The sequence below is a fragment of the Pinus tabuliformis genome, chromosome 4_2 (genome assembly GCF_031772625.1).
Source record: "Pinus tabuliformis cultivar Carrire ecotype Pingquan chromosome 4_2, CPIR1, whole genome shotgun sequence".
In the NCBI taxonomy this organism is placed as follows: domain Eukaryota; kingdom Viridiplantae; phylum Streptophyta; class Pinopsida; order Pinales; family Pinaceae; genus Pinus; species Pinus tabuliformis.
Window position 1 is genome coordinate 633,288,649 of NC_142304.1, and position 72,089 is coordinate 633,360,737.

Genomic DNA, 72,089 nt, shown 5'->3' on the forward strand with positions numbered 1-72,089 from the left:
TAATTGAGCATATGCTATGAAGACATGGAGCATCTCCAAGACATCAAGGAAGAGCAGTTGGTTAAAAGCTATGAGCAAGAAATGACAAGGTTTCCAAACGTATGAGCAAATTTTTTAATCAAATAGAAATTCAAGTCATGATTATGCATACTTATCAAACCATAAAAGCTCTACTATGTGCAATGATAGCTCCATTATCCACTACCATTCCATGATATCATTCCGCACACCATGCATTCATTTCTTAACGGTCTCATGATTGATTTTCGGGTTTAAACTCATAGTCGACTGCACTTTCATTCACCACCCGTAATCATGAGATGTGACCTATCCCATTACGGCTCCTATCCATCGCATTTTCCGCAGCCATCCATTAAAAAACGTGTAGCATTTCATACGCAGCCGTTAATTCAAAATCTCGACTTCACTTCATTCCCTTACCATTCTATTAAGACCATCTTCTTCACATACATCCACATTTCATTTTGTGAACTTATTACAGCTGCTCATCCTCTGTTCCGCCTGTAATCCCGAAGCACTCCCATTACCTGTATCCATCTACCGATTGCAGCCACTGTATTTTGCTATAAACCCTGCAACCGAGCCACCTTCCCTCTGCTAAACCCTCACACGCAATTGAGTTTTCAGTTGAAATTCAAAACAGAGGAAGGAATGGGAAAGTTACTAAGGGCAGAACCAGAAGGACCAAAATATTTAGAAGGTTACCCTCAAGCAAAAGATTTGTTGAAGAAAGCCAAATGGTTACGCTTCATCCAGAAATTTAAGGGCTATAATAAAGAGGTAACCAAAGCCTTTACACGGTCTTTCGATCTCTAAATGGTGGAGATTGGAGACTTGAAGCTCACGGTGACTGAAACAACAGTAGCAGCTGCCACGGGCTTACCCCAGGAAGGTGAGCGATGGTTTAAAAACAGAAGCGTGGATGAACAGGCATGGAGAATTATGCTAAGAAACCCAGGTATGGACACCACTGTGTTTACAAAAGGAATTCCTATTCATGCATTGAAAGAAGAATGGGCCAGTCTGTTGTTAGTTATCGAAAAATTTATCACTTGCGAAGGAAGCTTTGGTTCAATGTACATTGACCATGCTAGACTATTGATGAATTTCTTAGAGAGTCAAACTCTTAATTTGCCTTATTTCTTACTGTTGAGTTTGAAAAAGATGAGTATTACAGTCCAAAAACACATAGGAAATATAGAACCTCATCTATATCATCATGGACATGTAAAGATTGTCATTGAGGACCAACTGAAGAAAAACAAAGATACTTGGGAAAAATTCTTGATAAGGAACTACTTTCAAGAGCCATCTGAGGCATCTAAAAGTAGTACACCAAAGACACCAAGAAAGAGTAGGAGAAAAGAAAAGAGTGCCATAGTCCAAGACTCTCCTACTACAGAAACTCAAGAAGTTGGTCAAAAAGAAAAAGAGAACAGAACTAAAGACAAGAAACAGAGAAAAGTGAAAGGCAAAAGAAACATACAAGAAGTCTACCAATCACCTGAGCCATCCATAGAGGAAGATTATCAAACACTGTCGGAGAGATTAGTGCATCTTCAAGAACATGCTGCTATAGCAAAGAAAAAGGAAAAAGGGAAATAGAGAATACAAGAAGGGAGTACTAGTCCACTATATTTAAGGAGAAGCACCAGGCTTAGAGGAAAGCAGAGTAAAACACAAGTAAAACGGCCCCACTTCATTGACTTGGGTGGGGAAACACCCGAGAAACTTCCAGCTGGCCTAGTCGACCTCGTCCTCAGCCAAGTATTGAAACTAGTCCTCTACATCTTGATGAAAGCCCTTCTCGGCCAGAGCTAGAGAGCAGTCCTCCTCCTCCACAAGATTTTGAACTCAGTCCAAGAAAGACACCTAAAATAGATCCCAGTCAACAGGAGGTATATGACTACCTTGAATCTTTAGAAAAAACAGATGCATGTCCGAGTACCACTCTGCCCCACATGACACCAGATGCACAAATTCAATCCTTAAAGCAAGAGGTATTTGAATTAAAGGTTCTAAACAGGCATATCAAGCAAGAAAATGAAGCACTTAAGGGGCAGAGAAAAGTAGATAAAATTATTCATGATAACACTATGCTTCATTTGGGACTATGGCAAAAGAAAAAAAAGAAACTAAAGAAAAAGTGCAGAAAGCTGAGCAGAGAATTGATCAATCTCAAATTCAGATGTCTAATAAGGAAACCCAGGATGGTGGTAGCACCAAAGAAGAAGAAAAGAGGGCTACATGTCCTAGCAGAGGCTTCATAACATATGGATTAGAGGGGAATGACTAAATTTTGGTTGCATGAGGACATGCAACACCTTCAGAGTGGGGGTATGTTGAGTTCCAAACCTGCATCTTCCCTATATACCTTTTTAACCTTCTTTTCCATTTATTTGATCCACCAAGTTATCAAACCATTGCATATTAGTGTAAAAAAAGCTTATGAAATGGTTTCCTAACTATGTTTATGACTGTTGTTTGATTTAGATTTTTGTTCAAGCAGCTGCGGAAACTTGTCACTTTCCGCAGCCAGCTCAAGTTTCCGCAGCCATTTTCTTAAAGACTATGTTACATGTGTCCAATGGAGAATCCGGCCACATGGGCAAGCTGAAAATGACATGTACATGGAGCGTGTCCCCTTGGTTCAGCCGAATCACTCACAAACAGCCATGGTCAAAGACGGTCAAAGGAAGGGTCAAACCAAGAGTTTTGCGGTGGCACGGCTTTGTTTTGCCCACGTGAAGCTTTGCGTGGCAAGATCCTTAATTTCCAGAGTTGTGCTAACACCTGTGGAGAAATCCTTGAACCGAATCGAGCAGCCACCACTCCATGGATTTATCTTTCATGATTACCATACCGCTAGATCTCAGGCCGTGGAGATTTACGTGTCTGTTTGGCAACGTAGAATCTAGGAATCAGTTATAGCGTTTTCACTTATAAATAACGCGTTAGTATACGCTGGATAGTTAGCTTTTTCATATGTAATCTTGACTGTGTTTTACGAGCCACTATACCATGCTCTATTTCTATGTTTTTACTGCACTTTAATATATGAGAAGACAACATTCTTGAGTTCCATTTGTGACTGAGTATTGATTGGCTGAGGTTGCAGAGGGCCTCTGTACACCAAAGCCTTGTATCTACTGTATAATTTCTCGCCTTCTTTCATTATGTTACTGCTTTTATAATTAGTTTCTTGTGTATATATTTTCTGATGTTTATAACTAATTGCTCTTTATCTTTTCTTTTATGCTTCCTCATGGTTGGTAGCTGTCTTTGTCTTTCAGGTTCTTGTAGGCAGCCCGAGAAAATTACATAGTTTTAATGACTACTGACATGAGATCATCTTGTCCTTTCTGCTGATTCATTTACTGAGTTTTAATTCTAGCATTGTCATTTCTTTTAGTTTTGCTTTGCTTATTTACTTTTCTGCTACTTAGATATCATATTACTCATCTGTTTATGATTTCCTTCCTATAGCCAAGTGACTCAATTAGTGAGGAATCAGAATATTATTTGATGTAGTATGATTTAGTTTGCTTTCCTGCAAGTTAGAGATTAAATTACTTATGTCATTTTCAAGAATTTAAATATGAATGAGTAGTTAAATCTTAGTTTCCTTGTATGCAATTTGATTTCCTGCAATTTAGATATCATATTACTCAGCTTGTTTACGATTACTTCCTATAGCCGGAGCGAGTCGAAGGGTGAAGGGTCAGAATGTGGGTTGAAGTAGTGTGATTTAGTTTTCTTTGCTTTCAGTCTTTGAGTTTCTTTGAGTTCAGTTTTTATTTTCTTTTCATACAACAGTTAGGATACTGGGCCATTGTCACTAGTTCACTGTTTTGGTACATTTATTTCCTTTTGAGAATTGATTTCATCATAGTCAGTTTGAAACCTTCTTTTTGAAAACTTTAAAGTTTGGAAAAACATTGTAGAAATCACCATTAGCATCCATACTTGAATCATTGTAGAAATCACCATTACCATCCGTACTTGACTTTCAATTTCGCCATCTGACACTAGGGAATCCACAGAAGATAAACCCAAAAACAAACCAAAAACTCAAAAACGACAAATAACTAAGAAATCGGTTATCTTGCATATACAATGCACTTCACTTCAACAGTTTATGACTCTCAGATTGACATTTTAAATAGAAATTTAGGACACACTAAATTGACCAAACACCAATGACAACCTTGATTAACATCAAACAATTCTAGTTCCTTCGAGGATGATTAAATATACAATTATAAAAAAGAAGCTAGATTAACCAATCAAACCTTTGAGTTTCATTTCCAAAAATTGAAGAGCTTCATCATGAACTCCTCTATAATTTTTTTTTCCTATGGTAGGTTCTTGGAACTAGTCATCTCCAACCTCGAGTCACCTGATGTTTTACATTAGCATGGCTTTCCCTCTGTGGAAATTTCACCATTTCTTTTGCTGCACCTGTAAATATACTAATACAAAAAATTTAAAACTGAAAACATCAAATTGTTTAGTCGTAAGGGATTATTATAGAATCACTACATCATCATCTTCCTCTACAAGGATCAGTCCCTTCTTGGGTTCACAAGACACTTCATTCACTCCACCCTCAACTTCTCTGAATGCTTCTTCCTCTACTCTCTTCATCAACTTCTGAGTAAACAATTCTCTAACAACCTACTTTACGCTTTTCCCTACACAAATTTCTTTCTTCAAATGTTTTATCATCTACGTATGTAGCCTTTTGGTTTGTTTCTGTAGTCGTTGCTTCATGTTTCTATGCTATCCCATTAGCTCAACTAACTCTTTCTCTCTTTCTTCATCAATCATTCTCTTTTTTGTAGCCTTTGTTCTGGCTTCCATTTCCTCCTTGTTGGAGCTTTCTTCTTGACTTCTTCTTTGACTGTCTATGTCTTTATTAGCCTTTCTTATATGAGTTTCTCCATTCACATTGTGAGCTGCAACTAACCTCTATAGTAGCAAACTTCTCCTGACCTTGCCACATGGTACCTCACCAAACATCTCCTATGAGCTTAGTCTTGGCAACTTCTTGGTCCTTTCCTTTGGAACCAATGAGCACTCCTTGCTCTAGGATGTTGCAAGTCTTCTCACTATCCTTTCTTCCTGAGAAATTCCAATGTTCACTTTGCTTCAGTCTCTAGATAAATTTTCTTTACAACACTCTTGTTGCAATATTTTTTCCACAAGCTTATTTTGAGAGCTTTGTCTGCTTCCTTATTCTCTATTACAACTTCTATGCTACCACTTTTGTCACTGTATATGTTCCTTATTTGACTACTCATCTCAACAACTTCATATTAAAAAAATATTTTACCTCTCAATCACTTCGTCCAACTTTTTCTCCAATCATCAATCCTATTTACTGGACCATTTATCTTCACTTCAATCCTTCAAAATCCAACAAATAGTCTACATTCTACTAACAACAATCCGTCACTAATTTCTTTGTCTATTTTTTGAAGAATCAAACACCTATACATCATAAACATATAATATAAGATCTCTTTGGTAAAAATTTCGAAGATTCTATTGTGACGATTCATCAAATATAGATATTATTATTCCATTCCAGCTACTAAGTTCATACTCATTTTCCCTAAGATTTGAGCCCTGAATGATTATAAATTTTTATCAACTCTCAATAATTGGTGTAATTTCATATTGCTTCACATTGTAGTGCACAAAATTCCATGAGGGTCCCCTTATATTTTCATTTCTAATCTCTTTGATAACTCTTCCAGCTATAAGCCATGGTCACAATGTATTCTCGGTTGCTACCTCCAATATATATATCTATGTGTGTGTGTGTGTGAGAGAGAGAGATTTGTTCTAGAATCTAAACTTAAATATCGTTGAACCTCACCTCTTAGACTCCATTGGCTCTACATTAAAAATTTCTCCTTTACTCTATTTATCTTCTCTTATTAACACTACTTATATAGTTCTACACAACTTCATTTTCTATAACTTCCCTTGTCTGCATATCCTCTATTGCATATTTTCTCACAACTGTACGGCTATGCTTATCTTCCCCTAGTTAACTCGTGAGTATCTCGAGCTCTAATTTTTTCTTCTTATATAGGATTACTTTGCTCTGTATCTCTTTGCAAAGAGAATACTTGATCTTATACTAAATGACGTAGCCTTCAAAATTAGCCTATTTATTATCCAAAAGCTCATTGTACATTATATAAGCTTCTTTATTTGTTGCAAATGACACAATCGTTAGATACCTGGTCGATTTCTCCACTAGGCCAACACTATTGAGTGTTCGCTAATCTCCTGCAATTGGGTAGAATTTCTAGTGACTTAATATTGTGGATTTCTAGTTCATGATCTTATTTCTCTCCATTAATAGGGATTTATTTCCAATCAATACATCCTTAAGGTCAATTCATGTCCAAAACAATGCTTCCAAGGTAATGCATTCAACACATATACTAGATCATGTGCTTGATTCACAACTTTTACTTAGAAAAAAACTCTTAATATTTTGATTGGAATTGGGCATCTAAAATAATTTTTACTTTTTATTTAGTTCATAGATAAATGCATGGAAAAATAATGGATGCCAACGATACTAGAAATAATGATCCTCTACCCATTACTCTCCATAGTAAGTTACTACATATGTGATGCAAAATTCTCCATGGTTTGTAGATGTTGGATGCTTATTTCGTCAATGATTTGTATTAGTTTGATTCACATCAGGCTTGATCAATTCTTGGTACACATATATGAACTCTCAACTTTTATCTCACTATTTGGAAATTCCCCACTTCCACAACTCTTCTTATCTAAATGGATTATCCAAATGATTTCTTAGTTATTCACTTATGATCTTAAAGTAAATATGACAAACATGATCTCCAAGATGAATTGCATAGATGTAAAGTTATGAGGGTTCATCAATGAACCTAATAGTGAAGAGGTCCTCCTTCATGTGATCCCATGATCCAACAATGAACCACCATATCATTTGATTGCATATTCCTTCATACAATTATCTTTTTTCTTGTGTAATATTCTCTTGACATCCATACATCCTTATTTGACCATGTGACCTCTCCTATGTTCAATGATAGCACTATTATTTACACACACAACCACTTAGTTTCATACAAATCCTATGTATAATAGTGTTATTACAAAACCCTAACATTGTCTCTAATCCTTAATACATAATCAATATCACTCATATGACAAATTTGTACCTAAATCTAGCACTAGTTCTAGACTTCACATGGATGTTGAAACTATCCCATTCATTCATTCACATAGAGACAATAAATAAAAACCATAATGACATCAACTCTATTGAATTAAAAATAGTTGTATATACATAATTTTGTGCCTTGATGGCCCGATTTTCTGTATTTGGCCAACCATGGATCTAAGCCAGATTTTGGCTTCACGAGCCTCACTCGCTTTCCTCGATTTGTACACCACATAATTTTTTTATTTTTTTTACTATTAATTTACATCATTAAATACAAAGGGAATATGAACTAATTTAGCTCATATCCAAATAATCCTCACCTAACTAGATCCTGTAAATCTAAAAATATCTAACTTGCCTCGTTCGTCCAATTTTCCTAAAAATATCTAACTTCCCTCATTCCTCTCCAACTCAGTCAAATACTATTGATATATATCCAGAGTAATATATATGATTACAATTTCCATTCCTAAATACATATTTCTCTAAAAATATTTTGAAACATAGTGGAAAAAAATTAACTGAATCATTACATTAAATTGGGGAACCAACTCCCTTGGTAAACAAAACCCCTTAGTATAGTCAAAACACATTCTTATTTAGAAGTCAAATTCCCCTGCATCGCAGTCTCGAGCAAAGTGTCCATAAACTTGGTAGACAAAGCAATTGAGTGGAAGTTTCTTATAGTCATGAACCTGACAATGTTTCCAATCTCCCATTGTGAGGAAGATTTGTGTTCGAAGCCCCTTTTCCAAATCAATCTCAACACATATCCTAGCACAAGTGATTTTCCCACCTTTCAATTCTTCTCTTTCGATGTATCAACCAACTCCATTTCGAATCAACATAATATAATCATCTCCCCAATATAAAAGAGGAATCCTTAGTAAATTTACTCATACTAGAACAACATTCAAATTTCTTCTACCCGATCAATGTCTAACAACGATCTATTCAAGTACATCCCTCTTACCCCAAATAAATAAGAGATGATCTAAAGATGACCTCCTTGTATTCCTTTGATTCAAAAAAAAAATTCTAAAATATTCGTTGGCTACTATATATATGCCCAGTCTTCCCTTCATATTTTTTTTCTAGTTTTTCTCTACCCATTGTTAAACAAATCTAAGAGATGACCACATACCGATAAATTTCCCAATCAATGCTCAATCCATAAATGTAATCATGGAATAAACGAAGGTTGAGGGGAGTGGCACGTACGGTCTATTTTCGGCCTTCCTATCAAACTGGGAAAATGAGTCCTTTGTCTTTTGCTTCTTTGGAAGCAAAGAAATCAACACCTCAAAGGCTACTACAACAACATCGAGAGGAAGAAGATGGGCTGGGGGATGCCCCTTCCTTGCTGGTCATTGAGATTGCAAGAGGTGGGAGATAGGGTTACAGAGAGATAGGGTTTTGTAGAATGATTAACCACTATTTGAATTTTTATATTTTTAAATATATAAATAAATTTAATATTTTGAAAAAACCTTGTAATTAATTTTAAATTAAATTAATATTAGATTATATAATATTAAAACAACAAGATGATATGAAAATATCAATAGTGTATGATTTATTTTGTTCATTTTTTCATTTCTGTCCATTCTTAATGGGGTTTTTAAAATAGATATAGGGGTGAGTGTTGATCCACTCATATGTGAACTGGCTACAAAACCATTTTTAATATAGCCAATTTTGGTGCAACAACATCTTCAACCACTACATCAATGAGCCTAATAGCTTGAGGGTTGGAGAATTGATCTTTGCTTAATAGTAAAAAACTCCTCACTCTCCAACATTAAATCCAACCTCTTTAGTTTTAGGAAAACTTATTTATGTTTTAGTATTTTTATTTTTATTTATCATATTCAGAAAATATATATATATATATTAAACTTTAAAAATAAGGTTTTTTTTTCTATATTTTTTTATTGTAAAATTAATTCAATTTAGATTTCTTAGTTAAAATTATTAAGCTCGAATTCTCTATTAAATATATGTTAAACTTATATATTTTAAACTTATTAAATATATGAGAAATTTATATATCTTAATCTTACTCCATTTAATATTAAGAAAATTTAGTTATGAAATTTATTTATTAGAAAACACTTTTGAACATATTTGATATGAAGTTTTCTTTTTATTCATTTGAGAATTACTAAATACAATTTTGATGTTTTAAATTGTTATTTTAAATATATAAAATAATGGTGTTCGGAAAAAAACAATTATATTTTAATTTTACGAATTTAATAGTTAATATTGATTATTTTAATTTAATTCAAAATTACAATTATATTGATAGACATTTCTTCTTGAAAATGGTCAGGCCAATCTTTATTTACCATTTTTCTATCGGGCTGACATCTGTCCCTTACTAAGATCCCCATCACCAAAAAATTTGTGTAAGTAGGGGAACTCATCGCATTTATTCCCTTATATTTCATTACATTTCTCCACGAGTATCTTTGGACCAAATTTTACTCTGTGCATTCACTTCCATGATGCACGATCAATTTCTTAGTCTCAGATCAGGAGTGAATATTGGGTTCCATGATTTTCCTTGGGTCTCTACTGCATTTGCAATACTTGAAACCCCAATGTCTACTTAAACATGGCACCTGATCGATCCTCATTGGATTCCTTATCATTTGAAATCATTGCACTAGAGCAAGATCCTCATCATATTTCTATTAATCCCTAATCGTTGGACCAGAGTGATATTAGGGTTCTCCCATCCATTTTGGAGCGATTTAATACTGTAATTTAGTTAACATTTTTAATTCAGTAATTTAGTTAACATCTTACATGTCTATTTAGTTTACTGCAAATTTTCCTGGTCACATTCCTATAGTGTCTCAATGAAAATGCGTGGTAGGGTTTGTTTTGATAATTTCAAATACATTTTTGTGATGAAAAAGAGCCCGTTCCATTTCCTCCACTTCCATCCTCACACAAATATATCAAAAATCCCTAAAATTGTTATGTTTAGATGACATTCAGATCTTATAGTTCCAAATGCCAAAACCTCAGTGAGACCAGACATTATTTTGTATATAGTTCAAGTGCGACCAGAGCCTTCTTCCATTTCGCTACACCTCCCCCGCGTCTGTCTAATTATCTGTCGATATATTCTTTGCACTAAAATATCTGTGTAATTGGTTTCATATGAGGTTTTCAGAATTCACTGAGCTAGAAGTAGGAAACCATGGCGCCCTCAAGGTCAGCATCTTGCTTTCATGGCTTCTTTCTTATGAATTTATATCTGAAATGGTCTCCAATGAGAAACCCTTGTTGCATTCGATGGTTTTTCCATTTTGGGATTTTCCCTAAGTCTGTTATTCTCTATCTTGGGTAGATTGTTACACATAATTGGACTAACTAAATCCAAGGATTTGAATACTTACTCCCATGGGACATCACCAAGAAGCATCCAATCTCTATCTCTATCTTCATAAGTAGGTACATATTCTGAACCATTTAGCAGAGCCATCACCTTGTCCTTGTTTAGACCATGGGATCCATGACATATCCCTAGAATCATTTGAGCATTTTTTGATTCAATGAAATTTCTTCCAAGGAAATGGAATGGAATATAACAAAAATAATAAAGAGGATGATTAGTGCATTCATACCCATGTTGAAGCAACCAAACATTTTTTCGAGTGAAAAGGTGATATCATGGTAGGTTTTGTATGCTTTGAGGTCCAATGATGCTCACTTTCACGTATAGAGAACTACCAGAAGCCACATTTTCAGTAAGCATTGATATGGCAACCTAAGTGGTTTTCTTGATATATTCAATAACAATAATTTCACTTGAATACAGGGATAAAGCTTATCCATTATTTTTATTATCAACTCTTAGGTTAGAGATAAGGTTCACAATGTTATATTTTAAATATAATCATTTATCTCTCTTTTTAAAGAATTACAAGCAAATGGTGATCTATTTTGTTTTCAAGATAGTAGTAGCATGCATGCCTTGAAAAAAGGTCATTGAAACTAGGTGTTTCAAAATAGTTCCTGTAGTAGATATTTATTTCGGAAATGGAGATAACCATAGTAGGGATGGGGTTGAAAAATATACTAAGGAGAAGTACACAATGGGAAATTTTATAATGATGAAGGAATGATGTTGCCCTTTGTTTTCTACAAATACCTAGTCAAATTTAATGAGTTCGTGGTTCAATGAGGAAGATAGTGGTCTTCTCTTCTAATCCTTCATATGTTAGGCGGGCCCTACTTTTTTTTGTCTATGTACATTACGTTTTTCTCTTTTATGGAAGGATCTATGTAGAATGAGCAATTAAATAAGGGTAGAAAGTGGATTTATTGTACCAAAAATAGGATTCTTTCACAGAACAATTGAATGTCTAATTGATGAGTCAAATCATGGTATGAAGGGTATTCCTTGTCCCACAAATATGGTTGATTCACACGTCAATTGGGTATCTATCTAGGTGTGATATTGACCTTAAAAATTGATTGCTTAAAGCTAACATAAAAATGGATTGCTTAAAGCTCTTTGGGTGTTTTTCATTGTCAACAATTAGCCTTTTTTTAATGAAATTTTATATTCCTTGTTTTATAGTTTGTTCTAGTTATGCCTCAGTAACCCCCTATGCAATCCCATTCCATATTCTATCTATGTACTATTTTTTGAAATCCACCAGCCATATTTGAGAACAGGTAGATGTTAAAATGTAAGTTAAACTATAAAGAAATTTTCCTATGTAGTACGGTTGTGATAGTTCAAAGTGATACAACTAAATTGAACATCACAAATTTTTAGCTTTATAATAATTACCTCTCCAAGATAGGTTTGTATGATGTGAGAAGAGAAGTGATTCCACCAGTGGCTCCATGAGAAAAGAAGAAAAACATTCCACCTACTTCCTGGTTGTTCACAAGCTATAGAATTATAGCCTTTTCAAGAACAAAAAAGGTCATCCAACATTTCAATTTATTCATATTCCTGGCATGGAATTCTCTCAATCAAAATAGAATATGTATTATGACTTCTACATGTAACCTATCACCAAATAATTTGGCATAGAAATCCCAAATTTAACCTATATATTTTTTTGTCCTACATTTGGTTTCCCATGGATAATCACTGATTAGTGATTCTTTTTTAAAACTAATTTTAGGTTATTTGGTTCACTGGTGATCATATTTGTGATATAGATGATAACACTTATTTTATCAATGAAAAATACGTGTTTCAAGATCTCCTAAACATATTACAAATTTGACCCACATGAACACACAAAAGACAGAAAATAAAAATATGGAATACTTAACTTCAATTATTTATGGCCCATTAAATATGTGCTAACATGGGCCAGTAACCTTTCCAAGAAAAATGGAATAAGTCACATGTTATTCAATCAACTCACAAAATAAAATAAAAGATAGACGAACGACCAAAAATTTAGTCTCTTTTAGGGAGAAACCTCATTTACATTACATAAATAAACAATTCTTGGATGATATAAATGATAAGACCTCGTTGGTATATATATGAGTCTAAGGGTTCACAATATAATTAGATCCTATATAAAAATAATAATGTAAGGGCACAACAAATACAATAGGGGGCTACACTGACAATAGCAATTAGGGGGATACACTAGTATTATAGGGAGCTAACATGCCTCTCTTCTTCAAAAAAGTGTTGCCCTCAACGCTTGAGTAGTTATGGATGATTTTGTGTAAAATTCACATCCTGCCATCTGGAATCTTCAGCGGGTAAGTTCTTCCACTTAATGAGATACTTTGAAATTGATCAATTCCATATTTGTTGGTTTCTTGTTTTTGTGACTGCTTGAGGCTCAAATATGTTTTTTCCTTCTTCGTAAAGTTCTAGGAACATTGTTTGAATTGTCAGCTTGTCATCAATAACCCTCTTTGAGCATGAAGCATGGAAAACTAGGTGTACTCGGGAAGATGCAAACAACTCCCATTTGTATGCTATAAGACCAATATTTTGCAACACCCTGTAAGGACAACAGTACTTGGGTGATAATTTATTATCCTTCTTATCTTGGTTGAGGGACATTTTTTTGTATTGTTGTAGTCTTAAAAATAACCAGTCTCCTACATAAAAAATTCTTTCACTGCAATTTTGATCACCCTGTTGTTTTATTCGATTATGCTCTAGAGTGAAGTTATCCTTTAAGAGTTTTAGACCTTCCTATTAATTCTCTATGTGATATTCTATAGCTAGAACCTTAGAATTTTATCTTAAATATGATGTGATAGATGGCGGATGATATCCATAAAGGGCATAAATGGGGTCATTTTTGTTGCAGTATGGAAGGAAGTGTTATACCACCATTTAGCTAGAGGTAACCACTTGACCCATTGTGTTTATTTATCAGACACAAACCAATGAATATATCCTTCCAAAAATTTGTTCACTATCCCAGTTTTCCTGTCATATTGATGATTATAAGATTACGTATCACCTAATTGAGTACGAAGGCAAGAAAATATTTTCGACTAAAAAATTGCAGTGTAAATGGGATCTCTTTCACCTAAAATACCTTTGGGTTTCCATGTAAATTGTTAATTGTTTCCATAAATGCAGTAGCAACTGTACTGGATTTAAAAGGATGAGACAGTGCACAAAAGTGTGCGTACTTGGTAAGTGTATCAACTACCAGAATGATGACACTATTTCCTTCAGACTTTGGTAAACCTATGATAAAATCTATTGAGACCTCTTCCCAATGCTGACTTGAAATCGCTAAACATTGTATCAAACCTCGGGTATTAATTGTCTCAACTTTATTTTTTTGGAAAACCAAACATTCTGCTACAAACTTCTGAATAGCATATTTGAGGTCATCCCAAAAAATTCTTTCTTGACTCCATGGTAAGTTTTTAAAAACTCTTGGTGTCCTAGTAAGGGGGAGGTGTGCAATTCCAAAAGAATATTTTTTTTGAGTTGGGAATTCTTACAAAGACATAGGCAAACTTTCGAACACAATGAATCATTTTTCCAGCTAAATGTATCAAATGTATTGGGATCTTGTTGCAAAGTTTGAATGAGTGTCAAGACCTCTTCTTCATTCGTACATTCATCCCTTTCTTCGGTTATCCAATCAAGTTGAATAATAGAAATGGCACAAAGCAATGTTTCCACATCCTCATCATTTCTTGAGAGTGCATCTGCAGGAAGATTTTACTTCCCTTTCTTGTATATGATTTCAAAGTCATAAACCAAACATCTTTGTGACACATTTTTGTTTCTCTTGTGAAGATAATATTTGTTCTAAAAATTATTTAAGACTATTATGATATGTTTTTACTTTGAAGTGACTTCCCATTAGGTAAGGTTGACATTGCTTTAGCACATTTAATATTGCCAACATTTCCTTCTCATAAATAGGTTTGTGTAAATACTTTCCTTAGATTGGAGGACTTTCAAAATAAATGGGTCTTCCTTTTTTCATTAAACCAACACCAATTCCATTTATTGAGGTATCACATTCCACAATAAAGGTTTTTGTGAAGTCTAAAGTAAATAAGACCAGTGCTTGACGCATTGCCTCTTTAAGATATTCAAAGGCCTTAGTTGATTCTAGAGTCCAAGAAAATGCATATTTCTTTAGTAAGGTTGTTAGAGGTGCTGATATTTTATCATAGTTCTTAACAAATTTGCGATAATACCATGTCAACCTAAGGAATCCTTGAAGATGCTTTATGGATGTGGGGTTTTCCATTCCTTAATGGCTTTAATTTTTTTGGGGTCTACCTTAACACCTTCATGAGACATAATATGACATAAATATTCCACCTCCTATACTATAAAGAAACATTTGGAGTTTCTTGCATATAATTGCTTCTCCTCCAATAGTTTGAGCACTCTGTCAACATGTTGAACATGATCCTTCCAAGACTTGTTGTAGTTTAGTATCATCAAAGAATACTAGCACAAATTTTCTAGGGAAGGGTTTGAAATGAAATTCATCAAACCTTGAAATGTGGAAGGTGCATTAGTAAGGCCGAAAGGCATAACCAAAAATTCATAATTACCCTCATGAGTTCTAAATGTTATTTTTGGAATGTCTTCATTATTCATTCTAATTTGATTATACTGTGAACAAAGATCCATGTTGGTGAAGTAAATTTCTCCATGTAATTCATCCGACAGGAATGGAAAATTTATCTTGAATAGTGAGCTTGTTTAGCTCCTTATAATCCAAACACATACACCATGATCCATCCTTCTTGTGAACCAATACTACTAGAGAAGAGAATGAACTTTGACTAGGTTGAATGTTATGTAACCAAATCACAAAAGTGATAGATCAATGACTTCAAAATTAGCCTCTTCCAAGGGGAAACCTCCTTTACATCACATAATTGAACAATTATTGACTGATACAAATGACAAGACCTCATTTCTATATATAGGATTATAAGGGGCCACAATATAATTAAATTCTACATAACAATAATAATTTAAGGGATCAACAATAACAATAGTGGGCTTATATGGGGGCACAATAATACAATATGGGGACTACATATGAACATCAATAACAATAAGGGGATACACTAGTATTATAGGGACCTAACATGCCCCTCTCCTTCAAACAAGTTCTTTCCTCCATGCTTGATTTGTTTTGGATGCTTCTGTATAAAATTTTCATCTTCACATGTGGAATCTTCATTGGGTAAGTTCTTCCAATTGATGAGATACTATGAAATTTATCGATTTCGTAGTTGTCAGGTTATTGTTTCTTTGGTTGCTTCAGGTTCCAATATGATTTTTCCTTCCTCTTCAAGTTCTGGAAATATTGTTTGAACTGAGAGCTTGTCATCTATAACCTTCTTTAAGCATGAAACATGGAAAACTGGGTGCACCCTGGAAGATGCAAGAAGCTCCAATTTGTATGCCATAGTAACAATGTTTTGCAACACCTTGTAAGGACCATAGTAATTTGGCGATAATTTATTATCCTTCTTAGCTTGGTTGAGGGATATTTGTTTGTATGGTTGTATCTGTAAAAATATCTAGTTGCCTACATCGAAACTTATTTCATTGCGATGATTATCTTCTTGTTGTTGCATTCGATTCTATGCCAAAGTGAGGTTATCTTTTAAGAGTTGGAGAAATTTTTGTTGATGCTGGATGTGGTCTTCCACTACTTGAACGTTAGAATTTTCTTTTGAACATGATGTGATGGACCGTGGATGATATCCATAAAGTGCCATAAATGGGGTCATTTTTGCTGCAGTATGGAAGGAAGTGTTATACCACCATTTAGCAAGCGGTAACCACTTGAACCATTATGTTTTTTATCATATATAAAGCAACGAAGATATCCTTCCAAACATTTGTTCACTATCTCAGTTTACCCGTTAGATTCAGAATGATAAGATGAGCTATGAGCTAGTTGAGTACCTAAAAAGGAAAATAATTTCATCTAAAAATTTCCATTGAAAATTGGAGCTTTGACACTTACAATAATATTTGGGTTTCCATGTAGCTTTTGTATTGTTTCCATAAATGAAATAACAATTGTAATGGATTTAAATTGATGAGATAATGCACAAAATTGTGCATACTTGGTAAGTCTATCAACTACCACCATGATGACACTCTTTCATTCAACCTTGGGTAAACCTATGATAAAATCCATTAAGACCTCCTCCCAACATTGACTTGGAATGACTAAAGGTTGTAACAGACCCGGGGTCTTAATTGTCTCAACTTTGATTTGTTGTCAAACCAAACATTTCACGATAAACGTTTGAATATTAGATTTAAGGCCATCCGAAAAAAAAATCCTTCTTGTCCTTGGCCAAGTTTTTAAAAATCTTGAGTGCCCTCCTAAGGGAGAGGTGTGAAATTTCAAAGGAAACTTTTGTTTGAGTTGGGAATTCTTACATAGACATAAGTGATCTTTGTACCATAATGAATCATTTTTCCAGCTAAATGTATAAGATGTACTAGGATCTTGCTATAAATTTTGAATGAGTGCCCATAGCTCTTCGTTATTCTTCCATCATCACTTGCCTCGGTTATCCAATATGATAGTAACAATGTAAACTTTGAAACGGGAACTATAAACTCAAAACGCGAACTCTGGCCAAAAAACCCCAAAAAAACATCGAAAACAGTGCTAAAAACGAAAAGTGTTGATGCTGGAATAACACCTTTTTTTTCTTGGGTAAATTTTCAACATGTTTTAAAAATAGTGGTGAAAACCAATTTTTTGCACAAAAATTGTCCAAAAAACACTCTCAAAACGAAGAGTGTTGATTCTGGAAGAACACTTTTTTTTTTCGAATGTAAAATTTCAACATTTCGAAATAATGGCGTAAAATATTTTTTCATGACCCCGAAAAACATTAAATTTAAAAAAAAATAATGAAAACATAACATAAAATTAAAAATTAAAACATTGAAAAAACACAAAACAAAAAAAAAAAGTTTAAAAATATAACAAAACATAAATTAAGATATATAATAAAAACAAAACACAAAATAAAAATATAAAACTTAAAAAAAGTCAAATATATATATATATCGATCATAAAAATGTAAAAGAAAAAAAAAATTAATGGTAAAAATTAAAAAACTAAAAAAATTATAAATTATAAACAAATAAATAGTGAAAATAAAAAATAAAAAAATAACAAACCATCAAAAAATTGGCAAAAGAAAAAAAAAAAAAAAAAAACCGGAAAAGAAACAAAAAAACATTTAAAAAAACTAAGAATTAAGTAGGTAAAAATAGAAAAAAAAAATTAAGAAAAAACAAATTTTTTTTAAAAAAAACTAGATTTAAAAAAATAGAAAATTAACAAAAGTAAAAAATAAAAAAAGTTAAAAAAAAAATTATCTCACAAATCGAAAAAGAATTTGGAAAAAAAATAAAAAATATATATATATATATATATATATATATATATATATAATTAAGTAAGTAAAAACAGAGAAATTAAAAAAAAACATTAGCAAAAACTGGGAAAAAAAAGAAAAAGAATTTAAAAATAAACTTGTTTAAAAAAAAAAATAGAAAATTAACGAAAAGAAATTAAAAAGCTAGTGAAATTAATATTAAAAAAAAAAATGAAATTATAAAAAAGAAAACCGAAAGAATGCATATTTTTTATTAAAAAAAAAAATCTAATTATTTTTTATTAAACCTACTATTTTCATTTTAAAAAAGGAAAAAAAAAAATTAAATTCAAATTTTATTTTAAACAATCTTTTTTTAAAACATTTTTTTTTTAATTTTAAAATACAAATAATAAAAAAGGTTTTAATTTTTTTTCAAAAAAAAATTAATTTTTTAATTTCAAATTAAAAAACAAAAATTATTACAAAAAAAAAAAAAAAAATTAAAATTTAATTATTTTTTTTTTAACGGAATTTTTTTTAAAGCTAACCTTTTTATTTACAAAAAAATTAAAATTAAAATTAATTTTTTTTTAAACAAACTTTTTTTTTTTAATTAAAAAAATTATAATTTTTTTTAAACATTTTTTTTTTTAAATTTAAAAATAGAAATAGTTAACAAAAAATAAAAAAGATTAATTTTTTAATTTTCATATTTAATTAAAAAAATTATAAATTTTTTTAAACATTATAATTTTAAATAAACATTATAATTATAATTTTTTTAAACAAACTTTTTTTTTTAATTAAAAAAATTATAATTTTTTTTAATTTTCATATTTAAAAAAATTATTAAAAAAATATATATAATTTAAAAAAAAATTTAATGGAATTATTTATTTTTTATTAAAAAAAATTATATTTTTTGGGCCGCCGCCCCCCGACCGCCCGTGGTGGCGCGACCGTGGGCGGAGGTGCCTGCACTTTCACTAGCTGTCGGCACAGAAGCCTGCACCTGCACTTGAGGCAAGGTAGTCGATAAGGAAACTGATCCCGGGATCTGTTGTTGGGCAGTCTCAGCACTCCTAGGATTGTCTCCAGAAAAAACTGTGTGGGGTGAACTTCTAATTTGAGTTATCTGTGAAGGGTTCCGCTGCTGAAATCTTGCAAGAAGTGGATAAAAGACACCAAGTGCACCACCAGTTGATTCACTAGGAGGACGTGCATTTATTGCTGCAGGGACAGCAGCAACTACAGTTCTCACTGGCACTAACCGTACAGCACTCGTTTCCCCGAGAACCGATGAAACACCTTGTCTTCCAAAGGCACTTGAACCCTGTCCTTCTGCTTGTTGCACACTACCATGTTCTCCTTGCTCACCATTTGTACTAGGAGCTGGTGATGACCCTGATCTTATATGTATGTCGATGTTCCTTAGTACATCACCTAGAGTGACAGAACCTGCTGTCATCCTTGTACCTTGTTGGGTGGATCCAACAGGAATTGCGCCAAAACTTGAGCCAGGCACAAAAGGAAGGGGCTGAACCATTAAAGGGTTGGGACCAGAAGTAGAGACAAATACCACTGGCCCAGCATTTACTACTGCCTCAGCCAAGGACTGTCCCATACGCAATGTCATTGTGGTGCATCCAAGCTCTAACAACAATGCACCCAAATTCTGCATCATAATTCCATTTCGCATGGCAGCAGCCTGAATCTCACTGCGCGCCAATGCATCAGTTACAGTTGCTTCACCTTCCAGCTGCGTGGCAAGTTGATCAAGTGAAGCTCCAGCCTGCTGAGTCAATAACTGTTGTGTGGATCGAATGACTGCTCCCAACACTGCTGGTGTTGGCAAACCTCCAGCAGCTGATTGTAAACCCATTGATCTGAAACCCTCTGCTTCCTTGCTTTCTAAGGTTCTAGTTTGTGATTGATTATCGAAACTGTTTAGTGCAAATTCATTCCTCATACGATTTAAATAATGGGACAATGTTGTCAATGAATCGGGGATAACCGTGGCTTGCTGAAAAGGCCTTAGCAATGGTGCTGCGGGGAAATGAAATGAAACATGACCAGGATGAACCTGAACATCTGAGATATGATCAGCCTGTGGTTGATTGGTATCTGATCTACTACCATCATTTCCTGCGCTTTCTTGCCCTTGCAAACCAGTTCCTTGAGCAATAGTACTTGACCCATTGCCAATGCTAGCATTTACAGGTACTAGACTACCAATGCCAACAGAATTCAACACTGCCAAAACAATCCTGTTTAAATCTGGAATACCCCCATCACCTTGATCTGGAATGTTAAAGGTCCCAAGCAACACACTGTGGGACACTTGCCCACTCCTGTTTCGAGTATCACCTGCAATAGGAACAGCTCCTTGAGACTCAGAATGGCCATCACTAGCAATTCCTGCCATAAATGAAGGTGGCTGTTGAAGGGACTGTCGAACCACCAAATGTAGTGTGTGTCCATCCTCGACATGATACACTGATAAAAGCTGGTCATCCTTTAACACCTTTCCCTGACAAATAAGTCACTGCTGGTCTGAAAGCACCCCAGTAACAGTTGCAATTTGTTCTTTCAATGCTCGAACAGGCATACATTTATCGACTCTTAAAGTGTACGTCTGTGAATCCAGTGTTTTAACCTTTATCTCAACAGTTGCATCTAAAAATTCACCTTGATCTCTTTCAGCAATTATGATTTCATCTACATTGTTGTCTGCCATGCTGTACTGCCTCTTGATTCCTGGCAGTGGCAGAAAAGGAGAGGGAAAAATCCCTTAATTTTGCAGGAAAAGAACTGCGAAACCTTAACGATCCCCGCAGAAAGGGGAGTGTTAGGGGTGGAAATGATAAAGGGAAAAATGGGTACGCGAGCAAAAACTAAAATCTCTTCATTAGATGGAAGATTTCCATTTCCATTAACATTGTCTGCTTCATCCTGAGGCTTTTGAGCTCCTACTTCTTTCTCTTATGTTGAATGTTGTTCCTCATTTGAGATTCTGGTCTGTGTCTCTCCATCTTGATTATATGCTTGACTGCCTGAACTTGAGGCTCTAGGTTGTTCCTCAGTAGCATTTTGAGATACTGGAGCCTCAGATTCATTGCCTAGGACTTGAGACGCAACAGGCATCATCTGTTGCAACAGTCCTGAAACATCTCTGCTAGATTTCGACTTCTTTCTCCTATCCGCAGGCACCTCTGCCCACGGTCGCGCCACCACGGGTGGCTGGGGGGCAGTGGCCCAAAAAATTTAATTTTTTTAATAAAAAATAAATAATTCCGTTAAAAAAAAATTTCATTTTTATTTATTTTTTTAATAATTTTTTTAAATATGAAAATTAAAAAAATTTATAATTTTTTTAATTAAAAAAAGTTTGTTTAATAAAAATTATAATTATAATGTTTATTTCAATATTTTTTTAATAATTTTTTTAAATATGAAAATTAAAAAAAAATATATTTTTTTTAATTAAAAAAAAAAGTTTGCTTAATAAAAATTATAATTATAATGTTTATTTAAAAATTATAATGTTTAAAAAAAATTACAATTTTTTTATTTAAAAAAAAAAGTTTGTTTGAAAAAAATAATGGTTTTTTTAATTAAGAAAAAAGGTTTGTTTAAAAAAAAATTAATTTTTATTTTTATTTTTTTTAAATAAAAATGTTAGTTTTAAAAAAATAATTATTATTAACTTATAAAAAAAATCAAAAAATAAAAAATATGCATTTTTTTGGGTTTTTTTTTTTTTATAATTTTAATTTATTTTTTGTTTTTTTTTTATAATTTGAATTTAAAAAAATAAAAAATAGATATTTTTTTGATAAATTGTAAATGTTTTTTTTATTTTCTTATTTATCTTTTCATTTGAAAAGACATATATTTTCCACCATTTTAATATTTTTTTGGGTTTTTTTTTTTATAATTTGATTTTATTTTTGTTTTTTTAAATATTAATTTTATTAGTTTTTTCATTTTTTCGTTAATTTTCTATTTTTTTTTAACTAGTTTGTTTTTTATTTTTTTTATTTTTTTCCCTAGTTTTGCTAATGTTTTTTCTTAATTTCTCTATTTTTACTTACTTAATTATATATATATATATATATATATATATATATATATATATATATATATATATATATATATATATTTTCAAATTCTTTTAGGGTTTATGAGATAATTTTTTTTAACATTTTTTTTTTCTTTCTTTCTTTTATATATATTTTTTTATATTTGTTTTTTACAGAAAATTATTTCATTTGGATTGAAAATTTAATTAACAATGTATAAATATGTAGAATATCGAAAATGCAAAATATCGGCATTCTTCTTTAAATATGCAAAACAATAAAAACCTCACTACAAAAAAAAATTTAAAAAAATTAAAAACAAGATAATATGAAGAAGAAGACCACTTCCAAAATTATTAATTTTAAAAAATAATTATTTACATTCCATACAATAAAAAAATTTAAAGTCAAAAAGTAGGTCTTTTAAAAAAAGGGTGCGATGCAGAATAACCATTTTTTAAAATCAGCATGAAAATCACTACCATTCACTACCATTCTAAAACTTAATGCAAATGAAAAAAAATTAAAGTTCCAAAAACCATGTTCTAAAAAAAACATGTGTATTCTGCATCACCACTTTTGAAAATCGGGTCATTTTTTTTCTATCTCTACGAAACGGGTAACAGTCTCAGTTCCTGTTTCAAAGTTTACATTGTTTAGTTATGATGAGTTAGTAAAGTCTTATTCGTAGGGGCTGGAAAAAGATATTCATGACCCGAAGACGATTTCATTTCAGAGAGAAGTGTACATTGTTGCGGTGGATCGTTTGGGAGGGCCTTGCTAAACAATTACACCATTGGTCCTCTGCAATGGGAAAGAAATAAAAGGTGAGTTCATTTTATCTTTGAGTGAGTGAAAGGTGTTTGGGATTTCTATTTATTTAGATCGTTTAATCCGAGAGTTAAAAAGTGATCAGGGTTCAATTTATTCAAATCATTTATCTCTGAGTTAATAGGCTTCCAAACTTGATGTTTCACTTTTTATTTTCTCTCTAAATTGAAGTAGTCTTTTTGTTTTATTATTATTATTATTATTATGGAAATTTTTTCATCAAAATTTATTTTTTATCTTTGAAGTATTATGGTTAGTTTTTTGTCAACCTTATAAAATTCTAATTTACAATCAATTTTATGTTGAAGGAAAATTTTCAAAACAGTGTGGACAAATTGTAATGTTTATATACGTTTCCAACAATTTTGTATGCAACATAAATTTGAACAGTGAAAATATGCATTCTTAAAAAACAATTTTTTATTAAATCAAAAAAAATATACTAAAAGATACTTTGTCATTTTTTCCTTCATATAATTGCTAATTATTGATGCTTAAAGTTCCATTTTTTATTTATTTTATGTTTTATTTTACGTTATATATATATATCACTTAGGTTAGTAATACAAATTCATCTAAAAGTTATGATCCCTCAAATCTTAATTTAATTATAGATTTATTATAGATTGAGAAAAATTAATTCTCAAAATATAAAATTTTTAACAAAAATTAAATTACAATTATATAAGTATGGGGGTTTACGCAATGCATTATATTAGATATCATTTTGGGTGTTTGGAATCGATTTGCAATTAGTCACACCCATTTTCAAATCTATGGAGGCATCACCCATATGCTCCTAGTGTAGGAGGATACAAGCAATAAGAAAGCAAGTCCCATCACCAACTCTGGCCTCTGGAGTTGGAATCAATTTGCACGTAGTCACATTCGTGTTCAAATATCTGGAGTTGTCACCCATACGCTAGTAGTGTAGGAGGATACAAGCAATAAGAAAGTAAGTCCCATCACCAACTCCAGCCTCTGGAGTTTTGGTGTTTGAAATCAGTTTGCAAGTAGTCTTAGCAGTGTTCAAATTTTTGGAGGTGTCACGCATACACCTATAGTGTAGAAAGATACAAACAATAATAAAGAAAATCTCATCACCAACTCCAACCTCTATAATTTTGTTGTTTAAAATTGATTTCCAAGTAATCTCACCCGTGTTCTATACTATGATTACTTTTTTTTTTTTTTTTTTACAGTACGAATGATTAGATATCATTTTTTGGGATTCAACTACATTAAGAAAGTCATTTATCTATGATCATTTCCATGAGAGGTAGAGGTAGTCGTAACTGACTAGCTTCTCATGATTTTTGAATAGTCCACTTAGCACTCATTACATCGGGTGATGCTCCCAAGGGTGAAGAAGTGGGACTGAAACTAGTGAAATGAATCACATAGCGTCAATCATCACTTCCGGGGTTTGCACCTGGTAACCAAGACTTCCAGGGAGGTCACCCATCCCAGATCGCCTCTGGCTCAAGCGCGCTTAACTGTGGATTTTTCCCCACAATCAAGCCCACTTAACTTGCTACCCCATTTGCAAAATCTTAGCAAGTATTGTGCCTCATGAAACATTCAAGTAGTGCTTCCTTCACTTTTATGTATTTAAGTATTGAGGGCCTTTCGTAGTGCATTATATTAGATATCGTTTTCTGGGATTCATCTGCATTAAGAAAGTCATTCATCTATGACCATTTCCATGAGAGGTAGTCGTAACTAACTAATTTCTCATGATTCTTGAATAGTCCACTTAGCACTCATTGCAACGGATGATGCTCCCAAGGGTAAAGAAGTGGGATTGAAACCAATGAAATGAACCACATAGCGTTGAATGATGTCAAATACCCTTAACGATCAACGCTTATTTTATTAAATATTCATTATTTTCAAATTTATTCATTAATTTAACAATTGGAAAGAACCTTGCTATTGAACTCTTCTCAACATTCTAAGAAATTTGGATTATAAAGAAAAATTTCACTAACCTCAAAATAATTTTTTATTTTCCTTTCCTTCATCCGTTAATTTATCATATTTTTCAAAGTAAGAAAAAACCATCTTTTTCAACGGAAAAAAAACTTTTAATATTAGAGGTTACTTTAACCCTATCATTTACATGTCTTATTATTTTGTTTTGATTAAAACATGATACGTCTGAATAAAATCCTTATAGATAAATGAATACATTCACGGTATTATTATTTTGATTAAGACAAGATGGGTATAAAAAGTCTAGTTAGCTAAAATAACTCATTCATGATCTTAACCGATAAAGTTCTAGTCGTATCAAATCTCTTTAAGTTTTGCGTAATTAATATATTCTATTATTATATTTGAAAAAGTTATTAATTTTAAGAATTATAAAATCATATTTTAAAAGTTTAGTTTTTATTTTTTTTTCACTGTATGAAAGGTTTGTATTGTTAGAGATTTGATATTGATCTTTCTTAATAAATCTAGAGTTAAGATATATCTAAATTAGTTTAATTATTAATAATTAATAATTTTGTTTTTTAGTCTACTTTTTCTTGAATAGATGGTGACTCGGTAATTGGTTAAAGCACTCTTTATATATTGGACATGATGAAAATCTAGTCCTGCCAAACTTACTATATATTCACTTTTTATTTTTATGTAATTTCCTGAGTCAAAATATTTCAATTAATAATTTATTTATTTGTTTATTTTATTTTTTTTCTGTAATTTCACTGAGCCAAAATGTGTAGATAAGATAACATGACATTACAACATCTCTTCCATACTGGTTTTGATAGTGTCTCTTGGCCAGAAAATGTAATAAAATAAAATTATAATAATATTTATAAAACATTTTGATTCTCAAATGAGAGATTTTTTTGGATATATGGTATTCATAACCCATGACATTGGCACATGGTATTGTAACTAAATTTATTTACAAGTTAATAATATGCATGATAAATTGTGGGTGGATATCCGTAATTAAAAAATTTAATTGTATGTAAGTTTTATGTAGTTATTAATGAAATTTAAATATAGTTACAAAATTATTATTATAATTTATATGGTAAAATGGATCTTAATTTATAGTTATTATTTATATCTTATATAATTTAATGCGATATAGGTTTAGATATATCTCAAAAGTATAATGTTTTTGCTTTTAAATGTAATTAAAAATATGTTAAAAATTAAATTCAAATAAAATTCTATAAAATATTTTGATTGTGAAATGAGAGATGGTTTTGGAGCATGTGGCATTCATGAGCCATGGTATTGGCTCATGGTATAATAATAAATCATATTTCCAAATTAATAATATATATGGTAAAGTGGGCATGAATATCCATGATTAAAAATATTGTAAGTATTAAATTTTTCATGTACTTGTTAATAAAATTAAAATATCGTTACCAATCATTATTTTAGGTATAAGATAAAAAGGATATTAACTTATATCTAACACTTGTATGTTATATAATTTAATGTAATATGTATATTATTTGAATCTAAATGGTTATTCCTATTTTTATCAATATAAATAAAATTACAATATAAAAAATTACATTTTACTTTTAATTTTTTTATAAATGTTTACTATTTTCTTACATTTTATAAATTGAACATATTATTATAATTCAACTGAGATGTAAAATTTTTTACATACTTACATTACACATACATATACAAATCTCCCCTATAATATGTTGTGGTAAAAAAATCAAATTATTTCATTAATTAAATAAATAACTTATCCTCTTTAACTCTTTTATGATCATTTATAATAAATAACATATAACTATCATTTAAATTTCAAAATCATTAAAAGCAACGTAGTCTAATTTTTTCATTGGAATCCAATAAAAATATTTTCAAAAAAAAATTCCATTTTTTATTGTTTAAAAAACATTTTTGAAATTAAAATAACTTAAACATAAGTTTTTAAAAATCTCTATCTAATTTTAATTAAAATTAATAAGAAAAATTATAGTAAAAAAAACTATTTGATCTATAAATAAAATTACACCATTAAAAATTATTTAAACGACAATATTTCATTATAAGTTAAACTTAAAAATAATCATTACTTATTTAAAAAACAAAATCAAAGTTATCTTTAATATTTTGGACCATTTTTAAAAACATTACCAAATTTTATTTATGTAATGGTGGTCAAAGTTGTAATTTTGATTATCTATAATTTTAAATATGTAAAATTATTTAGTGTTTTAAAAAACTTCTCAATTTTTTTTTCCAATTAAATTGATATTAGATTATATAGTGTTAAAATTAATTTTAGATAAAGCATTAGATTGGAGACTAAATTTATGGAGCAAGTTAATATGTTTAATCTCAAATATCTTCATATTAATATAATAAAAAAACATATTAATTAAATTTTTATTATGCAATAAATTATGTAATATTAGTAGAAAATTTAAGTAAAATAGAAAAATTACAAGTTAAATAAAATTATTAAGTGGATATGGAAATATCAGTAGTGTATATTGACTCAATGTGCATGATTTGGTTTATTGTAGAACTGTTCCTCAATACTTACAGATTTTTTATTTTCTTTTGCTTTTATTTGGATTTTTAACAAAAACATGAAATGGTGTTTGATCCATTTATGACAAGTTCAACCACTACTCCATAGTGCCTCCATGACCAGAGCATTAAGCCCTTTGTACATTTAAACTTTGCCCAACCACTACTTCAAAACGCCTCTATAACTTAAAAATTAAACCCCTATAAAATTTAAACCTTTTCTAATAATTCAAATCTAACTTTTTTTAATTTAAAAAAAAAAATTATAATTAATATTTATTGTTTTAATTTCTTTTTTTTAATTATATTCTGAATAAATCTAATATAAAAAATATCCTCCAGGAAAATTGAAAAACTGATTAATTACTTTATTTAATATATTTTTTAATATAAAATAAATTTTAATTTTTAAACCTTCTCTAATAATTCAAATCTAATTTTTTAATTTAAAAAAAAAAAAAAAAAAACTTATAATAATATTTATTGTTTTAATATTTTTTTTAATTATTTTCTCAATAAAATTAAATATAAAAAATATCCTCACGAAAAATTGAAAAATAAATTAATTACTTCATTTAATATATTTTTTAATATAAAATAAATTTTAATTTATAATATTTATATGAAAATCAAATTCCATATATTTTTAACTCATTATCCCTGTCTAACCTTATTATCTGTCACACTCCGTTACAAAAGTAAATTTTTTTTTATCATTTCTTACCAGCTTACAATATGCATATACATGTGCAATGGAAGGAGTCCCCACGTACCTCTGGAACATATATTATAGTTTCGTTCTAACATGAGCAATCTAATATACATATACAATGTTTCAACCCTGATGCACATTACGTATCAAACTTCACTTTATTATATATTGCATGGGTTATATTTGATTCATAATCATGCATGGGTTATCTTATGTCGCATTCGGGTTTTTAGTAATGTTTACACACATAAATATTTACATGCGGCGATATGGAAACAATTCCAATACACATCCTGGTACAGTGTTACGTCCTCCCTCATAAACGGTTCATTTATGGCATTTACCAAGCAGCGTACTGAGCTGCATCTCCGAGGCGCTGATGTGGTGTTGCTCTGCCCGATTCCGGCGCTCTGTCACTGAACGCCATCCATCTGGCTTGATCAACGGTCATTCAGCAAAGAGCCATGTGCTGTGGCGTGCTCCAAGCTCCATGTGCCGTGAGTACAAACTCCTCGGGCTCTGCCCTTTCGCGCTCAGGGCTTTTCCCGGTTCTTTCTCGCTGATCGAACGATGGTTAGAGGTTCTCCTCGATCGAGGGTTGAGGCTATGCCACGGGGCAGAGTTTGCATTGAAGTATTTAAAAGTGTTCTTCATACATGCTCGTTATTGTTTTCATCCTGAGCTGCTGTATGCCGCCCGGGGTGCCGAGGCTCTCTGGCAATTCCGGAATCCCTCCTCAGTGCGAAGAATCCCAGGGTATGCTGCAGTCGATCCACCCGTCTCAGGTATATTTGATGGTTATTTACTTACTCTTCTTTACCCTCAATTACCAAGGAGTTAGGGAGATGCTTCGGCGACCAGCCGGCACCGTGGAAGTCGGGTTCCTTCCTCCGCCGTCCCTCTACAGGTAAGAATCGGGCAGAACCATATGACCTGCGTTTTGATGGTTCTTTACTTTCCGGGCATTTTCTGAGCTATAGTTCCTCTGGAACAGGGATGCCGAGGCTTATGCTCTAGCATTCGGTCCCTGCGACTTATAACCAGGGCTTCTTGCTGCGATGTTACATGATTTTTCGTTTCTAAATTTATGTGGCTAATAGCAACAGTTTTTGTTTTGTTATCTGACTTATGTCGAAGCCCCGCCAAGCGCTGTTTGCTGGCTTAACTGTATAAATGAGTTCTTTTGGTTTCTGGGTCATGCACAGTTCGTAAACAATGTTTCGAGGCTTTGTTGCCACCGTCTTTATAATATAATCTCTTATTGTTTTGTTCCAGACCCACTATGTGCAGATATTTTAGTTGGGTATAGCCCGAGTTCTATATAGAACCGTTCATAGGGTATTCTCACCTACAGTTCGGCTTTATTATGCTTTTAGATTGTATATGGGTATTCTCGCCTACAGTTCGGCTTTATTATGCATTCAGATTGTATATGAATCTCCTTTCAATTTCTTACAGATGTAATGTTTGTTGCATGATGGTCTTATATTGTTTTAGTTCGGCCATAGAGCCCTGCCGGCTAAGCATTCGCTTCCGCCAGCGGCGGTGACTCTTGGGAGCCGGGTCTGGCACTTACCGTGTGCATGCATAAATGTTAGGGTTTTCTTTCCGTTTTGTTTTCACGGTATAGAAATTCCTCAGTCTGAGATCATGTTTATATTCCGCTAGTGTATTTACTCAATTATTTTTCCTGTATAATGACAAGGGTAATTTGTTCTACCTGAGCTTATATTATGGTTCGCCGACATGCGTTCGACCTGTTCGTTATTTTGAATATTAGTGAACTTTCCATTGTTTAATGCTGCTATAATGCAATAAAGAAGCTGTTAATCTGCTTATGGTTCGACTCTCTCTAAATGTCATCTGCATGAGAATACAGAGTAGGGTTACTGGCTTTCGTTTCTGTTTAATGTTTATTCTGCTGCCGGTATTACAGAATTTCAATTTACTTACACGCTCAATGCTTGCATTTATATATATAGAATCGGTCTCTCCCGAATGCATAAGAACAGTTTTCTGTTTTTGTTTCCTTTTATTTTTCTTTCCTTAGTCAAGAAAACGAATAGCATTCTCTTCACTAATCTATGCGCACACACATAACCATATTGCAAATTCCATAGTTATTAAGCACAGTAATCCTTACCTGTATAACAGGAAAACCTGTGTGTAATGCTTGTCGTCCACCCGTCTGTAGGAAGGTCCTCCTCGATCTTCCACCCCCAAGCACATTAGCAGATCCTCTCGTCTGCAATCTCACTGGCCATGCCAGATTTCGCTATCTGGTCCTAACCAGACATAGCGAGTGTAGGAATTTTCTTCCTCACCAACATGCCATCCGATCACTACCGGACATAGCATTCTCTTACTATCTTTCTGCCATCTGATCCCAACCAGACTTGGCATTTTTCCCTTTTTCCTCCAGAGGTCTCAACTGCCTCTTGAAGGTAGTTAGGGTTTTTTTTTTTTTTTTTTAACCACCTTCACAGTGATTGGCCATAATTAATCATGTATCCAGATTAAATAAATGATAACACAATTAATTAACATATTGGTTAACAATACTAATCAACAGAGTTTTTATATTTCACCAAACAGAGTTTATCTCACAGCTAAACTTACTAATTTACCAATATCACATCTCACGAGGGGCGTCACATCTCCCCCTCCTGAAGTTCTACATCGTCCCGATGTTGCTGTTCAGCCAAAAACAGTTTGGGATAAGCCTTCCTCATGCTCTGTTCATCCTCCCAGGTGGCCTCGTCAGGCCCAAAGTGCTGCCACTGCACTTTAACCTGGTGGATAGTCCTTTTCCGCAGCTCGACTCTTCTCCGATCTAATATGTTCACTGGCTCGACCATGAACTCTCCTTCCGGTTCCACCTGAATATCTTGCCAACTTATTATGTGCCTAGGGTCATAGACATATTTCTTTAAAACTGATACATGGAAGACATTATGAACCCGGATATGGCTAGGTAGGGCTAGCTGATAAGCTACTGGCCCTACTCGCGCCAAAATCTGGAAAGGCCCACAGAAGCGTGGTGCCAGCTTGGCGCAAGCATTCCATTGAAGGGTACTTTTCCTAGCCCGGATTCTGACATACACGTGCTCACCAACCTGATATTCTTTAAATGTCCTCTTCCGATCTGCAAAATTTTTCTGTCTGTCCTGAGCTATTTTCAAATTAGCTCGAACCCTTTTGACCATAACTTCCATCTCCTCCAACATCTCAGGACCCAACAAGAGTTTGTCCTCTGGTCCGCACCAACTGGATGGTGTACGACATTTCCGGCCATAAAGCACTTCGAATGGACTCATCCTTAAGGATGCATGGTATCCATTGTTATAGGCAAATTCCACCAGATGTAAATACTCCTCCCATCGAGTGGGTTGTTGCATCACGTAAGATCTCAACATATCTTCCACCACTTGGTTCACCCGCTCAGTCTGCCCGTCAGTCTGCGGATGATAAGCGGTACTGAAGTTCAGTTGGGTTCCCAGACCTTCAAACAAGGTTCGCCAAAAGACTGAGGTGAATTTCACATCACGATCGGATATTATTGTTTTTGGCAGTCCATGGAGTTTAAACACATTCTGCATAAAAACGTTGGCGATTTGAGCCGCCCGATAGGTGGATTGAACCGGTATAAAGTGAGCTGACTTACTGAGTTTGTCTACAACAACCATTATAGAGTCATTGTTCTTCTTGGATTTTGGCAATCCCGTTATAAAATCCATGGTAATGGTCTCCCATTTCCATTCTGGTATAGGTAGTGGCTGTAGTAAACCCGCAGGGTGCTGATGCTCAATCTTAACCTGCTGGCACTCTAAGCATCGCGCCAGATACTCCACCACATCCCTCTTCATGCCTGGCCAGTGGTACTCTTTCCGAAGCGAGGTAATCAATTTTTGGTAACCCGGATGTCCCGCATAAGGACTTTTATGATATTCATCCAGAATCTTTTCTTTAATACCACTTTGATTGGGTACATAAACCCTCTTTTTGTAGCACAAAATTCCGGCTGCATTCAAGGTGTACCCTTGTTGTACTATGTGGGTATTTTTATCCTGCACCAGCTGTTTCTTTCGTAGATAAATCTGGTCTTGAGCAGCAGCCCTTTCAAGTTCTTTATCAAGGGTGGACAGTCCCTTACTAATACCGATTTCATAAAGACAGTGCACTTTTCGACTCAGTGCATCAGCTACCCTATTTTCTTTTCCTTTTAAATGCTTAATTTCAAAATCGAAACCCCCCAAAAAGTCCACCCATCTTGCTTGTCTCGCATTTAAGGTTGGTTGACTAAAGTAGCTAGTCAAACTATGGTGATCAGTCATCAGCAAAAATTTTCTTCCCACCAGATAATGGCGCCACATTTTCAGCGCGTGAACCACCGCGGTTAATTCCAGATCATAGGCGGAATACTTTTGTTCATGCTCTTTTAATTTTCGGGATTCATATGCGATCACCTTACCTTCCTGCATTAACACCCCACCTACGCCCTCTTTACTTGCATCTGTGCAAACTACATATTCCTTCTCTGGGTCTGCAACATTCAGCACAGGTGCGGTGGTGAGCAGGTATTTGAGCTGCTCAAAGCTCCGTTGACAATCTGTTGTCCACTTAAACACTTTCCCCTTCTTTTGCAAAGAGGTGATAGGGTATGCAACCTTGGAAAAACCTTCTACGAACCGTCGGTAATAACCAGCCAACCCCATGAAGGATCGAATATCTGCTACGTCTTTGGGTGTTGGCCATTCCATTATGGTTTTGATCTTTTCGGGATCCACCGCTATACCTTCTTTTGAAATGATGTGTCCCAAGTATTGAATCTGTTCTTTATAAAAATCACATTTATTTAATTTTCCATATAGCTGATGCTCCCGTAGCGTCTGTAACACTATTCTGAGGTGCTCCTCATGCTCTTTAATATTCCGGGAATATATAAGTATATCATCAATAAAGATTAACACAAACTTGTCTAAGTATTGATGAAATACACTATTCATCAAGCACATAAATGTCGCAGGTGCATTAGTCAACCCAAAAGGCAGTACCACAAACTCGTAGTGTCCATAACGAGTACGAAAAGCAGTTTTAGCTATGTCCTCATCCTTTATTCTGATTTGATGATAGCCCGACCTCAGGTCAATCTTGGAAAAGATTGTCGCCCCCTTCACCTGATCGAACAGCTCATCAATGCGGGGTAGTGGATACTTATTTTTAACTGTCAGTTTGTTCAGCTGCCTGTAATCTATGCACATACGAAGAGTTCCATCCTTTTTCCTAACAAACAGCACAGGAGCCCCCCAAGGAGATACACTGGGGCGGATATACTTCTTATCCAGCAACTCTTGCAGCTGCATCTTTAACTCAGTTAATTCCGGCACACTCATCCGGTAGGGTGCACGGGATACTGGGGCTGCACCGGGTACCAATTCGATGGTAAAATCCAAATCCCGCTTGGGCGGCAGCCCTGGAATTTCTTCTGGAAATACGTCAGCAAAGTCTCGCACCACCGGAATATTTTCCACTGTCGTAATTTTATTCTCAGACCCAGCGTACCCCACCTGAATTGCATATATTTGACATTTCTTCCGCACACTTTTAACTAGCTGTGAGGCCGTAATTGGCCGGATCTGCACCGGTTTTTGGATGCCTTGAATTTCTTTTTCCAATCCCAGTTCATCTCGGTACGATATGGTTTTTGTTTTACAATTAATTACAGACCATCGCTTTTCCAGCCAATCCATTCCTATCAGCACATCATAAGATCCAAGAGGGAGTACATTCAGTTCTGTTGTTATTGTCTGACCAGCTAATCGTAATGGACAGTTGCTGACCTTCGTCAGCACTCGTCTTTTGGCCCCCGTGGCCAGCTGTACTAACCAAGGATTTTTAAACTTAATAGTTTGCAACTTGCAGCTTTCTACAACTTTGGGGCTTACATAGCTTAAAGTAGCTCCTGGGTCTACTAAAATAGAAACAGTTCGATCATAGAGCTTACCTTCAAACTCAATCATGGTTGGCTGGTAGTCAGCTTGTCGATCCTCAAGTGCTGCATTGATTCTGGGCATGGATCTGGCCACGTCTCCCACGGTAGAAGCTTCATAAATCTGGGACAACTGGTCACTTTCCTTCCGATGAGGACAATTCTTAATATAATGGGGTCCACCACAACCCCAGCACTGAACTGGTGGCCTTGCTGCACCTTCATTATCCGTTCTAACCTGCTGTTCACTGTATTTAGACTCAGCAGGTGGCTTAAATCTGATCTGACTCCTGGATGGGTTTTTAGTGCCGGTTCCTTTCGAAAATCCTTTGTGGAAGCTGTTGCGAGCTCCCTTATTTCCCGCAGCCACTCTACTGCTCTTCTTGTCTGCCCATCGCTTCCCAAAACCTTCTCCTTTTTGCTTGCCCTGCTGGTAACAGAGTCTAGCCTTCCGAATGGCTTCGTCCATCGTCTTCGGATTATCAAACTCGATTCTTTCTCGCATTGCCAGAGGTAGGCTGCTTACAAACCGCTGCACCTTAGCCTTCTCCTCTCGAATGTACGGAACATAACGGAGCAGAGACGTAAATTTGGTTACAAACTCATCTATGGTCTGTTGTCCCAGCCGTAGATCGTGGAATTCTCGTGCTTTTTCGTCATAGAAGCGTTCTGTCAGGTATTTTTCCTTAAAATACTTTTGAAAGGCCTCCCAAGTCACGTCCTACTCACTCACCCCCCACACCATCTTGACCTCTTCCCACCATAATGTGGCTTTGGCCTGCAGCTGGAATATAGCCAGCCGAGCCTTAAGATGGTGATCATACTCGTACACTTGGAAATACTTATTCATATTGATCAGCCATGCTTCCGCAGCTTCTTCTGACTCCCCATCAAACTGAGGTGGCTTAATCTTCCGAAACTCACCTTGTAATTCCATTCGCGGTCTTTTTGGAGTTTGATATTCGGAAGCGTTAACAGACTTCTCTCCTCGCGTCTCGGCTCTTTCCTCTGCATCCTCTGGTTCTGTATGATAGCTCTGTTCATCTGTTACCCGTGTCTGTTCAGGTCTAGGATGGGACTGTTGATGATGTTGTTTATCTGATAAACTTTTCAGAATCCTCTCCTGTTCCATGTTTAATCTTGCATTGTCCTCCCGCAAACGGGCCATTTCGTCCTTCAGCTCCTGGACTGTCCTCAATATAGCCGAATCAGTATTGCGGCCTTCTGCCCCCAGTTGTACCCATAACTCAGGATTTCCCTGAGGATGAGCTACATTCTCTGGTTGTCCCACGTTCCGGTGAGGAGCGCTACTGGTTCGTCTCATCCTGCAACCTGTACAAGATTAACTAATTCAACAGCTGTGATTATATACTTCAGTATACTCTTAGTTTGGTTGTCATGACACTATTTATGCATTACTGTTTTTCTTAAAGTTTACCCGAGGTCACAGTGTTGTAACTGGGCTCTGATACCAATTTGTCACACTCCGTTACAAAAGTAAATTTTTTTTTATCATTTCTTACCAGCTTACAATATGCATATACATGTGCAATGGAAGGAGTCCCCACGTACCTCTGGAACATATATTATAGTTTCGTTCTAACATGAGCAATCTAATATACATATACAATGTTTCAACCCTGATGCACATTACGTATCAAACTTCACTTTATTATATATTGCATGGGTTATATTTGATTCATAATCATGCATGGGTTATCTTATGTCGCATTCGGGTTTTTAGTAATGTTTACACACATAAATATTTACATGCGGCGATATGGAAACAATTCCAATACACATCTTAGTACAATGTTACGTCCTCCCTCATAAACGGTTCATTTATGGCATTTACCAAGCAGCGTACTGAGCTGCATCTCCGAGGCGCTGATGTGGTGTTGCTCTGCCCGATTCCGGCGCTCTGTCACTGAACGCCATCCATCTGGCTTGATCAACGGTCATTCAACAAAGAGCCATGTGCTGTGGTGTGCTCCAAGCTCCATGTGCCGTGAGTACAAACTCCTCGGGCTCTGCCCTTTCGCACTCAGGGCTTTTCCCGGTTCTTTCTCGCTGATCGAACGATGGTTAGAGGTTCTCCTCGATCGAGGGTTGAGGCTATGCCACGGGGCAGAGTTTGCATTGAAGTATTTAAAAGTGTTCTTCATACATGCTCGTTATTGTTTTCATCTTGAGCTGCTGTATGCCGCCCGGGGTGCCGAGGCTCTCTGGCAATTCCGGAATCCCTCCTCAGTGCGAAGAATCCCAGGGTATGCTGCGGTCGATCCACCCGTCTCAGGTATATTTGATGGTTATTTACTTACTCTTCTTTACCCTCGATTACCAAGGCGACCCATGCCTCCGGATTTGTTTACAGTTCTCGGTTTTTATTGTTGATTTATGGTATTCACAGTATCGAGCAGGTTCTGACCCTTTACATTATTGTGTTAGGGAGATGCTTCGGCGACCAGCCGACACCGTGGAAGTCGGGTTCCTTCCTCCACCGTCCCTCTACAGGTAAGAATCGGACAGAACCATATGACCTGCGTTTTGATGGTTCTTTACTTTCCGGGCATTTTCTGAGCTATAGTTCCTCTGGAACAGGGATGCCGAGGCTTATGCTCTAGCATTCGGTCCCTGCGACTTATAACCAGGGCTTCTTGCTGCGATGTTACATGATTTTTCGTTTCTAAATTTATGTGGCTAATAGCAACAGTTTTTGTTTTGTTATCTGACTTATGTCGAAGACCCGCCAAGCGCTGTTTGCTGGCTTAACTGTATAAATGAGTTCTTTTGGTTTCTGGGTCATGCACAGTTCGTAAACAATGTTTCGAGGCTTTGTTGCCACCGTCTTTATAATATAATCTCTTACTGTTTTGTTCCAGACCCACTATGTGCAGATATTTTAGCTGGGTATAGCCCGAGTTCTGTATAGAACCGTTCGTAGGGTATTCTCACCTACAGTTCGGCTTTATTATGCTTTCAGATTGTATATGGGTATTCTCGCCTACAGTTCGGCTTTATTATGCATTCAGATTGTATTTGAATCTCCTTTCAATTTCTTACAAATGTAATGTTTGTTGCATGATGGTCTTATATTGTTTTAGTTCGGCCATAGAGCCCTGCCGGCTAAGCATTCGCTTCCGCCAGCGGCGGTGACTCTTGGGAGCCGGATCTGGCACTTACCGTGTGCATGCAAAAATGTTATGGTTCTCTTTCCGTTTTCGTTTTCACGGTATAGACATTCCTCAGTCTGTGATCATCTTTATATACCGCTAGTGTATTTACTCAATTATTTTTCTTGTATAATGACAGGAGTAATTTGTTCTACCTGAGCTTATATTATGGTTCGCCGACATGCGCTCGGCCTGTTCGTTATTCTGAATATTATTGAACTTTCCATTGTTAAATGCTGCTATAATGCAATAAAGAAACTGTTAATCTGCTTATGATTCGACTCTCTCTAAATGTCATCTGCATGAGAATACAGAGTAGGGTTACTGGCTTTCGTTTCTGTTAAATGTTTATTCTGCTGCCGGTGTTACAGAATTTCGATTTACTTACACGCTCAATGCTTGCATTTATATATATAGAATCGGTCTCTGCCGAATGCATAAGAACAGTTTTCTGTTTTTGTTTCTTTTTTTTTTCTTTCCTTAGTCAAGAAAATGAATAGCATTCTCTTCACTAATCTATGCGCACACACATAACCATATTGCAAATTCCATAGTTATTAAGCACAGTAATCCTTACCTGTTTAACAGGCAAACCTGTGTGTAATGCTTGTCGTCCACCCGTCCGTAGGAAGATCCTCCTCGATCTTCCACCCCCAAGCACATTAGCAGATCCTCTCGTCTGCAATCTCACTGGCTATGCCAGATTTCGCTATCTGATCCTAACCAGACATAGCGAGTGTAGGAATTTTCTTCCTCACAAACATGCCATCCGATCACTACCGGACATAGCATTCTCTTACTATCTTTCTGCCATCTGATCCTAACCAGACTTGGCATTTTTCCCTTTTTCCTCCAGAGGTCTCAACTGCCTCCTGAAGGTAGTTAGGGTTTTATTTTTATTTTTTAACCACCTTCACAGTGATTGGCCATAATTAATCATGTATCCAGATTAAATAAATGATAACACAATTAATTAACATATTGGTTAACAATACTAATCAACAGAGTTTTTATATTTCACCAAACAGAGTTTATCTCACAGCTAAACTTACTAATTTACCAATATCACATCTCACGAGGGGCGTCACATTATCCCTGTCGTTTGGTTGGAATATTGCAATCCGTAATTGGCTAACCTTATTATCCCTGTCGTTAGGTTGGATTTAATTTAGTCAAACCTCTTATATATTTCCGTAATTGACTAACCTTATTATCCTGTGGTTAGGTTGTAATCTCGCAATCCGCAATTACCGCGTATTAATTTAGTCAAACTGCTTATATACTTATATTTTTACTTTTATTAAAGTAAACTTCTAGAAAACAAATTTTTTATTATGTTATTATTATTTTATTCAAAATTATCTTTCCCTTGGGTGGCTAACCATTTTCACGCTTTATTAGAAAATACTTCGAATTTCACAACTCAGGGGTACATCTTCCTAACGCGGCTCCTAGTGTGATGTGAATAGCGAGTTGATTCATACACATAACATGATATTAGGAAAGTTGTAAATTGATATAAATAAAAGTGGTAGTGGCAATTTACTATTAGTTAATAATAGTAGTAATATATTATCATTATAATTATTAGTCGTATGGATATTTAAATATGTTTGCATATGCTAAAGTAGGTTTTTTGTTGACTGAGCTTGAATGCTTGCAACCTAACAGAATCATTAATGGCAAGAGGTGTCGTGGTTTAAGTCGGACGGTCGCGAAATTCGAATGCAGAGATCTTGTTTTTTTATTCATTGTTATTTTACGTGGGCATCTCCAAATCGAATGGTTCATGAAGGGAAAGTGGGTGATTTATTTTTATCTGGGGTAGGAATTGATTCTCGATACTAAAAGCAGGATTTTTCCTACTAAGGTTTCTTGCAGATTAAAAGGCTCACTGAGACTTTGTTGCTGGATTCTAGATCTAATCCTCTGCGGCTAGATCTGGATTTAGATATAATCTTCTGCCTTATTTCTTTGCGGCTGGGTTCTAGATCTAATCTTCTGCCTCATTTCTCTACAGCTGGGTCTTGGCTTTGTACTGGCAAATATGGCTCCCAGCTTTACAAAAATAGCCGTTGGCTCAGTTTCGTCCGCTTCTAGAGGGCAAGCTCCTGCCCATATCATCAGTGAAGCCCCAGCTCCCACTGTCCAGCTTTGCAAAAATAGTTGTTGGCTCAGTTTCGTCCGCTTCAAGAGGGCAAGCTCCTGCCCATATCATCAGTGAAGCCCCAGCTCCCACTGTCTAGGTGGTCCAGGCCTCACTCGATGAGGCTTTGAAGTTTTCTGAAAGTGCCCTAATCTGCCGGTTCAATGGTTTTTGGCCGCGGTTGACAACTCTCCACAATTGGATCTCAGAGGTATGGAAGCCTATCATTTCTAATGAAACTAGTATCTACCCCTGTGCTAGGGGTTTCTTTATAATAGATTTTGAAAATCCTGAAAGCAGACAATGTATTCTAGATTCCGGCCCTTGGTTTTGGGAAAACTCAGGCCTATTCATGAAGCCATGGAACCCATCATTCGATCCCTCAACAGCAGTCATAACCTTAGCACCAGTTTGGGTGAGATTGCCAAGCCTACCCTTGCATCTCTGGAATCTCTCCTCGCTAAAAGCCATTGGAAATGCAATTGGAAAATTTTACTGCAGGTGCCCAGAAACAGAAGAATATGCGAGAAGCACCTATGCACGCATCTGTGTGGAAATGGACTTCAGCACCGGATTCCCAACTGAGATAAACCTAACAAGTAAAGACTACGTGTGGAACCAGAAACTCGATTATGAAAGTGTCATCTTCAGATGTTGATCCTACTTTGAGATGGGCCATCTAGCAAAAAATTGCCCAAAAGCCTCCCAAAAAAATTCTGCTAGAAAAAACCACCACAGATCTACATGGTAGGAAGGAGGACAAAAAGAACACTCACTTTTAACAAAGAAGAATACTCTAGAGAAAACTCTAAATCACAAGAAATCGGGCAATAATGAAACAACTCTCAAGACAAGCAGGGAGAAAGCCCCACTCAGCAACAAAAGAGTGAACTCGACAACCACTCATGCATCAACAGTTATGAGGATTCGAATACCACACAAAATAAATCTCCATTTAACAGCAAAGCAATCTCCTAGACCAAACTTCTTCTCCATCTATATTCAAGAGGACGAACACAATAGATCGCGAAGCTAAGACACCAATGTCCCAAGAACCAGAAGAGATGATGGAGATGCAAGATAAAGGAAGTTGGAAGACCGTAGAGAAAAAAAAGAAAGCTACAGCATCAATCTCGCCAAGAAAGACGAGGAGCCAAACAATTAAAAACTAAGAAAATTATAGGTCCGATAGACCAATTTGGTCTCAGTGGACATTAACCACCACCACCAACATCATCATCATCATCAGATTTTAAGAGATTTTGGAATGTTAAATTTAATGTAAAGTATGTTGTTTTTATTGAGGTAAAAGTTAATTTATTATATCATTTATGTTATAAATTTCATAAGATCTTAATAGCTTAGATGTGAATTGTTGAATTATATAATTAATTTATTTTTAGATTATTAAATTTATTTATAATTTAAAAATGTATAATTTAAATAATAATAATAAAATATAATTTTATTAAAAAATTATAGAAAATTGGTAAAAAAATTATGGCCAGTAAGTTCATCTTTCAATCTTGTGATTTCAATGAATCTCTATCACATCTTAGACAAATGAGATCAAAAAAATAAGTTGGAAAACTTTCCAAAAACCACACTTAAAGAATACTCAAATTTGAAATATAAATAAAGTTTTCACAAAACTGAACAATAATATGTAATTTTTTTATTTTAATAACCAATCATATAATTTTAGTTTTTAGGAAATATTTAAAAACTAATTCAATTATATAAGAATTAAATATAAATTTTAAATTTGAATAAGTTTTCCTATTACTCCAAAGTACTGATGATGATGATGATGATGGTTAACGTCCGTTGGGACCAAACAATGGTCTATCGGACCTAAGAAACAAATTATTTATTTTGATTTAAGATTTTATTCCTATGCTCAAAAAGCTTGGAGAGAAGCCTCCCGAGCTCACTATAATTTTGACATGGTAAAAGGGTAGGAAGGTCAGTATTGTAACAAAGATTGTGAAACTGAGATATAATGTGGTTGTACGTGGGGCACTCTAAGAGGAAGTGGTTTTCATCTTCGATGTTCCTATTCTCACATATATGGCAGATCCTTTCCATCCATGGCGTTTTAGGAACTGCCCAACGACCTGTTTCACTATGGAGCTCATGAGAATTCGTTCTAATCTTTGCTATATTAATTTTCTTCTTTGAGCTAGTTAAAATAGAGAGACACTTTTGATCTTCTAGGGTGGGGTTGATCACCTTCTTATAATAACTTAATTTTCTTTTAGCCGCTAAATCTTTCTCACACTACATTTTTTCTTTGAACTTAGAAGTAAGAATATCTTTAATGTTATTTATGTTTTGCAATGCGTCATTTTTGTTGATCTCCCAATAGTTTAACCAGGCCCTTGTGTCTTTATGCCACCCTCGATTGAGCCTTAGGTGGTTTTGGTTGGAATTTAAAGCTAGCTTAGGAAGTCTATGATCGTCTATGTTACTGAGTTTGTGCTTGTACAACAGAAACCTAAGCATAGCTAGGCTCTCAATAGGGGAAGACCTGCTTCTATAAGGAGAATAGGATAGGGTGTATTACTTTTAATTTTCAGGTTATAACCAATAAAACTCTTCTGGATTTGCTCAATCTTTCTCCATGATTCTCTGGAGATGTTGCAACCCCAAACCTCACAGCCATATAAGATAACAGGAGTGACTAAAGTTTTAAAGAGGAACTTCTTTTTATCCCACATTACGAGGTTTGCTATTTTACAATTATTTTCAAGACCAAAATAAGATTTACACCCCCCATTAATCCTTTTCTCAATGTTATGGTTCCAGTTGAGCTTGTGATGAATATCAGTTCCTAGGTACTTGTAAGAATACACTTCCTCCAAGTTATTATTGTCATACATAAAATTAGCGTAAGTGTCCTTCTTCGATTTGATAATCATAACTTTTGTTTTGTTAGTGTTAACAGTCATACCCATGGTAGAGCAGAAATCCTTAAGAAGCCTGAGTTGCTTATCAAGATCAGATGGGCACCTTGCCAAAAGAACAATATCGTCAGCATAAAGAAGAAGGATGAGGACTATCCCAGCTAAGATCGTGTCATCACATCTTGCTTCCTCTAAATAGCCTTCGAGCTTATCAATGTAAATGCCAAATAAGGTATGGGAGAGGGGGCAACATTGTTTAACTCCGATGTTACACTTAATATCTTTCGACCACCCCTCATTGCTCTTTAGATTGGCAATTACATTCTCGTATAACCTTATAGCGGTAGCTCTCAACTGGAGAGGAACCTTTAGCTCTTCTAATCTATTCCAAAGGTTGTTTCTAGGAACCATATAGAAAGCCTTTCTAAAGTCCACAAAGCAACGAAATAAATTGGATTTATCATTACGACATTCCTCCGCAATGATCCTAAGTGTAACAAGGTGGTCTGTTGTTGAGTGACACCTTCTGAAACCTGCTTGGCCTTTAGCCCGCTTACCTTCACTTTCAAGCCATATGCTTAACTTCTTTTCCAAAATACTACTATATAACTTGGCTAAGAGAGGGTTGATCATAATTGTTCGATAATTAGAGGGGTTATTTGTATCCTCACTTTTAAAAATAGGGATAATGATGCTCTCAGTCCAAGGTTTGGGGAACCCTTGCTTGACTGCTTGATTGAAAAGCTTGTGGATGTGGGGGATGAGGACAGGACCTCCAATTTTTAAGATTTCCACCTAGTAACCTTCAGTGTCTTTAGCTCTCCCATTAGCAAGGCGATCAACCCCAAACTTAATGTCTTCTAAAGAGAAAACTTCTTTCGTTCTGAGAAGGGTTTCCAAATTATCCACGACATTTGGAGATTCATAAAGATTTTTAAGATAGGAATTCCAATCGTGAAGAGAAATTTTATTATTATCCTTAGTCTTCCTAGTCAGAATCTGCCTCCAAAATTTCTTAGGAGCTACCTTAGAGAGGTGTAAGAAATTCTCATGTCTTTGACGAATGTACTGCCTCTTTTTCCTTTTAGTTAGGGCTTTGTATATTTTTATCTTGTCCATTTCAAGAGATTCATCAATAGCTTCCATAATTGCTCTCCTCGCACTTTTACAATATTTGTCATACCATGGATTGGTTTTGTTATTTCTTTTATTATTTGAAACTTCAATTGAGAACTTGTTAATAGAATATGAGAGGGTTGTAGTAAAATTATGATAGAGAACTTCTATGTTGTCTATGCTAGATAAAGGAAGAAAACTAGTTTTTAATTCATTTAGAAAGAGATCATTTTTATTTCTATCAAATATTAAGTTCTTTTGGCTCTAAGTATTATTTTCTATGGGAACTCTATGCATGACAAAATTGAGAGTTATAAGTAAAGGCCTATGATCAGAGTCAAGTTCGTGGTCGTTTAAGATGTCAAAATTTATTATTTCGTTGTATAATGGGAGATCGGAAATAACGTAGTCTACCACATTGCTACCAAGTCCATGGATGTAGGTCATCTTGCTGGAATCAGGCCACTTCTTTAGACCATTGCAAATTATGATATCCTGAGCACTACAGAGCTTGACTATCTCTGACCCAAACAAATTTTTCACAAGGTCTTCAGAGCTCCTTTTGTACCTGCTAGCCAGAGTAGGGTCTTCATCTAACCAAAGAGGATTAGGGTTGGAATGATTGCTTAGAATAATAGATTGGTTGTTTGAAGTTCGAGCATTAAAGTCACCTATTAAAAGGATATTACCGTCATTCCTTAGGCTAGAAATATCATTATCTAAACCATTGTAAGGGTTAGTTTTATCTAGATTCTTCTTCTTATAGAAGTTAGAATTGATGGGGGGAAAATAACATATTTCTATGTAGGACTTTTTATTATTAATGTCTTTTATCTCTATCCAACTATATTGGTTATGAGGGTCATTTTTATAAATCCTCACATGGGGGGAGATGTTCTTCTTAATGTAACAAGCTATTCCCCCAATTCCTCTATGGGAGGATCGCTTGTTCTAGGTAGACCATAGCATAAAGCCATCTATGTTAGGGACCTTAGATTCTTCGTGCTCCCAAGTTTCAACAAGAAAAATAATATCAACATCATTTGAAATCCAACTTAGCTTGGGGCCTTTGTTCCATGGGAAGCCCCGACAATTCCAAGAAAGGATCCGGAGCTTGTTTAATTGCTATTGATTACTATCTTTTTGGTTTCTATCTCAAATAAAGGCTTTTCTATTTCTAATTATTGCCCATTTTACTTCCTTTCTAGCTTATTTTACCTTTTGAACCTCCTTTCTTAATTCTTCTTGATCTTCTAGAATGAGATCTTCATTTATGAATATTCCCGTTCCTTTTAGACTTGAGGTTTTACTAAGTATGTCATGCTTATGATCACTGGAGCTCACCTTTATACGGATTAGTATTCCTTTATTCTCGGTTAATTTCCCCAACCTTGTTGCTTCTGTGAGACACACTATTTCAATTTGTAATCTATTATGTAGTTTTGTCTGGGCTAAGGCTAAAGTATCCTCATCTACTTCCTCTTTTAAACTGAAGATTATAAGGTTCAAGGCCCTTTTGTTGCGTTCGTGGTCTAATTCTATTAATTTTCTCATTTCATCTTTAATTGGTTTGATATCTAACTTATCTACCACATTATTTAGGGAGAGGCGGCTATTAAATTTTTCTTCAATTTCATTAATCATGTCTTTCTTTTTAAGACTCTCTAAAGTATCAGCATCTCCTTGCTGAGATGGTTGGTTAGTATCTTGGTTTTGTTTTTCTATAACATGCAGTCTAGTCTCCATTGCCTCCATTTTATTCTCCAATAGTTCTATTTTATTTCTATTTTTTTTTGGATCGTGTCTTCAAGAGATGCAAATTTATTTTCGAGTATGGCTTCTAACTCTTTTTGTAGTTTTTCTTATCTTTCTTCTCTACGTTTCTCTAAAGAATCTATATACTCATAAAGGCCTTGTAAAGTAACTATGCTAGGTCTGCCCTTGGTAATCTTTGGTAACTGTGGTAAAATATTCATACTTGAAATTATATGAGCAAATATGTATTAGAAAAAGAAAAAGATAAGGAATGTGTGCACCTAATATCAGCGAACCTGACTGCAGATCGTCGGTCTGCCCTTGGTAATCTTTGGTAACTGACTGCACATCACCCGTGCCCATCGCAGCCCTCAGACTGAAGAATATATGTGAAGAATATATAGAGTACGTTTTTAATTCTTTCACCGAGCCTCAGAACTCTTTCACTGAAGAATATATGAGAAGAATATATGAAGTATGTGTTTAACTCTTTCACTGAGCCTCAAAACTCTTTCACCGAAGTATATATAGAGTACGTGTTTAACCTTTTCACCGAGCCTCAAAACTCTTTCACCGAAGAATATATAGAGTAAGAATATATTGCAAGAATATATAGAGTATTTTTTTAACTAAGTAGTGTTTGTTTTTAATAAAAAATTATATTCTTGTTTTTAATAACCAATTATATTATTTTTATTTTTGGTAAAAAATTAAAAACAAGTAAAATATAAATTTCATCAAGTTTTCTCGTAATTTAAAGAATAGTACATTACGTTTGTTTTTAATAATCAATCATATTATTTTTATTTTATGAAAAATTTAAAAACGAATTTAATTGTATGTAGATGTTTATAGTTCTTTCTATTGTAGAAAATTTTCCAAAAAAAACTATGTAATTTTTTTTAGTTTTATATAAAGATTTAAAAACTAATTTAATTGAAGGTAGATTTCCATAGTTGTTTATATTGTAAGAAATTTCTAAAACAATGTTTCCAATGGACATTACACTCGTCTAGTGCTCGATGATGGATGCATTTTCCACACAAAATCTACATTTTGGAATCCCTACTGACATATCAAACCACGTGCTTGCACCTTATATTTTAATGGTAGATCTACTTTCCTGAATTTTGATCACAAATATACTATTGCAATATTGAATCTCCTACTCGATTTCATGAGCATGAAAAGAATCAAACCTACCAAATCAATCTGATTTGATTTGATTTCTTCAAAGACCGACATCAAAATTAGTTTACTCGGACTAAGATCATCCCAAATGTAGTAGTGAATTTTGATCGCAATATTGAATCTCCCACTCGATATCATGACCATGAACAAAACTTTGTTGATGCAATCTGATCAGACCTACCAAATCAAACTGATTTCATTTTATTTCTTCAAAGACCGACATCAAAATTAGTTCACTAGGACTAAGATCATCCTATCTATATATAAATCGCTAAATTTCTTAACACCTTTTGGGAGAGTAAATCAGTCCTCAAGAAGTGTTGGAAGGATCATTTGATTTCTTCAAAGACAAACATCAAAATTAGTTAACTAGGACTAAGATCATCCTATCTATATACAAATCCCGAAAGGAATTACTTAACACCTTTTTGGAGAGTAAATCAGCCCTCAGGAAGTGTCGGAAGGAAATGTTCTTTCTACACACAAATGAATTTTTGTTGACAGGTTTGATAGCCAATACTCTGCTGGACAGTTCTCCTGGCTAATGTCACACAACTATTTTATTATTTTTCACTTTAATTTACCTATCTTTAACCTAAACTGCAGGGAATAGTTTTTTTCTTTTTTTGCTTAAGCAAGAGTAGTTCCTTCTATTTCATTAAACCAAAAATAAATTTACAGAATGTACAATAAGCCTGACCTCCGAATGGACTCAGGAAAACCAAGGGCATGCTGCCAAAGTGAAGCCCCACCCCTCTACAACAAACAAAATTAATCACTTAAATCAAACCTTAGGTAGAACAATAAAAAACAAAAGCCTAATCAAAGGCTTCACTAACCACCCACGTCTTTAACCCGACCAGCCCGACAAGACCCGTGGCCCCACAAAAAGCACTTGCAAATCTGACCGTTAGATCAACCAACGAAATCGGATGGCACAGCGAAATATCGCACCACATAAGATGTGCGAAACTTAACGCGTGATGGAGGGTGGTTTCATCACCCCTCCCTAGCCACGTGGTAGGAGCCTAGTGGAATCGCTCCCAAAAAAGGTAAACCACTTACCATACAAAAGTTGCGCGATCACCCGTAAACCACTTGAGCCTAGTTTTCTAACCAGAGAGAGGAATGAAGGGGAACCGCCTTCGCCGGGAAACCAGAACCCTGTATATGCAACAGAGACCGCCGTTGACTATGGATAGAACCCTGTAGAACAATCTGAAGGGAAAGGGACCTGGTTACTTTCCACCAGGGTGTTAAAGGACTACTTTGAGCATGTCCGTCTACCAGGTGCCACCCGAGAACTGAGATCTAACCTGTTTAGACATCATTATACCGTATCTTTCCTTCTGGCCCAATGTTTAAAAGTTTCTCTATCTTCTGCCGCTTGTTCTTCACAAAGATCTTTTACTCTGCCCTGAGTCATCTCCTGCCAGTTCATTTCAAATCTGCTCTCTGAATTAATCACTCCTTGGTTGGCTAGAGTGTCTGCTAGTTTGTTGGCTTCACGTCTAACATGTCTGAAACTAACAGTTCTTAGACTCAGGAGATGCTTTTGTATTCTTTGATACACTTGTATTAGTCTCTAGTGTTTTGAGACCTTCTCCGGCGCTGCTCCACAACTGATTCTTTTAACAGCTTTTATTGAGATCTCTGAGTCTGCCTCTATGATGACATTTGAGCTCTGACTTAGATTCAGTAGTTCTAGGCATTGTTCTAAGGCCATTAATTTGGCCATGTTATTTGTGGCTTTACCTAAGTGGCAGTGGAAAATGAAGCTTATACTTCCATCTTCATCTCTTAACACCCCTCCGTATCCAGCTATTCCAGGGTTGCCTTTTGAAGCACCATCAATATTGCATTTCAGGTATCCTTTCGGAGGAGGCTGCCAGAAATCCTTTTCCTTTCCCAAATTTCCTTCTCTTCTGCTGAGTCCATTGGTACTAATCTCTTGCATTCTCAGTTGCCTGAGAGTTCTCATCTCACTTTCTGTGGGAGGGTTTTTGGGATAATTGCGAACAGTGGTACTAACTGTCTCCCTAATCTGCTTCAAGATCAGATCCATCAGGCGAAGAGGGCTAGTTTTTTCATCCTTGAAAATTCTTTTATTCCGTTCTTTCCAAACATTCCAGATGATGAAGCTTGGCGTAAAGGCCCAGGCCAAATTGAGAATCTCATTCTCCGAAAAGTTCCTTCTCCACTTGTTCAGGGTATTAGTGATGCTTCCTTTATCTTTGTCTGTCTGTTGAAAAATGGTGGCAAAAGAATCCCACAACCAGGTGGTAAAGGTGCAACTGTTAAGAATATGCTCCATTGTTTCCTCTTGAGCTTCACATAGCTGACATCTAGAAGGCCCAATAACTCCTCTTTTCCTGATGTTGTCCCAAGTTAAGATTTTTTTGTGGTGAACTAACCACATGAATAGCTTGATCTTCATCCACCCTTGGTGGCTCCAAAGTTGTTGCCAAGAATTCGTTGCATTACTGGAATCTAGGTTCAGGATAATCCTCTTAGCTTCCTTAAGATTAAAGGAGCCTTCTTTATTGAGGCCCCATCTTAACTGATCCTGCCCCTCTGTTACCAAGATTTTCCTTTGTCTTAGCATGCTCATAATTTCCTCAGCTTTTATTTTTAGGGGGCTGTCATCTCTACAGTCTAGGCTCCTCCAATTTCTCCATTTTCCTGAGTTATGAGGAAGATTCCAGAAATCTTTAACTTTGGTTAGTCCCTGGGAATCTATTTCCTACTTGAGGTTCATATAGTCCTCTTTTAACAACATTGGTTCTTGTTGCCATTTGTCCTCCCAAAAGAGAGCAAGATCTCCTGCTCTGATTTCCCAGAAACTGTGGTCTTGAACTAGGCTTCTGTTTTCCCAGGCTTTATTCCAGATGTAAGAGCCCTTTATGTTGCCAGACATTCTAATAAGATCATTAGTTTGCCATGAACTTGCATATTTTTCTTTCCAGGTTTTAGCCCATTGAGCTTCTGGTTCTTTAACCCATCTCCACCAGAGTTTGGCTCCTAGTACATTACTTAAAATTTCCTGATCATCTAATCCTAGGCCCCTGTGACTCTTAGGTTTGCAGATTTTATCCCAAGAAACAAGGGCCCATTTCTTCCTTGTTTCTTCCTTTCCCCAGAGGAAGTCTCTCTGGATATTCCTAAATTGCTATAAAACCCCTTTGGGAGCTGGGAGAGCTGATAAAAAGAAAACCGGGATTGACTGCAGAACGACTTTTGTCAGTATCAACCTACCCGCCAGGTTCAATGATCTGATTGTCCATTTTTTAACTTTGTCTTGCATCTTGTTGAGCACCGGTTCCCAAATACTTCTGTGCAGGGGCCTGGCTATAAGGGGAATTCCCAAATACTTTGAAGGGAGGGAATCCCTTTGAAAGCCCAGAATTCTTGAGATATTTCTTTGAATTGCAATGTTAGTATTTAAGAAAAAAAATTTTGATTTGGAGAGATTGACTTCCATACCTGTAGCCAAGGCAAAGTTATTCAAGATTTGTTTGTACGCTGAAGCTTCTTTGACTGTAGGAACTCCATGCAGCATTGTATCATCCACAAATTGTTGGTGAGTCATTGTCTGACCATTCTCCGATAATTGAAGGCCCTTAATTTTTCCCAAGGCTTTAGCCTGCTTAATGGCTCTACCCAATCCTTCCATCATGAGGATAAAGAGAAAGGGAGAGAGAGGGTCACCCTGCCTGAGACCTCTAGAAGGAGTGAAGATATCTGAGGGAGATCCATTCACCAGAATAGAAAAGCTGGAGGATGTAACCAGAGCCATAACCCATCTGACCTAGTTGTGATCAAACCCAAAAGCAGCAAGGATCCTCTTGATATAGAGCCAGTTTACCTTGTCATAGGCTTTGGCAATATCTAATTGCATGATCATACCGGCCTGTTTTTTGTTGGTTAGCGTGTGAACTGTCTCGTGGGCTAGAATGATATTGTTAAGGATTTGTCTGCCTTCCACATAACCAGATTGTTCACCTGAGATTAAAGAAGGAAGAAGAGGTTTGAGTCTGCTAGCCAATACCTTGGATATAATCTTGTATACCACATTACATAAAGCAATGGGTCTAAACTTATCAGCAGTCAGGGCTGAATCTTGTTTGGGGATCAGAGAGATAAAGGAGGTGTTGAGGGCTTTCAGAATAGTCCTGCTTCTTCTGGAATCCTCCACTACATTTAGAATGTCCTGCTTGACAATGTTCCAGCAGGCCTTAAAAAAATCCACATTGAAACCATTTGGACCTGGAGCTTTGCCATTCTGCATGTCCTTGATAACCTCACTGACTTCCTCTTCAGTGACTGGTTTGTTCAGGTTAAAATTGTCCTCTCTTGACACCAGCTTAGGGATATTTTTTGTAATTTCTTTGATGCATTGCTCTCTGTCTGGATTGTTTTCCTTAGTGATACTTCTGAAATGTTGAACCAACACATCTTCAATATTCTTGTGAGAGGTCTGGAGCTACCCATTGTCATTCAAAATCGAAGAGATTTTGTTGTGAGCTCTATTGGCTATGGTGGATCTATGAAAAAATTTAGTATTACGTTCACCTTCTTTGAGCCATTGAATTCGAGACTTCTGTCTCCAAAAGATTTCCTCTTGTATGCATAATTTCTCCCATTCTTGATGGTGTTTATCAGCTTGCTGACTTTTGACTTTATCAAAACCCTCTGTGATCAATGCTTGATTGAGTTCCTATAGTTTGGCTTCCACTGCCTTTTTATCCACAAAAATGTTGCCAAAAACCTTCTTGTTCCATTCTTTGAGTCTGAATTTAATATGCTGAAGTCTTTTGTGTAGGGTGAACATATTAGTGCCCTGGATCTGCAGATCTTCTACCCACCATTTTTCAATGTTGCTGATGAACTCTAGGTGGGAGAGCCAGATATTCTCAAACCTAAAGGGTCTATTCCTAGGAGAATCAAACCCCTTGAGTTCTAGTTGGATCGGCCAGTGATCAGAACCTCCAAAGGGTAGAACTTTAGCTGTTATTTCTCTATTTGCTAGCATAAGCTCCTCTGAGATCAAAAATCTGTCTAACTTGGAGGCGACCTGAGCCTCACCTCCTCTTTTGTTGTTCCAAGTAAAAAGGCCATTATGCATTGCCGAGTCAACCAAATTCATATCATCTGTAAAGGTTTGGAACAATTCTGAGTCTTTATTAAGCAATCTGGTGCCTCCTTTTTTTCCGAAAGTGATTTAATCATATTAAAATCTCCTCCCAAGACCCAAGGTATTTCTTCATGTCTACTTCTGAGCTCTGCCAAGGAGTTTAAGAGTCTTAGTTTCTCCTCTATTCTTTGTGGACCATAAACATTTGTGACGAGGAAGGTATCCACAACTCCCACTGGTTGAATAATTACAGATAAATAATTTCTTGAAGCCTCCGCATCTAATATGCTGACTTTTTGGGGGTTCCATAGAGTGAGGATGCCTCCCGCTATGTTTTCTGCTTTCACTTCGAGAAACTCAAATCTGTCCATCCATTTGCTGTGGATTTGCTTTAATTTTTGAATGGAACACTTTGTTTCCTGAATAAAGATTATATCCGGTGTTGCTATTTTCATTCTGTTACTTAACATTCTTTGTTTTCTTTTATTACCTAGACCTCTGATATTCCAAGAGATGAACTTCATAATTAAAGATTTGTGAAAGAGTAACTGGTTAGGTCTTTCATCTTACCTGAATCTATCATTAGCTTTCCACATTCCATCAAGAGCTCGTTTTTCTTTTTCCTGCCCCTTTTCTTTCCTAGATTTCTAGTTGCTAATCTTGGAGTTGATTTCATAGTTTTCACACCTCTGTGCTCCTATTTGTGAATACTTTTACCTTTATCTGACCCTATTTCCTGGGTTTTCCATAAAAATAACTGTTGTATTCTAGAGCATTCTTCAGGAGGTATTGATTCTATTCCTCCCTTGGATCCCTGCCTTAGGAATCCTTCCAGATCTAGGTTTTCCTTATCTAGAATTTCCTGTAATTCATGATCTTCTAGATCTATTTCGCTTTGGGTCATTTCTTGGTCCATCTCCATTTCTGTCTCACTCATAACAGTTTCATTTTGATGACCCATATCTTGAGATTGTTTACTGTTTTCTTCCTTTTCTTTTTCATTAGGATCTTTCTCCTGAGAATTATCTTCCTTCGTGTTTTCTTCATTCTCTTCCAGCACTTGAAACTTGTTCTGACTAGCCTTCTGCCTTTCGTTCTGTTGTTGCTTTATTCCCTTTTTTCCCCCTTTACCTTTGCTTGCCACTTTCTGAAAGCTCTCTGTATCCTTCGAAGTATTAAGGTGCCCTTTGTTGTCTGCTTTACTGAGAGGGCAATCTCTGAACAGATGTCCATGTTCATGGCATCTACGGCATCTGAATGGGATATGCTCATAGTCCACTGTTTGCACCCACTCCTCATCAAAAACTTCCAAAATAACTTCATCTGGAAGAGCTTCTGAAAGATCCATTTCCACACATATTCTTGCAAATGAAGTATATTTCCCTCTTCTTGTGGCTTCAGAAACTTTGACAAAACGCCCTAGTTTATTACCAATAGCTGCTAGCGATTCAGTTTGCCAATAATCAAGAGGAAGAGAATATAGCCTTACCCATACTGGAACCGAGGTGAAGGTCTCCCGCTCTGGGACGAAGTTCATTATCCAAGGCCTCATATAGAGACCAGTTGCTGCATAAAAGTAGGGTCCTCCTTCGAATATTCTGTCTTTGTCTTCGATGTTTGAGAACACTACTGTGAAGAATCCCTTTGACCCAAGATGTAGGTCAATGCTTCCTTTGGGTTTCCAGTGATACTTGATCCACGTTTGTAAATCTTTTTCAGTGGGCCATAGTCCCATGAATTTACAGATAATGGCATAGTTCCCCATGTGTTCTCTGTGTGCTTGCAGAGCAGGGTCATTTAATATTACTCTGGGAGTGATTTCAGCTTTAGGCTTGCAAGGTCCCTTTTGCCTATGGTCTCGTGAACCATGATTTTTGTCTTCTTCCTCCTTGTCCTTTATGCTACTGTTTACCTTGGTCTTAGTTCCCTCTGTCCCCTTATCATTATCACTGTTTTTTTCCCCAGCCACTCCTTTGTTGTTTGTCACCGTTGCTTTGCCTTTGTTGGATACCACATCCTTGTAGGAGGGAGTCGAGCTCCCTCCTCTGCCGCCCTCCATTAGAAACCGTCTCTGCTATGCTCTGCACTGTCACTGCTTGCTCACTCCCGCCATTTTTTCCCCACTTGGGTCAGAGCTTCTCATTAAGCTGAGAGATAGATTATTCACTTGCCAACTGCAGGGAATAGTTATTATATAACACTTGTTCCATTTAATATCTCATTAAAACGTAATTATAAACTTTGTTTATTAAGAAAGGCTTTCAAACGTCTTTGATATATAGTTTTCTTTTTAACCACTATATAAACATGGTTGCATTTAATATCTCATTAAAATGTAATTATATGTAATTATAAACTTTGTTTATTAGGAAAGGCTTTCAAATATCTTTGAGATGGAGTTTTCTTTTTGACAACTATATAACACTTGTTCCATTTAATATCTCATTAAAACGTAATTATAAACTTTGTTTATTAGGAAAGGCTTTCAAACATCTTTGATATGGAGTTTCCTTTTTAACCATACGAGAATCACTGAAAACAATTTTTATTGCTTAAATTGTTAATATAAATATCGAAATAAATTTAGTGTTTCGAGAAAAAACAAAATAATTATGCACTTTTGATGGTTAATATTTTGCAATTTCATTTTTTTTTAATTCGATCATATTTGAGATTATCTTTTGTTTAATTCGATCACATTTGACATTAAAATGATGGAAAATATATAAATTCAAGTTTTTATATAAATAAATTTTTTATTTATAATATAAAATTTAATTTATTTTGTTTCAAGGCTCGTTAAAATTTTAATTAAAAGACTATAAAACTTGTGAAAACGAATAGATGCAAGGTTTGAATCTCTGAGTTTTGACTAAGTTTATGGAGAGGAAAATAGGTTAAATTTTTCAATAAAAAAATCAATTTATTTTTTTAACACTCTTTAATATAATTTACCAATTTCAAAATAAAACTCCAAAAAAAAGCACACAGGAGTAAAAAATATTTTAATTTATTTATTTTCAAAAAGGGCTTTCGTATATAGTGCCGTTTTGAGCACACAGGACTAAAAAAATATTTTAATTTATTTATTTCAAAAAAGGCTTTAGTATATAGTGTCGTTTTGTTTTTCACGGATTATTTTAAGCAATTTTAAAGTTATTCTGAAGGTAAAGACACTGTATTAGTGTAAGAGATCCTTTTGTTTGTGGGATAAGGGACCCACTTAAATCTACTTGTTTGTAGAACAATAGACCCACATCAAATTAGTATATGAAACCCTCTTGTTTGTAAGACAAAAAACCCACCTCCAATTTGATTATTAAATCTAAAAAAAACATACATATTCTATCTTCTTCTGATTCTGAACATATAACCTTTTTAAAAACACATCCTCCCCACTCAAATTTGATTATTAAATCTAAAAAAACATACATATTCTATCTTCTGATTCTGAACATATAACCTTTTTAAAAACACATCCTCCCCACTCAAACTATACCTGGCCAGACAAAAAACAATGGAAATGACCCACAAAACTCGCTACTCAAACTATACCTGGCGAGACAAAGAACAATGGAAATGACCCACAAAACTCGCTAAGATAAGCCGCCTCTAATATGTTGCGAGAATATAATTTTAAGAAATCTTTCTGTGAAAATTTTAGATTTTAAAGATATTTGGGTACGTACGAAATAAAATCGCTTTATTCAGAAACGAAAAATAGTTTGCTTCGATTACATTCCCGTGCAAGTTTCGAGTTCCCATGCCGTAGGAAAATCTTCGTCGTATAATATGGACTCCCCTACAAAATCTTTGTGCAAATAATCCTCAAGCTGTAACGGATCCCATAAATTTTCATGCAATGCAAATTGTTGATTGTTTTCAAAGTCGTCATCGAAGTGCCAGTTTGCGCCCAGGGATTTAAGATTCCGGTTATTCCGCAATCCATCGGATGTATCGTTTGGAGACAGACATGCTTCGTCCTTCAACACCAGACCAGGGCTCGGGGGAATTCCAAGCTCGTCGTCTGAAGCCTCCAGGAGATAACACAGATCATTGTCTGGGATTTGGTCTTCATGGCTGCTAGGCATATCAGAGGCCGCCGAATTCTCTGTGGAGTTGAAGGCAGGATAAGAAGTGCAACATGTTGTGGCAATTTCTTGCTCGACGCTTCTCATCACTCCATTTACGAGCTCCTCGCTGAGAGCGCATTGTTCTTCATCGTCTGCTAAGGTTTGGCCTAAATGCAGTAGTTGAAGGAACTGTTCTGTTTCTTCGCCGTGAGCACGTTTCAGGTCCTGGACGTCAATGTAATCTGGCATAGCCCCGGCCTCACGGCAGCGTTTTCTGAGCGTCTGAGACATGATCGAGAGGTGGCCAAGAGATTCGAACACGGAACGCACCGATGTTGGAGACAAAAGGAGGACTTTAGTTCGGGTACAGCGGAGAAATGCTATTGCAGTTATTATAGCCGAAAAGGGTTTCAGAGTCGATATGATCGCTGCAAATGGCAGGAGTGGCTATGTATAGATATGATATATAGCATTAGCAGAATTATTTTATAAATGTTAAATGAGTTAATATGTCTCCGGGTACTTGAACTTAACACAGTTTCAAACTCAAACACAATTAGTGAGTCATACCACTTGAAAATTAAATAGAGTACGGCTGTATTAATGCTGGCCGAGGATAATTGATAAAATCGAAATTTGATGTTCACAGGAGTCCCATGAGTTGAAAATAACCAAAACGCTTTTAATTTTGACAATAATTCAATATATGTAAACAACTAACCATCAATCTTAGTATCTTAAAATAAACTTAAAATTGGGGGATGAAATTGGAAAGCGGGCATGGTGATTATGTGTAAGTATTATTTTATTGAACGAAAAATCTCGGCACAGGTGAATGTTGGTTGAGCTTTTATTCTCAAAATTATAGATTTGCAATATATGTAAAACGTGGTTTTCTGTCGTTTAAAAATGTCACAAAAATATAGGTGCCGTGTCACTAAAGTTCTACGAACTCAAAATTTCACAATAGAGTTAGTCAATGGCTAGGGATTTCTGGATAGGATGCTGATAAAATTGATGTTTGAAAGAAACGCACATGGCCATCAAATTGAAAATCGATGCGAAATTTGAAATTGTTGTTTGTTCTAGATAACTAGCTAAAATGGCATATTAAAAATAAGTTTATTTAATTTCTTGAAGCACATTAAAAATAAGTATTGTCGTATCAACGATCGAGACAATGTGAGCATGGCATTAGTCATGGTTTGAAATTTGAAGCCATAAAGATGCCGTGCCCGTTGGTTCCAAATTTGATTTATCATTATTTTGGTGTTTACCACCATTTTAAATATTTTTAAATTTTATGTGATTTGGTATTTAGTATTATTTTTAAATAATATATAGTTTTGGTTTCTAAAGTAAATTTTATTATAATTTCATTGTTAATTGATAATGAGTGATTTTGTTTTATTAACTAAAATTTATTATAATTAAAGAAAATAAAATTATTATTATTATTTTGATATTGAATAAGTGTAAAATAATACATTATTATCATTTAAGGAGAACAATATTAATTAAGATGATATATTGGATTTTGTGTTAATTTATATCTTTTTCTCTTTCTTTCTTTTTGAAATATAAGCATTTTCTATTTTATATCAAAAAATTAAATTATACATGATACATATAATTAAGTAATACACGATAAACATAGTTATGTTCATGACCATATAGATTTCTTATTAAATTGACAACAAAAATCAAACAACAAAAGTTATTATTACAAATAGATTTTAAGCACTCGATCAAAAATCAATGAGTATAAGAAAGCTAAAACTGTTGCTAGAAATTGATGTTGTTCCATCCTCTTTTATGACAGGAATTGAGGCCTTCTTTGCTTCAAGTTTCTCTATTGTAACAACTCCACCATCTTCTAAGTCAACAAACAAATGCTTGCATAATTCTTTCATTACAAATATCTCCTCTATGAGCCTCATTTTTTTATCTTCTTGCACAAGGACATCATTAGATTGTTTGCAATCACTTGTCAAACCAACAAACGCACACCAAAAGTCAGATTTGAAAACATGAGGCTCTTATTTGGTTGCCTCATCTGCCTCTCCTCCAAACTTATATGAACTATTTTCATAGTCCATTAGGCTGTTAAGAAACTCCTCTTCACTATTTATGCCTTCGTCTACATTAAAGAACCAATTCTGTTAAAAAAATTAGGTTGCATGCATGCATCAAATTCCTTGACCATCTTCCATAATTGCACAAGTCTCTGTCCTCATAGGTGCTCCTCTTTGATTTTCCCAACAGTTTCTTTGTCTTTGATGTTTTATGGCTTCCATTGAGCTATCTTCTTGAGTTGTGTTATTTTGACTAGCTCCCCTTTCACAATCTACACTTTGCAAATCATGTCATCTCTCCTTTCCTATCTCCTAAATGTTGGAAATACTGAAGGGGGGGTGATTCAATCTTTCTTTTCAATTGTTACTTTTACCAATTAGATAATTTATATTTATAACACAAAATGAACAATAAGAATAAATGCTTTTATTAATTTATTTTTCACAAAAAATCCAGTACAATGTATATAGGGCTCCAACCCTAGATGAAGACATTGATCTTCAATCTCCAAGGCTCCAACCTGTTGCCAAGCACCAACTTGGACATTTGTGAGGCTCCGACCTCTAGGGCACCGACCTTATCTTCTCAGGGCACCAACCTTGTGTTTAGAGGCTTTAATGCCTAGGGCACCAACCCTTCTCTAGTATACACTCTGATCTGGTTACTTGAGGACTCCGATCCTCTAGGGCTACAGCCGTATCTTATCCAAGGCACCAAACTTGATTTTAGGAGCACCAACCCTAAGGACACCAATCTTATATTTTTCAAGCACCAACTTGGACTTTCCAAGGCACCAACCTTGTCAATTCTGAGGCACCAACCCCAAGGGCTCCAACCCTATAGCTTCACTTTCTCAAGGTATATTTGTTTATACTTCACAGCTCCCAATGTATTCTTCTATAATCCCTGTCAATCTTCATCTATCCCTTCACTTAGTCTTCCTGTCACGTCCTCAATGACAACCTTGATCTAATAGAAGGTGGCACCATTTCTCTTCATCATACCCAGGACACTTCACCAAGTCACCTCATGATGACTTCAGAAATGCATCATGATCTTTAATAATGTCTCTAAGATGAGTTTCAATTATGCTTCCAATTGTCTTCAATAATCTCAAGCCAAGATCTTACTCCAAATAGGCTAGCAAGGCTCCAAGGATTTTCTTGAAGGATTCTTGCTTGGAGTTGTCTATATATTTTCTTCACAAGATTTTTTCAAGACACCCTTTAATAGTACTTCAATATTATTTCCAGAATTGACTCCAGTTATGATTTTCAAGGTTTCCCTCAAATACTACTTGAATAATCATTTAATGGGTGCTCCTTAATTTCTGAAATAGAGAGCTATGCCATCGGTTCTTTGCTATAGGTTCAATGCACAAGTGTTAATCCCTTATAGGTCAGCAAACGGAGCTACACAAGTGACAAATACAAGGGTCCAAGCTTGTTCTCTGTTTTCACCAAATCTGAGCTTTTATTTGTCACTGTCAAATCCTCCACAAGGTATCTGGGTGATTTCAATTCTTTATTTGGACAAGCCGTCAATTATTTAATTGTTAATTGTTCAAGATATACAATCTTCACCGAATGCTTCCACACAGTCCGAGATATCTAATTGTTGCAAAGTGAGCTGCTTCAGGGGGCTGTGATCAGGTGCTCAATATTTAGCTCAAAATTCAAAGTTCTCATATTGGCTCGAAAACATTATGGCTACTTCCATCTCTTCAAAACGATCGCAATGCAATTCATTTCATAAAAAATGGAGTCCGGCTGAAGGAGAAAAGGCTTGTTGTTTCTTTTCCTAAACGGTTAAAAAAATTGCAAAATGGGACAAAATGATGACATGGTAGTCCAGTCAACAATAGGTAGCTTCTTCATTTTTCACCGAATGGGGATGTGACAAGTGTCACCTCTGAATTGGCCAGTTTGGCTCAAAAAAGGTGAAATTGCCTAGTTGGCTCCAAGGTGGAATTTGATTTTTTTTGTTAGATATATATACCAAGGTGGAATTTGATTTTTTTTTTGTTATATATATATATATATATATATATATATATTCATTCAACACAAATCCACATATTAAAGCCGAATTATACAAAGGTGTCATTTAAATGATTTATGGCATGCGTCAAATCTAAAGTCCAAAAATCAAACAATGCATTTAAATTTATGGTATTACATTTAATATAAAAAGAATATGGGTTGGGCGGAGTGGGTCTTGAAACCATAACCTCCCCCACCTAAAACCAAAGCATTTACCATTGGATCACTGAACACACATTTGAAAGGAGGGCTGCAGCAACATTATTTAAATGTGCATTAAATGATCGATAGAGCAATGGATAGCGCTTAGCGTTAATCATGGTTTTTAAAAACTAATTCCCTCGAAGGCCTTAATTAAGTGTGATTTAAATTCAAATTAAGTTGGCGACGGATTTGGCGTCGTGCCAAATTAAGTGAAAACTGTTAGTTTTGGTGGACTTCACTAGAGTCTCTCCAGATTTAGCAGAGGTTTTGTAGGAAAAACTTTTTGAGCCATAACTTACTCAAACTTCGACCAAATTGGGATCATAAAGAAGTGTTCTTAGCTAATTTGGACCTTATGAACACATTGGTGCAGGTATCAAGAACGATAGAGCTTTGTAAACAACATTTTTACCACATTGAGCTAATAGAATGGCCCAAGCCATGGAACCTGGACCAAGGAGATGTAGCCGAGGAGGGGTGAACTCCTTCATCAAAACATTGAGTTAATGTGTTTGTTTGATGGTTTTCTGTACTGTACATGTTTGTTGTTCATTATTAGTTTCTTGAGATATTTTTCTCATGAATGTCTTGTTTAACTTAAGGAAATTTACCTATTTGTAAGAACCAACAACTAAGAAAACCTCAACTCAAAAAGAAAGAAGAAAGCACATGTTTATTAATTTGTAATTGTTATTAGCACAAAAAAATTAATCATACAAATACAGATCAAGTTTGTATCAGAGAAAGGTTGAATTTCTTGATTGCTTGAGTTTGTGCAATTAGGGTTTTAATGGTTGCAAAATTGTGATTCTTACAAGCTTAATGTTGCAGAGAGTAGAAGGGAAGCTATTGGTTGCAATTCCTGAGGTAACACCCAGAAGAAGGAGAGCCACAAGGCCACAATCTCCAACACCCAAAGTTCCAATTCCGGCTTCACTTGAAACTCCTCAAGTTTTGCCTTCAATTGAGATTAAAGAGGTACAAACAATACAAAGAGAGCCCGAAAGACCTTCTTCATAAGAGGAAGAATTCAAGAAATGTTTCTACACTTTGACTAAGATGGTTAAAGTGCTCTATGAAGAGAAGAACACCAGAATGGTTTGACAAAGTTCTTAACCTCCACATGGAGAAGGAAGCCTAGAGGACAAAAAAGATGAGAAGAAGCATTCCAAAGGGAATGGTGGAAATCCACCTCCATCTCCATCTTCATCATCTTCCTCATTGTCTTCAACATCTCGCACAACATCATCTTCCACTACCACCACTGAAACTGCCCATACTCATTCCAAAACCCCAAAAGGAAAAACTCCATTATTGAAATTGGACATATGATTCGAACTTACCATGTACAATGGAGAAGTGAATGAAGAAAATTTGGACAATTGGATTCGAAAGTTGGAGGTATACTACAGAATTCAGAACTGTCAAGAAGAAGACATAAAGATCCAGTTGCCCTAATTGAGGCTAGAAGGAGCTGCACTAGTTTGGTGGGAAGAAAAGACTCAAGAGGAAATGAGAATCCATGGTAAAATATCCATCACTTTGGTTGAATTTGTTTATGCAGTTAAAATACAGTTTTATCCTTTAGCCTATATACAAAAAGCCATTATGATTTAGCACAATTTTAGGCATCTTAAAGGCCAAACAGTCCAAGATTATATAAAGGAGTTTAGAAAAAGGGATTTGTTGCTAGGAGTGAATTTGAATTCTCAAGATACACTGCTGAAATATATTGGGGATTTACATTCCTATTTGAAACATAATATCCTTATGTTTAACCCAAACAATTTAGATGAGGTATGTGTGCAAGCCACACACCTTGAATCTAGAGGAAAAGAAACTATTGCAAGAACTAGTTCATAACATAGTCAATACAACACTCCAAATGAAGATTCAAGAATAGAGTCGTTTCATGTTAAAGTGATTTCAAATCATACAAATATTGATGCATTATTTAATAGTGGGTCACAATCAAACTTGATTTCAGAAGACTTGGTCAAAAAACTAAACCTTGAAACTATAACTCATCACAAGCCTTATCCTTTGGGTTGGATAATAAACAATGCAAACTTACAAGTTACAAGGAAGTATTTATTCAAGTTCACCATTACTGAAAAGTTCATTGATGAAGTTGAGTTAGATGTAGTTCCACTTGACATCTCAGGAATCATTTTGGGTAGTCTTTATTTGTATGATGGAAAAGAAGTATTTTATCGCCATGAAAACAAATACATATTTCTCAAGAATAGGGTGGAGTACATAGTGAGATCCCATCGCAAAAAGTTGAACATTTCTTTGGTTAATGTAGGGTAGATGAAGAGACTAGTAAATGCAAGTAAAAATTTGGTGCTTCTCATGATCAAGAAAAAGAATGATATTGATTATGAATATTTTGAAGGTTGTGATGATAAATTGAAATATAATTTATTTGATGTGGTAAGCAAGGATGGTGAGATGTTTTAGGAACCAAAGGGTTTACCTCCCAAGAGGGGAATTTAGCATGAGATTCGGTTGCAACAAGATGTTCCACTTCCAAACATTGGCATGTATCGCATGTCTATTATGGAGTGTTTGGAAATCAAAAAGAAAATCAAAGAATTTGTGAGCAAACGTATCATATGCCCATCTACTTCGTCGTGTGGTTTGCCCATTCTATTCGTGCCAAAGAAGGATGGTACTTGGCGCATGTGTGTGGATTTCTGTGCACTGAATAAAATCACAGTAAAGAATCATTATCCACTCCCAAGAATTGATGATTTGCTTGATCAATTGAGGTATGAAAAGTATTTCACTAAGTTAGTTTTACGAAGTGGTTATCATCAAGTTAGGATAGCTGAAGAAGAAATTTGGAAAACTACATTTAAAACTAAAGAAGGATTGTTTGAGTGGCTTGTTATGCCTTTCGGTCTTATAAATGCTCCAACTACTTTCATGAGAGTAATGAATGATGTATTAAGGCCATTTCTAGATGATTTTGTCATTGTCTACTTAGATGATATCCTCATATTCAGTAAGTCAAGAGATGAACATGTCATGCATGTAAACAAGGTACTTGATGTCTTGAGAAAAGAACAATTGTTTTTAAAGATGTCGAAGTGTGAATTTGGTAAGACTTCTTTGGTGTATTTGGGACACACTGTTGGAGGAGGTGAACTTGAGATAGACCCCTATAAGGTTGAAGTCATTATGAATTGGCCCAAGCCTAATATAGTTATAGAAGTAAGAAGCTTATTGGGGGAAGCACAATATTGGAGAAATTTTATTGTTTATTTTTCTTTTATTGCAACTCCATTACATGCATTGACAAGTTTCAAGAAAGTCTTCCATTGGGGAGATGCACAACAGAAAACATTTGATTCTTTGAAGAAAAAGATAAGTTTAGCAATGGTATTAGCACTTCTGGATCTTAGACATCCATTTGAGATTCAAATAGATGCAAGTGGTTATGCCATGGGAGAAATTCTATTGCAACATGGAAAGCCCATTTCATTTCATTCTAAAATTTTTGATGGAGATGTAACTAACTATCCCACATATGACAAATAACTTTATGAGTTGACAGAAAATGTTAATAAATGGAAGCACAATTTGATGGGGAAGGAGACCATCATCCATACCGACCATCAACCATTGCAGTATCTACAGTCACAGTCAAAGTTGCAGCAGTCACGCCATTTCAGATGGATGGGTCTTCTACAACAATTTCATTTGGTTATCAGGTATAAAAAGGGAATATACAATAAGGTAGCTTATATGATTTCAAGGCCTATAGAAAATTCATTTGTTATACTCAAGAATAATTCTATTTTTCATGAAAGTTACATAGACAAATATGCAAATGATATTGAGTTTCAGGAAGTATATGCAAGATTAAGTCAAGGAAACCAAATAGAAGAGTTGAATTATCATGTACATAACAATTTGTTGTATCACTTGAGCGAGTTGTGTATTCCACAGGGAGAAAGAAACAATATCATAAGAGAGGTGCACACTTCATTGATTGTTGGACACTTTGGTGTAGGCAAGACAATAACGAATCTTCAAAGGTATTGTTATTAGCCACGCATGTTGGATAATGTTTCTTGTTTCATAAGAGGATGTTATTTATGTGCTACAAGTAATCCTTGTAATAAGAAACTTGGTTTATACACTCCACTTAAAGTACCTTCACGTCCATGGGAGAGTATCTGAATGGATTTTGTAGGAGGCCTTCCATTGTCAAGGAAAGGCCAAGATTACTTGTATGTAGTTGTAGACAAGTTCAACAAGATGTGCATACTAACACCATGTAAAAAGAAAATTACATCTGAACAAACAACTCATATTTTCTTTCAAATAATTTGGGTTCATTTTGGTCTTCCTACTTCCATTGTAAGTGATCAAGATTCTCGATTTGTTGGGAATTTCCGGTCAAATTTATGGGACATGATGGACACAAAGTTGAAGAAGAGTACAACCATTCATCCACAAACATATGGACAAACCAAGGTGGTCAACGGAACAATTATTCATCTTCTTAGAGGATAATGCAACAAACACCAAAAGTTATGGGATGAACAGTTTCATTAATTACAACATGCATATAATAAGGCAAAGAATTCTTCCACAAACTCATCGTCATTTGAGGTATGTTATGGATATTTGCGAAGATCACCATTGGACTTCATATTTGAGAAATATGTTGCTATCGAATGTCATAGTGACATCGATAACACATGGAATTTCACAGGGAAAATTCAGTTGATATATCATACAGTGCAAGAGAAGCTTGAGAAAATCCAAAGAAGCTACAAGACAGGGCATGACAAACACTGGATTGATCACAAATTTCAAGTTGGCGACGAATATTGGTTATATATTAGAAAAAAGAGACTTCAAGGGGAAGGTAAAAAGATGAAACCAATCCGTTATGTTCCTTTTAAAATTCTTGAAAAGATTGGTAATAATGCATTCAAGCTTGGTTTGCCTCCTTACATGCAAATATACTCTGATGTTAATGTTGAGAATTTGAGATTGTTTGAGCCTCCTTTGATTGATGATCAAGGAGAGCATGTTCAACTGCCATCAATAGATGATTTCACACCAGAATATCTATATGAGCTTCAACAAGATCTCGTAATTGACAAAAGAACCAGAACTTCAAAGAGAAGGGATGTTGAATACCTTAAAGTGGGACTCAAGGGACAAAATCCTTCTCAAGCCAAATAGTTGCAGACCGAAAAGGTAAGGGAGCTATAGCCTCACTTGCTAAATAGTTGATAGTATCTTTTGGGGTACAAAAGGCTTCTAGCGGGAAGGAATGATCAAGTGCTCAATATTCAACTTAGAATTCAAAGTTCTCATATTGGCTTGAAAAATGTATGGCTACTTTTGTCATGTCAATATGATCGCAATGCAATTCATTTTGTCGAAAACAAAGTCTAGATGAAGGAGAAAAGGCTTGATGTTCATTTTCCTAAATAGCTAAAAAAATTGCAGAATGGGACAGAATGATGACATGGGAGTCCAGTCAGTAGTCCAGTCAGTAAGGGGAATATTATTTATTTTTTGCCCAATGGAGTTGTGACAAGTGTCACCTCTAGATTCGCCAATTTGGCTCAGAGAGGTTGAAATTTCCTGGTTGCCTCCAAGGTGGAATTTGATTTTTTTTAGTTATTTAAATATTTTTTTAATCTATTAGACTAACCTAAGTACCCACAGGGAATTGAACCAGTGACCTATCGCAAGGAGTGCCCTAACAGCGCATCCATTCACCGCCAATCCAAAACCCCGTGGGCTATTTAAATATTATTATATATATAATTTTATTTTATATTATATGGTTTTTTGAAACTATATCTATCTATATATATATATATCTATATCTATATATATATATATATATATATATATATATATATATATATATATATATATATATAGATATACAAATCCACATATTAAAGACGAATTATACAAAGGTGTAATTCCGAAAATCAAACGACGCATTTAAATTTATGGTATTACATTTAATATGGAAAAGAATATGGGTTGGGTGGAGGTGGGTCTTGAACACGTAACCTCCCCCACCTGAAACCAAAACGTTTACTGGTGGACCACCGAACACATATTTGAAAGGAGGGCTGCAGTATCATTATTTAAATGTGCATTAAATGATTGACAGAGCAATGGATAATGATTAGCGATAATCATGATTTTTAAAAACTAATTCAGTTTAAGGCCTTAATTAAGTGCGCTTTAAATTCGGATTAAGTTGGCGACACATTTGGCGGTGCGCCAAATTAGACGGAAATTGCTAGTTTCGGCGAACTTAACCAGAGTCTCTCTAGATTTAGTAGAGGTTTTCTATGAAAATTTATTTGAGCCATAACTTACTCAATTTTCGACAAAATTGGGATCATAAATAATTGTTCTTATCTAATTTGGATCTTCTGAACACATTGGTGTAGGTATTAAGGGCCATAGAGCTTTGTAAACGACATTTTTCCACATTGAGCTAATAGAGAGGCGTAAGCCATGGAAGTTGGACCAAGGAGATGTAGACCAGGAGCGGTGAGCCTCTTCCTAAAAATATTATGTTAATGTGTCTCTTTGATGGTTTACTGTACTATACATGATTGTTGTTTATTATTAGTTTCTGAAGCTATTTTTCTCATGAATGTCTTGTTTAACTTATGAAAATTTACCTGTTTATAAGCACCAACAACTAAGGAAACCTCAGCTCAAAAAGCAAGAAGCAAGAACATTTTTATTAATATGTAATTGTTATTAGCACAGAGAAACTAATCATACAAATACAAATGATGTTGTTTTAAGTTTTTTAACCCAACAAAATATATGCCCACACAATAAACCTCGACATCCTTTCTACCTCTGTAGAATCTCATTTTCAAGGAGTGCAATTTTTTTCTTGTGGTCAATTTGATTATCTCATCTTCTTTCCTTTGATACCAACACAATTTCTTCCTTATGTGATTTACAATTACTGTATTTACATTGTTCAAGTGCTATCCAAAAATTTCTTCATTGTGATGCTTTGAGCTTTGATTACGCTGATTCGAGTTGTTTTCAAAATGGAAGAGACTTTGAGTATTTATAGTGGTTTGTCAATATGTATTTAAGGTGAACTGACATGTGAGAGAAAAAAACGAGGAGGAAATTACCACTTCCATAGAGCATGTTTTTTATCTTTAAATATGTGATTCGGGTCATCAACTTCCTTTGCAATAGATACGTCACTATCTTGCCAGATTTCTAGTCCAATAAAAAATCCAATACGTCTTTCAATTAATAGCTTCTTAAGTTCTACAGATACACATCTTATTCATTAATCAGATGTGAGTTCATTAGATGTGAACTGGACCTCGTACCCTTACTTAACTTATCTTATCACCATGTATTTTTAATGAAAATAGTATATCATTAATTTATATGGATTAATGGGTATTAAGGTGACCATTATCTTTACAACAGAGCCAGAGTTGAGTTTTGAAGGAGCCACGATAATAATTATTGAGTGATAATTGTTATTATTTATTATATAAATAATTTCTCTCTTGTTTGTCTTATATTAGGCATATGTGGGTTTTTCATTAACTTTTGTTTAGTATGTCTAGGCTATGGGCACTTTTTTTGCTTCTTTTAAAATTCATGGGTGTTTGTTTTACAAAAATATTAGTAAGGATTTCATTAGATATGCAAGGGTTTCTAGGTTAGGGCATTAGATAGGGTTTCATGTAGTCTAGGGTTTATTCTTTTAGGGCTTCAAATGTAGGGAACCTTTGTAGGGTATGCAGATAGAATTCCAGGTTTTTGATAGAGACAAGTATTTTGCATCTAGGGTTAGGGTTTGTCAACAAGGCTAGGGTTTAATAAAGCTAGGGTTAGGGTTTAATAAAGTTAGGGTTAAGGTTTTATAACTTAGCGTTAGGGTTATGTATCACAAGAATATATTATTGGAAATAATACTGAGAGGGGGGGTGAATCAGTATTATCAAGTCAAATATTCCTTTTTCAAAATCAAATGATATACGCTACTTCAGTTAATCAAACCCATGTATATACGCAACTATGCAGAAGGAAACTCGCGTATACAATGCAAACTTTTTAATTTACTTTATCTTTCTGATGTTGATTGTCAATATGTGTTTGAGAATCAAATAACCAGTAACCAGAAGTAGTAAAACAGAGCAAAAAGACAATCACACACAAGAACACAAGATATAAGGTGGAAACCCAATGTGGGTGAAAACCACCTACTGTAATTCGTCTCTATATTCTCTTTAATTAGAAACTTCTTTTTACAATTGTACTGGTGTAGTCCTTTACTAGTACGCAGGCTGCAACCTGCAGAGAGCTACAACCCTCTCTCGTTTTCCAGCTTCTCCTGGAAGGGAGCTACAACCCCCTTAGCTCTTGCACTAGCCAAGATACTAGTACGTAGGTGCTGGCCTACAGAAGGCTACAACCTTCTCTTTCTTTCAGGGACCACGTTTCATGAATTTTCAGACTGGATCCACAAATAACATCAATCAAACATCAAGAATTTCAGCATCAACCAATCACCTTTTCACCAATCAAAACTAAATCAAAATAAACACTTCTCTGACGACTGTACCCAGATCACAGTAACAATAACCACACACCAAATTTGAACCTATAACACTGCAGCAATAAACAGAAGCAGCTAGATCACAACTCAAAAGATATACGCTGCTTTAATAACCTGAAACTTGCGTACATACGCTTCTATTGTTGGAACAACCTGCGTATACGATCCTTCGCTTCACTGAACCAGCGTGTATAAGTGCCTTCACTTCACTGAACCTGCATACAAATCTATAAAGGATAATTCGCTCTTTCAGATATTCAAACACTAATTAACCCATATTATCAGACTTATAGATCAAGTAAGCGCCACATATAGCAGATCAAAATCATACAAAGATACTATCATTCAAGCTTAAAGATTATGACCCATCAATAGAACTTATCCTTCTCTTTGCGCTAAGGTTCCTCCTTCATTCAAATCCAGATCTGCACCATAACCTAATTACCAGTATTCCAGATCTAGCACTTTATTAGATATTCAATAATAATTCAGATGATCTTTTGCCACATGATCTTCTTCCTCTTTTATAGGTTTAGGCCTTCCACAATACCATGGTCCAAAACCATAATAAACCAATACCACAGAGCCAATACTTGGGATCAACACTTCTTACGAGGTACCATGGTCCAAAACCATAGGTTCAAATACCAAGGACTAACTACCACGGACCAAAAGTAAGTTCTCCAACATATACGCGCTTTTCCTTTCATGAAAGTGCGTGTATACGCATACGCGCCTTTGAAACGTCTAACCCGCGTGTATACGTGTCTTCGTCTAGATGAACCTGTGTATATGTATTTTCCTTCATTCTGAAAGCCTGCACTGAGATCTGTTACCAAAGAGAGTTGCCATCAAGGACAACACCTGTGCCATAGCTCCAAACCTGTGCCATAATGCCAACAATCTCACCCTTTGGACTTGATGGCAACCCAAAATCCTCAAAGTCATTCTCCCCCTTTGTCATAAAGGGCAAAGGGTTGTGCTCCCCTTGAGTACATGCTGAAATTTCTGCCCTGCTGTGCTGACCATGCTCCCCCTGACTGTAGGCAATATCTGCAAAAGATGTGCTTCAAGAAGAATCATGATTTAAGCATCATAAAAGACCTTCCTGTCACCAAAATACTTAATACATACATCCATCACCCAACCAAGTGGGGATACATCAGAAATTTACATATGACAACCAAGATCATTACATGTTCATCCCATGCATAGTGGGGAAACCAAAATAGGCCGTTACATGACCTTGACACCATAAAAGAGATACTACAAAAGAGATACATGACATAGAGACGAAATATCTAGAACAACACTTATGAAAGTCACCAATAACTGATAGCAGCAGCATCTGTCAATCACCATTTAGATCAGCAACCAAGATTTCCTTCTGTTCTCCCTTTGCCTCTGTTCCACCTGAAACCAACAACAACTGTGATCTAGAACCAAAAGCTTCTAAGATAATGCCAACAATGCATTATTAGAAGATTATCTGCTCCCCTGAACCTATGCCAGATGGTCTCAGTCAGACCCATATCAGAATATCTTCAACCAGAGCCTGTCCCTACTGATATCCATCAAACCTCCATATACGCGACTGTCTTTGCACAAACCGACGTATGTACGCGAATCCTCCTCATGAAACTTGCGTACACCCACTTTTCTTTGAAACAGACAAGTTTTAACAGCAAGATGATGTATCAACTACTCCCAGCTTCTGTCTGAGGTATTCAAATGTCTCCCTAGGCAGTGGTTTGGTGAGAATATCAACAACTTGTTCCTTAGAAGGAACATACTCCAATTTGACCTTTTGTTCCAACACTTGTTCCCGGAGAATGTGATACTTGATCGGTATGTGCTTGGTCTTTGAATGCATGACTGGGTTCTTTGAAATACTGATTGCACTCGTATTATCACATAATATGGAGATAGGTGGTGTAGAAGTGATTTGAAAGTCCTGCAAGGTTTACATCATCCAAAGAAGTTGAGTGCAACAAGATGCAGCAGCCACATATTCCGCTTCAGCTGTAGATAAAACAATCGAACTCTGTTTCTTGCTGAACCAAGATACTAATCTGGAACCCATAAAGAATGCACCACCACTTGTGCTCTTCCTGTCATCAACGGTTCCGGCCCAATCTGCATTTGTATAAGCATGAAGAGTGAGATCTGTATCTCTAGGATACCATAAGCCATAGTTTTGAGTTCCTTGAAGATAATTGAAAATTCTCTTCACTGCCTGAAGATGAGTTTCCTTTGGATTTGCCTGAAATCTTCCAACTATTCCCATTGCATGCATGATGCCTGGTCGGGTACCTGTCAAATAAAGTAGACTTCCAATCATAGATCTATAGGTTGGTTGATGTACTGTTGTTGATTCATCATTTGCACTGAGACTGCATCCTGTAACCATAGGGGTACATACTGGTTTCGAATCTTCCATGCCATACTTCTTCAGAATCTCCTTGAGATACTTGGTTTGAGACAAGAAGATACCGCCTTCATTTTGTTGGATTTTCAATCCAAGAAAGTATGTCAGTTCTCCAAGCAAGGACATTTCGAATTCTTTCTGCATTACCAAGGCAAAGCTTTCACTCATAGCTTCTTCATTGCTGCCAAAGATAATATCATCTACATACACAACAAGTATTAGCAATTTTTTATTTTCAATTTTTATATAGAGATTGCTATCTGCTGATCCTTTTGAAAAACCTTGTTGATGAAGATATTTGTCCAAACGGTAGTACCAAGCCCTTGGAGCCTGTTTAAGACCATATAGAGCCTTTTTTAGTCTGCATACAAGATTAGGATCATTCCCAAGAATGAAACCATCTGGTTGCTCAATGTACACTTCTTCTTCTAAGTCTCCATTCATAAAGGTTGATTTCACATCCATTTGAAATACTTTGAACTTCTGAAAGCTTGAGAGAGCAAGGAACATTCGGATGGCCTCAAGTCTAGCAACGGGAGCAAAAGTTTGTTCAAAGTCTATTTCTTCTTGTTGAGCATACCCTTTACACACAAGTCTGGCCTTGTTTCTGATTACTTCTCCATTTTCATTCAACTTATTTTTAAAGATCCATTTTGTCCCTATGACATTCTTATCTTTTGGTCTAGGAACAACCTCCCAAGTGTTGTTCTTTTCAATTTTCTCAAGTTATTTATCCATTGCCTTGACCCATCATTCATCTTTGCATGCCTCTTTTACATTTTATGGCTCAGTGGAGGAGAGCAAAGCCAAATAGCTTGAGGCTTCTGCAATTGTTCTTCTTGTTTGTATACTTGCCTCTTTTTGCCCAAAAATTTGAGATTCTGGATGATTCTTCTGAACATACCTGGATGGAGTCTTCTTTTCTATCCTTATTTGTTCCTCTGGTGCCTCTT

General features: G+C 35.3%; 2 protein-coding genes and 1 pseudogene across 2 annotated transcripts; all 3 read right to left on the reverse strand.

Annotated features, from left to right (window-relative positions):
* Window positions 1-19,047: 19,047 nt before the first annotated feature.
* On the reverse strand, window positions 19,048-21,031 carry LOC149170949 (ubiquitin-like domain-containing protein CIP73; annotated as a pseudogene).
* Window positions 21,032-30,943: 9,912 nt separating this feature from the next.
* On the reverse strand, window positions 30,944-36,219 carry LOC149170950 (uncharacterized). The gene is made up of 8 exons (XM_089425787.1): window positions 36,137-36,219; window positions 35,854-35,921; window positions 35,258-35,613; window positions 34,079-35,002; window positions 33,556-33,859; window positions 32,764-33,087; window positions 31,235-32,511; window positions 30,944-31,027 (listed from the first exon to the last, which is right to left on the reverse strand). The coding sequence occupies exons 1-8, from the start codon at window positions 36,217-36,219 to the stop codon at window positions 30,944-30,946; spliced, it is 3,420 nt and encodes a 1,139-aa protein (XP_089281913.1).
* A 19,217-nt stretch (window positions 36,220-55,436) lies between these two features.
* On the reverse strand, window positions 55,437-56,217 carry LOC149170951 (uncharacterized). The gene has a single exon (XM_089427387.1). The coding sequence runs from the start codon at window positions 56,064-56,066 to the stop codon at window positions 55,437-55,439; it is 630 nt and encodes a 209-aa protein (XP_089283513.1). The 5' UTR covers window positions 56,067-56,217.
* Window positions 56,218-72,089: the final 15,872 nt, after the last annotated feature.

Bases quoted from the DNA above. Each gene is read 5' to 3' on its own strand.
- LOC149170950 (XM_089425787.1), bottom strand. From the start codon at position 36,219: ATGGCGTTCAGTGACAGAGCGCCGGAATCGGGCAGAGCAACACCACAT. The intron at 33,088-33,555 runs GTATGTGCATAG...TTTCAAAAGAAG, and splicing joins GAAAAAGGATGGAACTCTTC to GTATAGCGGTGGATCCCGAA. The intron at 31,028-31,234 runs GTATCAGTTTTA...GAGGATGAACAG, and splicing joins GGGTTCATAATGTCTTCCAT to AGCATGAGGAAGGCTTATCC.
- LOC149170951 (XM_089427387.1), bottom strand. From the start codon at position 56,066: ATGTCTCAGACGCTCAGAAAACGCTGCCGTGAGGCCGGGGCTATGCCA.